General features: G+C 38.6%; 4 protein-coding genes, 4 long non-coding RNA genes and 1 pseudogene across 23 annotated transcripts in view; 5 read left to right on the top strand and 4 right to left on the bottom strand.

The window, feature by feature from the left end:
• The first annotated feature begins 1,974 nt into the window (after positions 1-1,974).
• LOC121049310 (receptor-like protein EIX2) lies at positions 1,975-2,427 on the top strand. The gene has a single exon (XM_040506061.1). It carries the CDS (start codon positions 1,975-1,977, stop codon positions 2,425-2,427), a length of 453 nt encoding a protein of 150 aa, XP_040361995.1.
• A 13,742-nt stretch (positions 2,428-16,169) lies between these two features.
• On the top strand, positions 16,170-27,945 carry LOC112164425 (annotated as a pseudogene).
• On the bottom strand, positions 20,591-24,977 carry LOC112167885. Of its 3 annotated transcripts, XR_005800479.1 has the most exons (6): positions 24,593-24,977; positions 24,017-24,091; positions 23,858-23,923; positions 23,233-23,321; positions 22,968-23,065; positions 21,656-21,938 (listed from the first exon to the last, which is right to left on the bottom strand). It is a non-coding gene; the product is annotated as an uncharacterized LOC112167885 (long non-coding RNA). The 3 variants fall into 3 exon arrangements; XR_005800480.1 differs by lacking the exons at positions 21,656-21,938; positions 24,017-24,091 and adding an exon at positions 20,591-21,048; XR_002923993.2 differs by lacking the exon at positions 24,017-24,091.
• A 4,819-nt stretch (positions 27,946-32,764) lies between the features above and the next one.
• Positions 32,765-34,398, top strand: LOC121049620. Of its 3 annotated transcripts, none has more exons than XR_005800907.1 (5): positions 32,765-33,083; positions 33,174-33,263; positions 33,349-33,430; positions 33,840-33,921; positions 34,093-34,398. It is a non-coding gene; the product is annotated as an uncharacterized LOC121049620 (long non-coding RNA). The 3 variants fall into 3 exon arrangements; XR_005800906.1 differs by having other exon boundaries at positions 33,837-33,921; positions 34,093-34,397; XR_005800905.1 differs by lacking the exons at positions 32,765-33,083; positions 33,174-33,263; positions 33,349-33,430 and adding an exon at positions 33,542-33,676 and having other exon boundaries at positions 33,837-33,921; positions 34,093-34,392.
• A 1,258-nt stretch (positions 34,399-35,656) lies between these two features.
• On the top strand, positions 35,657-45,744 carry LOC112164424 (glutamic acid-rich protein-like). The gene is made up of 7 exons (XM_024300617.2): positions 35,657-35,661; positions 36,008-36,251; positions 41,294-41,551; positions 41,893-41,964; positions 42,795-42,893; positions 43,131-43,206; positions 45,629-45,744. Exons 1-7 carry the CDS (start codon positions 35,657-35,659, stop codon positions 45,742-45,744), a joined length of 870 nt encoding a protein of 289 aa, XP_024156385.2.
• Positions 42,538-50,644, top strand: LOC112167917. 8 transcript variants are annotated; one of them, XR_005800027.1, is made up of 8 exons: positions 42,540-42,893; positions 43,131-43,352; positions 43,577-43,701; positions 43,790-43,853; positions 43,951-44,104; positions 45,051-45,779; positions 45,892-50,316; positions 50,457-50,644. XR_005800027.1 is itself a non-coding variant. In XM_040506683.1 (8 exons), the coding sequence occupies exon 8, from the start codon at positions 46,844-46,846 to the stop codon at positions 48,818-48,820; it is 1,977 nt and encodes a 658-aa protein (XP_040362617.1). In that variant the 5' UTR covers positions 42,540-42,893; positions 43,131-43,352; positions 43,577-43,701; positions 43,790-43,853; positions 43,951-44,104; positions 45,051-45,214; positions 45,604-45,779; positions 45,892-46,843; the 3' UTR covers positions 48,821-50,644. The 8 variants fall into 8 exon arrangements, 7 of the variants coding, with proteins under 7 accessions (XP_040362620.1, XP_040362617.1, XP_040362619.1 ...); XM_040506683.1 differs by having other exon boundaries at positions 45,051-45,214; positions 45,604-45,779; positions 45,892-50,644; XM_040506685.1 differs by having other exon boundaries at positions 45,938-45,991; positions 46,128-50,644.
• An 809-nt stretch (positions 50,645-51,453) lies between these two features.
• On the bottom strand, positions 51,454-53,703 carry LOC112164423 (receptor-like protein 2). Its single transcript, XM_024300616.1, has one exon. It carries the CDS (start codon positions 53,701-53,703, stop codon positions 51,454-51,456), a length of 2,250 nt encoding a protein of 749 aa, XP_024156384.1.
• A 12,347-nt stretch (positions 53,704-66,050) lies between these two features.
• Positions 66,051-68,448, bottom strand: LOC112202787. Its single transcript, XR_002937570.2, has 2 exons — positions 67,829-68,448; positions 66,051-66,311 (listed from the first exon to the last, which is right to left on the bottom strand). It is a non-coding gene; the product is annotated as an uncharacterized LOC112202787 (long non-coding RNA).
• A 717-nt stretch (positions 68,449-69,165) lies between these two features.
• LOC112202786 overlaps positions 69,166-71,575 on the bottom strand; it is a 3,769-nt gene continuing 1,359 nt past the window's right edge. For 3 of the 5 annotated variants that reach the window (XR_002937565.2, XR_005800712.1, XR_002937566.2), the window contains 3 exons: positions 71,365-71,518; positions 70,340-70,459; positions 69,166-69,953 (listed from right to left, as the gene is read on the bottom strand). This is a non-coding gene — a long non-coding RNA (uncharacterized LOC112202786). Of the gene's footprint in view, positions 69,954-70,339; positions 70,477-71,364; positions 71,519-71,575 lie in introns of all 5 variants that reach the window. The other 2 variants (XR_005800711.1, XR_005800710.1) reach the window with 2 other exon arrangements.

The raw sequence follows: 71,575 nt of genomic DNA, 5'->3' as shown, positions 1-71,575 counted from the left end.
AATTTGGCAATTTCTTAATGTCGGTCAGACTGGTATGGACTTACTGATCCTTCTGGGAACTTATGTGGTCATCAATTAATTTGGCAATGCTGATCGACCCCGTTTAGTTCAATATAAATACAAACATGAGTGAAATCTGATCTAAACAACAAACAGACAGAGACTTGCTAGTGCAGCTTTATAACCAAATGGCTAATACATTCCTTTTCTTCTTGCTCTTGATATTCTCTTCCAATATCATTTTTGAAAACATTTATGCTTGCAACCAAAGCGAACGCAGGTCTCTGCTGTCCTTCTCTCTCACTCTGTCTTCTCCTCTGTTAAATTGGACTTCCGCTGATTGTTGCAATTGGGAAGGCATCACATGTAATCAGGGTGGACGGATCACCCATTTGCAATTACCTTCCAAAGGACTTAAACTCAAAGAAGGTATTTTTCTATCATCATCACTTGGAAATCTCACACATCTCACCCACTTAAATCTCTCCCACAATTCACTTTATGGTTCTCTAGATCAAACTGAACTCTTCTTGTCCTTGAATGATCTCGAAATCCTAGATTTGAGCTATAACCTTCTTTTTGGAGTGTTACCATCTTCTCTACCATCCAGTCATATTCGGATGGTGGATCTTTCCAGCAATCGTTTACATGGTGCAGTTCCATCTTCTTTTTTCCAACAAGCTTGGAATTTGACTAGTTTCAATGTCAGTAACAACACCTTTTCAGGTCCTATCCCATCCTCTATTTGTTGTCCTTCTTCTTCCTCGTTACGACACCTTGATTTTTCCTTCAATAATTTCAAAGGTAGTATATCTTCTGGATTGGGGAAGTGTTCCAAACTGCAGGTCTTCCGTGCTGGTCGCAATTACTTGTCAGGATCGCTTCCAGAAGATATGTTTAATTCTACCACTCTTGAAGAGATTTCACTACCTCTGAATTCATTGAATGGAGCAATAAGTGATGGAATCACCAACCTCACCAACCTCACAACCCTTGACCTCTCCTATAACCAATTGAGTGGTGTGCTCCCACTCCATCTTGGGAAGCTCTCAAAGTTGAAACACATACTCCTTGATTTCAACTATCTGGAAGGTTCATTGCCCCTATCTCTGATGAATTGCACAAACCTCGTTGAACTACGTATGGGAACCAACAACTTGGGAGGTGATATCTCCATGCTCAATTTTTCCAAACTTAGCCAACTTAGAAAACTTGACTTGCGGAAAAATAACTTCTTTGGTATCTTGCCAAGAAGCATCTACTCGTGCAAGTTCTTGAAAGCAATTCGATTGAACTATAATAATCTAGAGGTTCAAATACACCCTGAAATTCTTTCCTTGAAATACTTGTCCTTCCTCTCATTTGGTTGGAACAAACGTCTGACCAATGTGACAGGGGCAATAACGATACTGATGAGTTGCAAACGCCTTGCATACCTATCGTTGTCATCTAGTTTTTTAGGTGACGAAATGCCAAACGGTGTTGAAATGGTGGATTTTAATGGATTTCAAAATCTTCAATGTTTATGTTTGAGTTCATGTAACCTTAGTGGTATAATTCCTTCATGGCTATCGAAGCTGAAAAAGTTACAGGTCTTGGATCTGAGTCACAACAGAATCACTGGCTCAATTCCAAGTTGGCTGGGGACTCTTCCAAGCCTGTATTATTTAAGTATGCGATTCAACCAACTTTCTGGAGAATTTCCAAAGGAATTGTGCACACTACCTATGTTAGTATCTGGACAAACTGCAGCTCAAGTAGGTCGTGTTTATCTTGAACTGCCCATCTACTACCGTCCTAGGGCTGATGCAGCATTTTTACAGTACAATTATTTGTTTTTTGCCCCATATATATACCTAGGTCACAATTGCCTTAGTGGGAATATACCTATTGAGATTGGCCAATTGCAGCTTCTCCGACTGCTAACAACTTCTCCGGCAACATTCCAGACACTGGATATCTAACCTAAAGTACATGGAGACACTGGATCTCTCCATGAACCATTTGTCTGGAAAAATCCCGGCATCATTCACAGGTCTTAATTTCTTATCAAGGTTCAATGTCTCATACAATAATCTCAGAGGACCAATACCATCAAGCACTCAACTCCAGAGTTTCAATGCTTCTGCATTTGAGGGGAATCTGAAACTTTGTGGTGCCCCACTTCCAAATAAATGTCAGACAACAACGGGTGCTGATGCACCTGATACGAGCACCCAAGATGTAGACACCAAGAAGCATCAAATTCCATGGTTTTATATTTCTGTTGCACTTGGGTTCATCACAGGATTTTGGGGAGTCTGTGGTCCCTTGGTGCTTATGAGAAAGTGGAGGTATGCATATTACCATTTCCTAGACTATGTACAAGACAGGTTCTATGTGATGATAGCAAAGTGTATGGCAAGCATGAGGAGAAAGTTTGTTTAGAAGTTAGATAGTAGACATAGCTACTACTCTTATTGTAATAATCATAATAAAACATTCCCACAAATTTTCATTGACAAGCATGAAATTTTCACATATATTTACTTATAATTCATTCTGTGTAGATCAGTGCCTGTAGTTGGCACACAGAGGAAATAACAATACATTATTTCTTTTTGTGGCAACTAACAAGAAATTCATATGCACATACATTTGCTTCTGTAGGCCACTTGTGTGGAGAGAACTTGAGAGCAACAAGCATAAAATTCTTGCAACAGATAGAAACAGATGCACACTTTATTCTTCTTCCAATGCCAACTCCATTTAGTTCTTTCTACCTACAACACCATTAAGGAAACTACATTAGTCCACCAAAGATTAGCATAATTCATTCAAGCCTAATCACACAAAGGCTATGTTTGGTATGGCTGTTCCTTGAGAAAAAGCTGGCTTCTGCTTATTTCTGAGAATAAGTGGCTGAAAAGCAAAGCTGCTGAGTGTTTGGTAAACTGGCTTTTTATAAGGGCTGTCAGTGGCAGAAGCAGTGGCAAAGTGTTTGGTAAATCAAACTGGCTTGTGCTTTTTATTTGTGGAATGACCGAATTGGACATGAGAGATTATTTTGCTTAATTAATTGTATATAAAACAATATTGTTCAAATGATCTTGTTATTCTTTTTAATCTTTGTTATGTCCGTATTAATTTTTGTTAACTTTGAATTTTTATAAAGCATGGTGACTATTTGATTAATATTGGACAATATGATTTTAAATCATGGTGACTATATTATTATAAATCATAGTTTCTAGTTCACATCAAATGTTCACGTTATTACGCGCATTCATCAAACTTTGAGTAATGCTATTTCTTATTGCTTCCATTTCTTGTGCACCGTGACCATGATATTCTTCTTGTACATCATCATCCATTTCTATCTCACCACTTGACCCATAACCTTCTCTTTCTTCACTGCGGACAAAATGTCTATCACCTTGTGCATGTATCCGTATATAATTATGAAGTGTCATGGTAGCAATGACAATCTTCACTTGCTTTTCAAATGAATAACCTTGCATGTCCCTTAAAATCTTCCACTTTTTTTTCCAAACTCCAAATGTGCGTTCTATAACGCCTCTAAGAGAAGAGTGTGCTTGGTTAAATACCTCTTTTTCATTTCTTGGTTCTTGCCTACGGTATTGTTGAAAATGTTGTCTCGGACCTTTATAAGGTCCCAAAAATCCATTCATTTGAGGGTATCCGGAATCTACAACATAATATTTTCCTGTAAAATAAAGAAATGTCAAATTTTAACAAAACTTCATTCAAAGCATCACAAAATGTCTATCACCACAATAGCATTCCCATAACTTCAATATGACTTGTTCTGTTTGAACCCAACACCCCAAATTGAACCCAACACCCCAAAATTGGATTCCTTTTTTCCACAGACTCTTAGGACTTCTTCTCTTGCCTTTTCTTGCCCGTCTGGGTGCATAGCCAAGACAATCATGGTCCATGTTAACAAGCTTGAGGTTGTTTCTTGGCCAGCAAGGTAGAACATCTTGCATTCCTCAACCACATCTTCAATTGTCATCATCTCCTTGCTTGTTGTGCTGCTACTTATATTTTCTGATAAATGTGTCTGTCTGCAACAGTAGGCCTAGCAAGTCATCAACACTTGATTCTCCGGCTCTTATGGCATTCATTTTGTTCCGGATAATATTTCGTAGCATCAATGTGATCTCATTGTGCAATTTCTTTCTCCTCTGATTCTTCTTTGTTGGAATAAATCTGCCCTCAACAGTTGTTCAGATATCAAGTAGTTCTCTCAAAAGTAAATATGAAAGCATGAAAGATGCTAAATTTTCTTTCAATATGGCAATGTACCTGAAACGCCAATTATAACAACAATTACCTGCTATTCTGGTTTGTAAAAGATATAACCAACAATTATAACAAGAACTACGACAATAACAACAATTAGAACAACAATTAGAATCTTTGCAGAACTGCGAATTTAACAACTACGAAAATAACAACAATTATAACAACAATTAGAACAACAATCTAAATCTTTGCAGAACTGCGAATTTAACAACTACGAAAATAACAACAATTATAACAACAATTACAACAACACTTAGAACGAAGCAGAACAACGAATTTAACAAGAACTGCGAATTTAACAACAATTATAACAACAATCTACGAATTTAACAAGAACTACGAAAATAACAATAATTATAACAACAATTAGAACGAAGCAGAGGGAGACTGACTTGCTTGATTCGAAAAGAGGCCGAGATGCGTTCTGTGAGAGGGAGATCGAACAGAGGGAGACTGGTTGGATGCGTTCTGTGATTGGATGGGTTCTGTGAGAGGGAGATCGAACAGAGGGAGACCGAGCAGAGGAGATAGACCGAGCAGAGACCGAGCAGAGATCGACCTGAGACCGAGCGGAGATCGGGCGGAGACCGAGCGGAGATCGGGCGGAGACCGAGCGGAGATCGGGCGGAGACCGAGCGGAGATCGGGCGGAGATCGAGCGGGGGAGACCGAGCGGAGGAGATCGACCGGAGATCGAGCGGGGGAGATCGAGCGGAGGAGATCGACCGGAGATCGAGCAGAGGGAGACCGAGCAGAGACCGAGCAGAGATCGACCGGATGGAGATGGGAGATCGACCGATGGAGATGGGAGATCGACCGGAGACCGAGCAAAGGGAGATCGACCGGATGGAGATGGGAGATCGACCGGAGACCGATGGGAGATCGAGCAGGGAGATCGAGCAGAGGGGAGAGGGGAGATGGGAGAGAGCAGAGGGAGATGAGAGATGGGATCGAGTGAGAGACGGGATCGAGAGACTGATGGAGGGTCGGTGGCATCGGCTGTAATTGTTTCAGCCAACGGAGGATACAAAACGGGATTTTGGAAAATTCATTAATGAACAGTGTTACCGCTACAGTAACACTCCGAGCTTCTGGCTTTTAAAAGCTGGGGGGAGCCGGCTTCTGCTTTTCGCCATAAGCTGGGGCAGCTTTTATTAAAGCCTGAAAATAAGCTGGCTTACCAAACGCCAGATGCTCTTGTGCTTATAAGCAAGGGAGCAAAAAAGCCCCCCCAAACATAGCCAAAGGAAGACGATAGGAGCCAAAAAAAAAAAGCACTTTTAACTTTTAAATGGGACCATATTCTCCGGTGTAAATTTGGGTTAAGGAATTTTCTTCAAACAGAAAACATTCGGCTAAGAAGCTGGGCGTTCATGCAAGAGCCTTCTACTCACAGCAAATAGCAACACGATATAGAAGGTTTAGAGCTTAAAAATTGCAAATTCGGTTTGGGTTTCACTTCAAAGGCATTCCTATGATCCTATCTACATATGAATATGAACCCTTGAAGAATTTGCTGATTATGCATGCTGCCAAAGTTTATTAACTCAGAATTGTCTGCTCAGTGTTCAATTAAGGATCAATGACAAAATGACAACTTCAAGAACTATTGGCATCATTTTTTTATTTTTTTTATTTTTTTTATTTTTATTTTTGTGATAAGACTATCTGCTTAAATTACTGTTGATTTTTTTTAATAAGAATATCTGCTCCACTATATCTTGCTTAAAAAGGACAAAGGACATTGCAATTTCATTCTTTACTTAACAATATTGTTTAGAGAAACGATGACCAATAGTACAAAGAGCATAACGACACACCAGATATAATTTCACTAATCACCTAAACTTCCTAGACAAGGCACGAGATGGGGCCGATAACTTTTTTTATCTTTTGGAGGGTAAAAATGGGGCTGATAACTATCCTCCTAACCCTGAACCCACCCATATGAGCATTGGCCTCAAGAATTAGATCATAGATGGAGTGAAAGTGTGATACCAAGTGAAATGGGATTCGACTATTCAAGCAACCGTTGCAATACATAGGTCAAGTGCCTTTCTATGGCCTTCATAAAAAAAGTGCACACAGACATACATGATGCAAGTACGAAACTTTAGATTCCAAACCTTCAGACATGCAGGGTTGGAGTAAAACACTACAAACTTCTCACAGACATTATGTTTATCAAAGCAAGCAAGTTTTTGATTGGAAACCTCAGAAATATGGAAAGGAAAGACATAACAATGATAACATAGGTTCAACAAGATGATTTTAGCAAATAATTCATCAGAATTCTCCTATTAAAAATTTAAAATGACTACAAGAATCTCTTGATCCTGCATTGTTGCTCTAAATAACCTAAAAAACCGATCGAAAACATTATCTTCCTTTTCGTTTGTTTGATACTTTGATTTGGTTATCAACACAAATGGCATAAACATTTCACACAAGTTCAATCACTCAGAAGACCCGAATTTTTCAAACTTTCAAAGTTCTTAACTAACAGAATATGGACATAATTAAAACCTAAGCTCATTCCTCATGTACAATAACAAATTTTCTACAAAAAGAAACTCAGTCTTTAACTTGAAGTAGAAGTAAATGTCGGCTGTGGTTTCTTTGCTTATTTTGCCCAACTCTTCAAATTAAAATTAGAAATCTCAGAAACACAAAATCCAGTCTTTCCCATATAATTCACACTAAAAAAGCAAAGGCATTATTTTTCTTTTCGAAGTAAAATTCCAAATTTACCTCACATTGACTCCCCACTAGCTCCTCCTCGGCAAGCCTTGCTCTTACATACAGGAATATCCTCGAACTGTTTAGCAGGCTATTTCTCGGACAGAGCCCCAACGTAAAACTCAACTGAATCAGACCCTTGTTCCATATGCATTCCCGTCACGGAAACCCAAATAAATAGCTTCTTGGCTTGAATCCCCGACACATCGGAAACAGAGCCGAAACTCAGCTTCCCTTTGATGCTCTTGCTGTAGTACACCAACTGATCAAAGTGAACATAACATGGGTTTTCGAGATAGATCTCGAAGGTTCCATCGTCGGAGAGAGTGTAGGATCTTACGTTGTCGGGTAACAGACCCCTTGGGAGGCCGTACTTGGGGAGGAGGTCATGGACGTCTGTGATGGATTGGAGCGAGGTGGATGGACGGTTGGGGTTGGGGTTGGGTTGGGTTTGAGGTCTCTGAGGGATTGAGATAATTGGGTTTCTGAGAAGAGGGTTAGGAGTAGAAGGAAGAGAGAGATTTGGGTGATGGATGAGGCCATTGATGATGAGCTATAGGAGAAGAAGAGAGGTGGGAATTGACTTTGGGAAGAACAGGGGAACAGAAGCGAAGTAATTTAGATGAGTAGGGAAGGGTACAGATGGGAAGAAAATTGTTTCATTGTTTTTTATTTTTTGATCAAAGAATTGTTTCATTGTTGGTAGGTACTTCTTGTTGGAGGGAAATTTCCGAAAGAGAGCATATATGTTGTAATAAAGGGAAAAAAATGCAAACAGTATCCGACCTTTGGCCTATTAGTAACTTTAGTACCTGACAAAAAAAAAATATCACTTTAATACCTGAAGTTCGGACTTCGACCCAACATTAGTACCTAGAACACCATTGGCCGTTACGGCATTAACGGACTGACATATATTAAAGGGTACATGGGTAAATTCAGTTTCTATTTTAAAAAAAATTAATTTCAAATTAGTATTAAGTTTATAATTAAAAATTTTAAATTTAAAAAAAAAAAAAATGTCTCACGTCTGATCCCAAATCCCAAATCTTCAATTTCTTGAATTGGGTATGAATCCCAGATCTTCATCTTCTCAAATTACGAGCACAACATCTCCCTTTCTGAGTTCTTTCCTCCTTTCTCTTCCACCTTCTCTTCTCATACTCTTCTTCCAACCTCCAAATTCCACCTCTCCTTGAAAACCAAAAACAGAGAGAGAGGAGCCATGTCTTTCTTTGCCGCCGCCACCACCCACCCCCTCCACCTCCACACCACCATCTTCGCCACCTCCCACCCACATTTCCCGATCTCAACTCACACAACTCATACACAAAATCATAAAATCAAAACCCAGAAAATTTTCATGTTCTTGAACCAAATCCAATTAAAAAAGAAAAAGAAAAACTGAAACAGTTCTTCTCCCAAACTCAGATCGATTAAACAAAACGCAAAGAAAACCACAGACCCAAACCACCTCCTGGGATTGATTTCGAGATATTCATGTGGAGATTGAGCATTAAGAGTTGAAAAGAAAGACGATGAAATTGGGGAATGAAGGTGAAGCAATGGGTAGTATCCGGCTCTACCACAGACCCAAGCTCATCCAATTTCAGACCAAAACTCCTTCTATGGCCGCCGAGCACGAACCTCTTTCTTTCTCTCTCAGCCTTGTTTCGGGTGAAGTTTGAGCGAGGGTTATGGCGACGGCGACGGAGAATGGTGGATTGTGCTGCGAGATTTGATTGGCATGGTCATGTGGAAAAGATGAGATGTGCGAGAGGTATCAAGACCTGAACAAAACTGAAATTTTACAGTTGCTGGGTATGGGTATCAAAAGGTATTACTGTGTTTCTTGTTAACCAAAGAGATTCACCAACTTAGTTCAAAAGAAGAGAGGTAGTGGACGAGGGAGAAAGGGTAGCTATTGTTGTTAGCCTAATTAGCTGAACATGATCAATCTTTCAGGAATTCCTCACTGAACAATTTTCTCTTGAATACTCTCTGTATATCAAAAGGATAGGTATAGAGAAGTTGGTGCTGCATAAAATTTGGTGTCGATGGTTGTCTTTCTTTGTTTTGTTTATGTCAATTTTTCTTCTTAGCAAAAAATTGATCAATTGGGTTTGAGGAAGAAGAAGAGATTGAGAGCTTGAGGAAGAAGAAGAGATTGAGAGAAACAAGAAGAGTCGGGAGGAAAAAGAAAATGAAGAAAGCGAGAGGAAGAAGAAGAGACTGAGTGATGGGACGAAAATACCCCTTAAAGTTTGCCACTTGGCTAACGCCGTAATGGCCAACAGTGTTCTAGGTACTAATGTTGGGTCGGGGTCCGAACTTCAGGTACTAAAGTGATATTTTTTTTTGTCAGGTACTAAAGTTACTAATGGGCCAAAGGTCGGGTACTGTTTGCATTTTTTTCCCCTGTAATAAAAGATTTTTTTTTTTTCAGTCAATTATATTTCACTAAAATCAAAATTTGGTTCTTTCTTGGTCATCCAATATCCAAATGATACATAGAAAGAGATCTGAATAATTTGCATTGAGCCAATTTGAAAGTTTGAAGTCTAGTTAAATAAGACCCCATCCAAATTCAAATTGAATTTAAGTCTAGCTAAACTCTCATTACTTATTTTTATTTTTAAGTGGTTTGCTACCGATTTAGTTGATTTCTTTGATATTTATAATTTATTAGGTTAGTTCAGATGATAAGATGATATTAAATAAAATATCTCAAATATGTACAATCCCTTAAATAAAAAATAAAAGGGAAATGATCGGTTACCCAATTTTAGGCACCAAATTGCCCACTTACATTTTTTTAACCCTATTTACCCAAAACACTCTAACGAATTATTTCTCTAATACCCAATTAATTCTTTTTTATTCTTTTTATTTTTTTGGGACTTTTTTGCCCTCTCCTTCTTTCTCACTTAGAGAGAGAAGTCATCCTCCACCTTGCTGTGCTCCGGTGACCAGTGGCCGGCCGCGATCTCCAGCGACCGGTGACCGAAATCAGACGACCAGTCACCGGAATCCCAAATCTGACTGCCAGACTGGTGACCGGATTCTGGCGTCTGATGTTATTACCCCCCCCCCCCCCCCAATAATAATATTATTGCCCCCAGTAGCAAGTTTATTAGGGATCAATATTAATTAAAAATGAAGATGTTTATAATTTTGAAAGTTTTGTAGGTTTATCCAAATAAATAATCTTATTATTGCCTCGTAATAATCTGATTACTGCCCCAATAAATATGTTATTGCCCTCCAATAATCTTTTTACTGCCGCCCAATAATCTTATTATTGGTGGGTGTAGGATGTGTGGGACGACAACCTAGAGAGAGAGAGAGAGAGGTGGGTTTGGTTTTTTGTTGGGTTTATTGGGATTTGATAGTGGGGTTGGGGGTGGAGGTTCACGCGTGGGAGGTGGGGAGTGGGGATGACGCGGGAGAGTGGATATCCTGCGCGTGGAGCTTCTACCATCTCCATTGACCATCTCCATCGTTCATCATCATCTTCTACTTTGGTCAACTTCAGTTTAATTCCATCCACATCATCTTCTACTTAGAACCCAATTAGCCTCAAAACCTTTGAATTCGTTGAAAACAATCAGAACCCCTATTTGGTTATTTACCAAACAACATTTTTCTCAATTGGGTCACTGAAAACTCCTCCTCCGTGGAGCTCAAGTCGGTCCTGAACGCAACAAGAACTCACCTCGTTGGATTGGAACGAGGCGGCCTGGATCGCATCGGATCGGACTGATCCGATTTGGACTGGGTTTCACATATGCCTTGCTGTACTCATCGGCGGAATGGCTTGGAGGTGCAGGTTTGAGGTTTGCTGGGCGACGTCGAATCTGTGGTAGCCTGGATCTCATCTGATCGGACTGATCCGATCTGGACTGGGTTCACAGATCCAAGTTGGGGATCGATTTGCTTGGAGGAGGTGGCACTTTTATTTGGCGCGACGGGGATGGCGGAATGACGGCGTTGCCAGATTCGGGGGATGGAGGAGAGAATTCGGTGGGGGGGGGGGGAGAGAGAGAGAGTCGACAAGGAGAGAGAAATCGTTGGGGAGAGAGAGAGAGAGAGAGAGAGAGAGAGAGAGAGAGAGAGAGAGAGAGATAAGTGTAATTCATTAATTAAAATGAGGGCAATATTGTCAATAGATGTTAGATTGGGTAAATGGGGTTAAAAAACTCTTAGTGGAGTAAGTGGGCAATTATTAAGCTGAAATTGGGTAAGTGGTCATGGCCCCGGTCAAAACCCTGAAAGTTATTCATGTGCTTTCTGTTCTATTTTGTGTGTATTGTTCTCGATGCCTCATAAAAATTAGATTGAACAACTTTAGCCCTATCGACCCTCTTTGGTGCGGTAAAAGTTTATTCAAATGCTACTGGCATCTTCTTGTATTAATCGAAGTTAGATTAGATTAAAAAATTGGCTCAAAGTCTTTGGATGAAATATAAGAATATCATTGGTTTCACTTCCCTGTTAGGACTATGAAAATGTCTCAAGTTTAAAAGTGCTGCGAAGAGCCAAATAGTTAAGTCTGTTATCAATCTAGATGACGGAGCAAATCTTGAGGGCTGAGAGACAGGAACTGTAAAAAAAGGTTCTAAAGCTGAGGATATAGATTAGCACATGTAATATAAGGAGTAGAACAACAATGCTAGCTAATTAAATGATCAATAAAGTAAAAGACGTGCATTTTCATAGCATTTAAGACATCTGTGAGATCAAGAGAGTGGTTCAGGAGCCTCTTTGAAGTCCTTGTAGGATCACTTTCATGCAAACATTATCTGACCTAATGCAAGTTTAAGTTATTCATATTGGGACGTTTCATACATTTCTGGTTTAAATGTTAATGTTCAATTCCTGCCTGCATAGTCTGTATGAAGATTTAATTGTGTTGTTTATGAGATCATTGTTGTAAATGATAATGAATATTCATGCAATAGATGTTGCTTAATGTATGCGATTGACATACTCGTAATGTATGCGATTGACATACTTGTAATGTGTGATTGATTAGTATAGCTATTATGTATTGCCTTTTGTATACATGATGTAACCCTATATAAACCTCATGGTGAGATGAATACAATACAATACAATTTTTCCAATTCTCTACAACACGTTATCAGCACGAGCCCTAGGCACAAGAAAAAAACCAAACCAGAAAATTCTTCAAAACCTGCTACTGCCACCTTTCGAGCCTCACTGCCACAGCTCCTAGCCCACCCTAGCCTCACCTGCGCACCTGCCCCTGTAGCACCTACACGCCCCTGCGCACGCATCCCTGCTGCCCATGCAACACCAACGCCCACCGACTGCATCCTTCTACTTTCCTATGCACGTCCTTCTGCTTGCAGGCTCTGAAAAGTTCGGAACCTCATATCAAAATCCTTTATTCATCAGAGTTGTTCATCTCTGTCTCTTCCATCTGACCTCCGAATTTTAGCCCTATTGGAGTCGTTTTGAGATCTGTACACCATTCGAAGTGGGAGCTGTTTAGAAGCGAATCTGCTCCGAATTTCAGCAAGTAAGTTTTAAAGATTAAAGTTCCTGCTTTCTTGTCTTTTAAATTTCTTTATTTAATGCAGGATTTTCAATATACGAACATGGGTTCGATTATTTAATAAAGCGGAATTGTGGGGATTCACGCTTAACGAACTAAGAGTGTTCGTATAAACTAAGAGTGTTCATAATGCTCGGACTAAGAGAGTCCGTAAGCATCAAATTGTGACCATATTAAAACATTATTGTTTGGTCTAATCCAAAAGAGATTCTTGGAAATTGTTTTCTTGATAGCATAGCTTGGAAATCTTATTATTTTAGTTTTCGTGGAAGTTTAGCTTCGAAACTAATATATCTTCTCTTCTTATTTTCAGGATGTCGAATGAACCTAGACTCGACTTTCCCATGCTTGACTCAACAGGCTCGGATTACCACTGTTGGGTAACCGATGTTGAGAATCACCTCACTTCAAAGGGAATATTACCCATAATCCAGGCACCTAACCTGGATCGTGTGTTTGTGGGAACACCTACAAAGCATGTTCAAGTAGTTATCTTGATGCGACGCCATATGGACAAGGCACTCAGATTGGAGTATATGTCGATCAAGGATGCAAGAGAGCTATGGGTAGCGCTAGAAGAGCGCTTTGGCAATGTCCAAGATTCCCTCCTCCCTGACTTGAAGGTTCAATGGAACAATCTGTGTTTTGCTGATTTCAAGTCTGTTGTTGAATATAATTCAGAAGCTCTTCACTTACAGTCCATGTTGAGGTTTTGTGGACAACCTCTCACAGAGCAAGAGCTAATTGAGAAAACGCTCTCCACCTTCCCTATTTCAGCCATTGTGGTATCAAAGCAATACCGCACTGAAGTCAATGCTGGAAGGATCACGAGGTTTCATCAGCTTATCAATCTCATATCTATAGCTAAGAAACATGATAACATACTTGTGAGGAATTATAATTCAAGGCCCATTGGAACTAAAAGCGTTCATGAAGCAAATTAATAATGCACCCAAAAGAGGGCGCAAGGAGCGAAACCCTAAGAATAACGGATATGAGGGACGTGTGGGTCCATATAACCGCCCTAAAAAGGAAGGAAACCGCAGGTTTTGGTGCGGATACACGTGGTGGCAATGCCACACGTGGGAGAGGTGGTCGTGGTATCCCTGGTCGTGGTGGCGGCGCCATGGCTATGGTGGAGGGGCCATGGGTTGTCGTGGTGGCACCAACCCTCCTAGGGAACGCCCACAACGTGCACCTCAGTTAAAGGGAGGCAACCACAATGACATGTGTCATCGATGTGGATCAAGTGAGCATTGGTTCAAGTAATGCAAGGCAAGCGAGCAACTAGCTTCAAGATACAGGGCGTACAGGGGCCTGAGGGAGCAAGAAGTGTACCTTGCAGAAGAAGAAGAAAATGGTGGAGACATCCATCTCACCATAGGGGACTTCAAAGCTGACGATGAAGTGCACAATGATGCCGCAGACTTTGATTAGATTAGTCCTTTTATTTTTCAAGAATTTTTGTAATGGCAGTATGCCTTAGTCAATAAATGACAATTGTATTAAACTCTTTCTTATGTGGTGCACCCAATGAAATATGATGTCTAGAAAAGTCATTGAGATTAATGGTACTTAAGAGAGCCTCGCTCTACCAACATCTCGATCTCTCTACTTTCCTGGTCATATTTGATTGGAGTTACCAAACGGATAGAGTGACCACAATGTGTCTTAGTTTGATTTTATTTTGGATTAGACTTTTTGGGACCGTTGATGTAATCATTGGCTATCTTTATTAATAAAGTATTGTATTATTATTCGATGTCATGGACATGTTTTAAATCCGAACTTTATTATTTTTCAGTATGTTTCCTGGAGAGTTGGAATGCCTTGTTGATAGTGGCACCACACATACTATATTGCGACATAGACAACTATTTCTATGGATGACGCGTAGTCGATCTTCTGTGACTACGATGGCTAGACCATCACAATTGATTCATGGTCGAGGACCAGCTCAATTTATGTTGCCAAATGGCACAAGTATTAATGTCACCGAAGCTCTATATGCTCCTAGGGCTGGAAGGATCCTATTGAGTTTTAAAGATATAAGAGCTAATGGTTTTCATGTGGAAACACATTGTGAGAATGGACAAGAGTTCCTTTGCATCACCTCTAATGACTACGGACATAAACGAGTATTAGAGAAACTTATGTGTCGCTCTAGTGGGTTGTATGCAACCACTATTCGAATTATTGAATCCAACCATATCATGAGAGATGACTTATGAGATTCTTACACATATAGGATTTGGCATGACCGTTTGGGACACCCAGGTCGTGATATGATGATCTGTTTATTAAAGACTTCACATGGACATCCATTTTTCAAAACAAAAAGAAGTCAGAACCAAAATTCGATCCAAGGTAGGGCTGGCGCCACCTACCCCCTACAGCCCAAAAGTGGTATTGACGCCACCAATACCTCCTTGGTTCCTTTTTCTACTTCTAAAGTCAATTGTGACTTCGTGGTTCAACTGGATACTTCCCTGGTTGCTTCTAAAGCCCCTCTTTCGTTTTACAAAGCCTGCTCTTTAGCAAAATTAGGATCGAGACCATCCTATGCAAAGGACACTAAAGAAAATATTTCATTCTTACAAAGATTCCAAGGTGATATTTGTGGACCTATTCAACCAACTTGCGGACCATTTAGATATTTTATGGTGTTGGTTGATGCATCAACACGATGGTCACATGTCATGCTATTGTCCACAAGAAATGCTGCATTTGCTAAACTCCTAGCACACATCATTAAATTAAGGGCTCACCACCCTGATCATCCCATTAAGTCAATTAGTCTTGACAATGCTGGAGAGTTTACATCAAAAACATTTGATGATTATTGCATGTCCATTGGGATTGAGGTTGAACACCCTGTTCCTCATGTTCACACCCAAAATTGTCTCGCAGAAGCTGCCATTAAAAGAATGGTCGCTAAAGCATTGGTTATGCGCACCAATCTTCCTGTTTCTACTTGGGGCTAAGCAATATTGCATGCAGCTATGCTCATTCATCTGAGGCCTACTGCCACTCAACCCTTTTCTGCATCCCAGATGGTTACTGGATATGAGCCTGATGTCTCACACTTACGCATAGTTGGGTGTGCAGTTTAGTTGGGGCTAAGCAATATTGCATGCAGCTATGCTCATTCATCTGAGGTCTACTGCCACTCAACCCTTTTCTGCATCCCAGATGGTTACTGGATATGAGCCTGATGTCTCACACTTACGCATAGTTGGGTGTGCAGTTTATGTGCCAATTGCGCCGCCACAGCTCACCAAAATGGGTCCTCAAAGATGATTAGGCATTTATGTTGGATATGACTCTCCAACCATTATCCGCTACTTAGAACCCTTGACAGACGATCTATTTACCGCTAGATTTGCGGATTGTCACATTGATGAGATAGTCTTCCCATCGTTAGGGGGAGATAGGAACAATAATGTTCAATAGGAACGATAGGAATTGTCGTGGTCTGTCCCCACTTTGTCTCATCTTGATCCCCGAACCGCACAGTACGAAATTAAAGTGCGGAGAATTCTCAATCTTCAGAACGTAGCAGACTCTATGCCTAATGCGTTTTCTGATATCGCTAAAGTGACAAGATCACATATACCTGCCGCAAACGTGCATGCAAGGATTGATGTCCCTAAAAATCATGGACATGGCGCCACCGCTAGGGGTATTGGGCATGGCGCCTCCACCACTAATAGTAATGGTAATATGGCTCAAGCCGGGCTCCCAGCAAGGAAACTTGGGAGGCCCAAAGGTTCGATGGATTCTCGCCCGAGAAAGAAAGCGAGTTTGGCACAGAAAGATCCATTAATCATCGACTTAAATAGCCCGTCTCATGAAGATATTCCAGATTATGGTTATGTCTAAGAGACATCATTGGGGGACGCTCCAATGTTAGAACCAATTCCAGGGAATAAGGAGATCTCCATGAATTACACTAGTGTACATGAGACGTTGAATCGAGATTCTATTATCCTTGATGATGTGCTTGCATATTCTATTGCTCAAGAAATTATAGAACACGATGATATCGAACCTCGCTCCGTTGAAGAATGTCAACAAAGAGTAGACTGGCCTAAATGGAAAGATGCGATCCAGGTTGAATTCGATTCACTAACAAAGAGACAGGTATTTGGGCCTATAACGCTGACACCCCCAAGTATAAAGCCTGTTGGCCATAAATGGGTCTTTGTTAGAAAGCGTAATGAGAAAAATGAGGTTGTTAGATACAAAGCCCGCCTTGTGGCACAAGGTTTCTCACAATGCCCTGGAATCGACTACGAGGAGACCTATTCTCCCTTAATGGACGTCATAACATTCCGCTACCTTGTCAGTTTGGTAGTTTCCGAAAAACTGAACATGCAGCTTATGGATGTGGTTACTGCGTATCTATATGGGGATCTAGATACAGAGATATACATGAAGATTCCAGACGGAATTCAATTACCCAAATCAAGTGGCTCTAAACCACGGAGCGTGTTTTCAATAAGATTGAGACACTCACTATATGGATTGAAACAATCCGGACGGATGTGGTATAACCGTCTAAGTGACTACTTGATTGGGAAGGGATATGAGAACAATGAAATATGCCCATGCGTGTTTATAAAGAGGACAAGTTCCGGATTTGCAATTGTAGCAGTTTATGTCGATGATATGAACCTAATTGGAGCTCTAGATGAGTTAAAGGAAACTGCTAAGTACTTGAAATCTGAATTTGAGATGAAAGATCTTGGGAAAACACGGTTTTGCCTCGGACTAGAACTCGAGCACCGTAGTGATGGGATTATGATCCATCAGTCAGCATATACTCAAAAATTATTAAGGCGCTTTAATGAAGATAAAGCAAAGCCTGTGAGTACTCCCATGATCGGTCGTAGTCTTGAGCCTGAAAAAGATCTGTTTCGTCCAAGGGATGAGGACGAAGACTTATTAGAGGCTGAAGTGCCCTATCTAAGTGTAATAGGCACATTATTGTACTTAGCTCAATGCACAAGACCAGACATCTCATTCGCAGTAAACTTGTTAGCTCGACACAGTTCTGAGCCAACACACCGCCATTGGATTGGCATAAAGACAATCTTTCGATACTTGAGAGGTACGATTGATATGGGCTTGTTCTATCCCTACAGAGAGAAAAGAAATAACGGAAGTGTGGGATCGGACTCCACAAAGCAAAACGCCACCTTCCGTGCTCCTCCTCCTTTCCATCAAAATGACAACGATGTCTTGATGGGTTTTGATGATGCAGGGTATCTCTCTAACCCTCACAAATGTCGCTCCAAAACAGGTTATGTCCTCACCATGGGAAGCACTGCAATATCTTGGAGGTCTACAAAGCAGACCCTTGTTGCTACTTTCTCAAATCATGCAGAGATTATCGCTCTACATGAAGCTGTGCGAGAATGCATATGGCTAAGGTGTGTAGTTAGACACATTCGAGGAACTTGTGGTTTGAAGTCTACCACAGATGAACCTACATGCATTTATGAAGATAATGCAACTTGTATTGAGCAAATGAAGTTAGGTTTCATCAAGGGCGACAACACCAAGCATATATCGCCTAAGTTCTTTTACAATCAGCAACAACAAACACTTCGAAATATTGAAGTGAATCAAATCCGTTCAGAGGATAATGTAGCGGACTTGTTTACCAAGTCGTTACCTAAATCCACCTTCGAGAAACATGTGAAGAGCCTCGAATTAAGAAAGTTATCCGAACTCCCATAGTTATAGAAATCAGGGGGAGACCTTGACATCAGGGGAAGGTATGATGTCTACATGTTCGATCTCGAAGAGTGAAGGATGTGTTGTGCTCTTTTTGCCCTTCAACCAGGGTTATTTTTGTCCCATAGGGTACCTAACAAGGTTTTTAGTGAGGCAATGATCAAAATGTCATCACCGAGTTTGAGCGGCATAAGGGGGAGTATGGAAGGATGTCGACTATTCCACATTCACGTGCGTTGTGCTCTTTTTCTCCTTCGACCAAGGTTGTTTTTTCCCATAGGGTTTTTATTACTTGGCAAGGTTTTGACGAGGCAACTTAGAAGCGCATAGCAGAGGCAACATTATTGACATGGAATATCCAAGGGGGAGTGTTATAAATGATAATGAATATTCATGCAATAGGTATTGCTTAATGTATGCGATTGACATACTCGTAATGTATGCGATTGACATACTTGTAATGTGTGATTGACAGACTCGTAATGTATGCGATTGACATACTTGTAATGTACGATTGATTAGTATAGCTATTATGTATTGCCTTTTGTATACATGATGTAACCCTATATAAACCTCGTGGTGAGATGAATACAATACAATACAATTTTTCTAATTCTCTACAACAGTCATCATCATTCTTGAGCTTCAGAAATAGATGTTTCGATTATCGAATTTAACAAGTCCCGGAATTTGTAAATCGTCTTTACTATCACTTTTCTTTCTAATGGATAACACATATACAAACCATTTGAAATCTACTTCCCTTCTACATAGATTGTAATATGAAATCTGCCATCATGAAGGAGCTTAAGGAGCTTACAATGCCAGATTATATTTGATTTCTAGTGGTGTAAATCATGGAGTTTTAACTAAGCATATCCACAGAACAGACCTGAATGCTTGCCAAAACTTTTCTATTGTTATTGTCACGTATAAAGAGCATGAATAATGGCTAGTAGCTTCTCATTGGTGGTTCTTGCTTACCTCTATACTTGTAATTTGGTAAAATCTTGTTATGTCATCCTGACATGGCTAGTTTTGCAGGTTGACTCCGTATCATGCTATTGCAAAGTAGATGCAGGCTTAAAAACAGTTGCAGGGGCAAGAAAGTTTGTCCCAGGATCAAAACTTTGTGTCCAGCCTGATATCAATCCAAACGCACACAAGGGGAAAAGTTCACGTAGGGAAAGGACCAGAATCCAGCCACCCCTTCTGCCTGGCCTACTTGATGATCTTGCAGTTGCTTGTTTAATCAAAGTCCCTCGGGTAGAGCATAGAAAACTCCGCTAGTTTGCAAAAGATGGTATCGCCTTCTGGCTGGAAACTTCTTTTATACTCTTAGGAAAAGTCTTGGAATTGCAGAAGAGTGGGTTTTTGTCATCAAAAGAGACCGCAATGGAAGAATCTCTTGGCATGCTTTTGATCCCACGTACCAGCTCTGGCAGCCACTTTCGCCTGTTCCTGGTGAATATTCTGCAGCGCTTGGTTTTGGCTGTGCTGTCCTTAGTGGTTGTCACCTGTACTTATTTGGAGGAAAAGATCCATTGAAGGGATCTATGAGACGGGTTATTTTTTACAGTGCTCGGACAAATAAATGGCACAAGGCACCAGATATGCTTCGAAAACAGCATCCCTTTGGGGATCCGGCTCCTCTAAAGTGAGGAGGTTGTGAATTTACGTCAATTTCATTAAATCTGGACTCTTTGTCTAATCTAAGGGTTATTATAATTGACACATCATTCTTCCATCAATTTTTAGTTTTTCATCTAAACCCCAGTTAACTCACTACTACAAAAATTGAATCAGACAACGGCTAAAAACCATCATCTAATATGGAGGCAAACCGTCATATATCGAGGCGCCGTCTGATGAAGGTCAATTGTAGAGAACCGTCGTGTGAAGGGCTCGGCAGCATGGCAGCTACATGTCGACAGCATGCCGGCAGCCTGTCGATAACATTAGCTGTTGCGTGACTATTCTTCAGATGACGAGCGACTTTAGAAACTGTTGTGTGATTGCAACTCAGATGTCGTTTTATTTTATACCCGTTGTGTGACTTTCATTCAGACGACAGTTTTTCAAAATATCCATTATTTATTTTAAATTCAGACAACAGTTTTTATTTTTGGGTCATTGTGAATATTGTGCACATACGACAGTTTTTTTGTGGTTATTATTGTCCTAATAGAATGATTCAATGCATTGTATTTGCTGAAACTGAAATAAAAATGATCAAATTAACAATAGTTGATCAATATATAGAAGAAATTGTTATATATAATCCACATCATGCACCAAAATAGATTGTGCAAAGGCAACCTTTCATCCACAAAAGGAGTACATATAATACTACTTTCCTAGCAATATACATCCACAAATTTACTTAAGGAGTCTAGCTTTGCAAGCTTTACTGCTCTCATGGCCTCATTGGAGTCTAGCTTTGGAAGCTTGTGTAGGAGCTTTTGGCTCTCTTTCTGTAGTTCCAGCTGCATATAGATCAATAGTTCAGCGCGGGGCACACATGCCAGACCTGGTGCTTGCATGTTGCTCATCGTATCCAGATCATTCTCATAGTTTATATTCACTTTTCCCAGGCATGTTATGCCAAAATCATGATTCCATAGTAAACGCTTGTTAGTCCATAAATTACTAGCATCATGATTGTGAACAGCGTAACTGCAAAATAACTTATTTTCAATCACAACATCGGACACATACAAGCTATACATATCAACATACACAATTAACCTTTGCTGGCACGAGTACCTACCGTTCCATCTTTTTGAAGGAACAATGGTCTTTCAAACTATTGGGCATGAATTTAGATTAAGAAAAGCATAACAAGTGCAAATCACATTCCACAAACTATCGAAATAGCAACAAACAAGGAATGGAAACTGATCTAACCTACAATTTCCAGCAATAGCAGCGAGGCCATCAGTGGTAAAGCTTTCATAGCTAACAATAACCAAAGACTAAACAACTTGAGGAATGAAAACTGATCTTACCTTGTTTGAGCATATTTCTCAGACTCCATCAGAAACTAGGCATACATCCAATGCAGACATTTCTAAGCTGTCCATCTTGGTTTAAGACTAAATATTACCAAGCTATATGGTGGGGCAAGGTTCCTTAAGGCACTAGGCAATTGTTCATTGGATGAAAACCTACTGAAGATGTTGAGATACAATGAAGTTGGCTGTTACAACTTACAATTCAGTATTTCAAATAAGGACTTCTGAATTATGATTGCAAAACAAAATGATCGAGATCAGAAATTGGCCCAATTGTAATTCCATAACATGTGACAAGTGAAACAGGGAACATATCTGGTAAATTGGACAGTGAATAATGATAGTAAAGAAAGAAAAATTTTAAGAGAAAGCTATATTCACTTGAACTTCAAAGAATAGACAGCAATGAGTTATTCAATTTTATAGCACATGACAATGAGGAAAGAAAACATACTACTATGTCAAATTATCCACATGTCTACTTTGTTGGAGCAAAACTAATTGTGGAATAATTGCAACTGTCTCCAAGTATATCGAAAATGCCTAGAAGACCTGAAAATAGTTTTACTTCAGCATTAGAAGCAGACTGTTGCAGGTGCTCTGTTTAGGACGTTGGAGCAGGGACATATGTGAGCAAAATTTAAATACGTGCTGATACTATAACTATACAAAATCTTACAACATATATTCGGGACCAAGAATAAAAGTTCAAAAATTTAGATTCTTGCCAGAAAATACTTGCTGATACTATAACTATACAAAAATAAAATAAGAAGTCCCAATCAATTATGTAACTAGTCAACCTGTCCCGATAAGAAGGTATTGCCCATGCCGATTTATACTTTTTAATAGGAGAACAGCCAAAAGTAGCATATTGATTCTAAACCTTTTACAACAATAAAGATATAGATAGGCATTATGTCCCATTGCTGGCTCATTTTGAAAGCTTACAATCCCATGCCAATTTATACTTTTTAATATCAAACTTATCCCTTCATCGAAATCATGGAAATAAATTAAACATCAAGTTCATGAGCATATAATCCCATATATGGTCACTCACATCTATTCCAAGAACCATAGTGACACCATACATGTGACACCATACATGTAATCTGTGTGCTTATCGGTAGTTCTACAGCAGTATTTGCTCTGCTTTAATAAATAACTTCTCTGACATTCATATGTGCATTACACACAGAGTTAAACAGAGGGTAAACTATTTTAGCATGCAACACATGGACTTGTCCAGCACTATTTATTACGAGTTATCAAATATATATATATATATATGGACACCCACACACACTCCAGATATCTACAAGAATGACAGAGAGCACAAGCATTGAAATTAGTCAAAGGAAGTTACTACTTAGACTATTTTTTTCCCAACAGCATCTTAGTGAAACTTCACCTGTATACTTTATGAGCCTTTTTAGAGTCATACAGTTGTAGTTAAATTTATTAATTTTAGAAGAATAAACAGACGTCACATTGTTGACAAACTCGAAATAAAAGTACACACAAAACATTTAGCAGAAACATGAGCACATTGTGTTTTACAGAAACCAACAAACTCACTTTTCCATGCGGCACTTCAGGTACAATTTTGAGAAGTGTCTACATTTTTTAGATTGGTGGCCCGAAGTTTTCAGACAATTGAGGTATTCCCTTTCTGCCTGAAACAAATCCAATACACTGAGCATTTAATAAAACAACCCCAGTAAGGAATTTTACAGTAAACAAGCATGGTGAACCCACTGTAGCATATACAACTTTTGACGAACTTGAAGAAACAAAGTTTTAATAATAGAGACATTGGTTCATTAATGGAATAAAGCATTACCTGGTCACACAAATGCATATGATCCAAAGGGAAGACACCTTTCTCTGAAGGAACTGGACTGACTCCCCTATTACCACCAAAGGCACCACCTACAAGAAATAACAACATTCTTCAGAAAATTGAGACACACATACATGTGTATTTCATGGTTATGGCTGACAGCCGAGTTTTCATCCCTCTTTGCATAAAATAACATTGAACACTATCTATGGAACAATCATTGGTATTGTTATTATGGAGTCCTTATGTTTCATGCCCAAAGATAGAGTATCAATGTTTCCTAGTATTAGCAGTTTCAGAGTATCAATGTCAAAGCTTTGTGTGCTGTAACCACTAGTTACTGCCTAAAAAGTGTCCATAGACTATACATATTTCTAACTGCCAATGCATACATCAATTTGAATGTACTATGTAGTGCTCATGGTGAGTGACTTGTTGGGCCATTTGGTCAATTCTCATCTGCTAGGTTGAAAACATGAAACTTGCCCTTAATGCACATCAAAATAGGGCAGAGTTCAATTGTAGATGATGTACATGGTTACAAAGTATCAAGTTCTAATGCAGTAACAAACAACATAGATTTGCCCATGTGCTCTAAAAGAAAAGGATGAATATATGAACTTACAGATTGATGAGTAAATAGCAGATGAAGATAGCCTGTAGCAGCCTCAAAATAGGCTCATACCCGAACCTGAAAAATGTTGAAATGTTATTAGTTCTGGCACACTATGGAGCTTCAAGTATAACAAATAGCAGGTGGGATTTCAACTGACGGCGACGCTACCTCTATCTGTGATTCACAACCACTTATGTCTAGGCCAACCTTTATGACGAGAATATTCATGTTGGACATGAAATCCTAACACAAGATCAAACAAGAACTAGGAAAATAAGCAGTTCCAAACTACAGCTCCCCATTGCAGTGAGTTTGAGCCTAAATATTGTAGCTTTAATACAAATACACTATAGCTGAATAAGAATCAATCTATTTGCCGCAGTTAAATCCATAGAATTAAGTTTCATTATTGTACCACAACTGTAAGCAATTTAATCAACCAAAATCAAAGAATACAACCAGTTTGCTTTATCTATTAAATCTAGTCAGGGTTTACTGACTAAAGGAGCTAAAGAATTCAATCCATACCTATCTAATTTCCGGTGTGAATTATTAAAACCAAGTTAAACTGCAGAATAAGCAATTTCAATTTCACATTCATAGAACAAAATCAATCATTCAAAGCTCAAGAGATCTACAACTTTTGGCTCCACCATTTCCAACCAAACCCCAAATCTAAAACTCCAACAAGCAGAAACCCAATAGAGAATGAGGCAAGTCAGTATGAGATAATTAAAAAAATACCAGAAAGCAGTGTAGTTGTAGAACTCAACCCCCAAAGACATGAAGAGAAGTGAAGCAGAGGAAAAAATAGCCTGACCCAATCTCAAAGAGAAGCTGGCACTGGTTCCCACTGAACCAGGTACCTCATGATCCATGGCTTTGTTGCATCTCTTCTACTACTTCCACTCATTTTGGGTTTGCCTTTTCCCTTTTGAAGATTCATCTTAACCGTCCAGTTCTCAACAATCTCATCCCCAAACTTGTCATCAACACTAGTTTTTTGAACTATACACAACTGTATCACCAATTACAGATGAAACCCACAATTCGTAAGATCTGAGTAACTGTGTTTATCCTCTCCACGACACAATATTCAACAGCCTGAACTGAGATACACACACGCACACACACACACTAGAGATTAGGGAGAGCAGAGAGGGCAAAACACAACCAGACCAATCAAAACGCAAATTCAAGACGAATTGAAGAAAACCAAACCCTAAAGATCGGATTTTGAAACTGAACAGATTAGGGGAATCGAAAATTGGGAGAAAGATGAAGTAGATGACCTGATCGAAGACCCCAGAGAGCACCTCTGTTTCGAGAAATTGAGCCAAGCTCTCGTCCTCGTCCTTGATATCGTCATGCCGGTACCGGCGGGAGATTGAAAAACCAAAGCAAATTTCAATCAGAGAATGGGTGGTGAATCTGATTATGTGCAGATTATCAAATGTATCCAAGCTCGTATCTACAAATAACAACAATCCCAAAATCATTGACAAACCGAAACCAACCTCAAAATCCCAAAATTTGGAAAATAAAAAAGTTAGGTCATAATAGAAAAGAAGAGAAATTGGATGAACAGTTTACCGGTTACTGCTGGAAACTAAAGGCTCGATTTGAACGAAGAGAGTCATCTTTGGGGCCGGAAAGACTTCTTGCAGATTAGGTTGATGTGGAAACTGGTTTGGTTGTCAGAGAGAGGTCTCAATATGCTGGATTTGGGGTGTATAGGTGTAGAAGATAGAGGGAGAGAGGAGAGAGGTCTAGGTTATGGGGAGATGCTGTCGAGAGAGTGAGGGTTTGGCTATAGGTTTTGGTTTTGGTTTTGGGGAGACGATGTCGAGAGTGAGGAGCTTTAGGTCTGTGTCGAGAGAGAGAGAGAGAGTGAGGCGCTGTCGGAAGTTGAGGAAGGAGCTGTGGGTTTTTTTTGTTATTTTTTTGTTTAAGTGTAGGGTTTCAACTTTCAAGCCCATTCTATATCAATTTGAACAAGGACTCACACAACAGAATTTTTTAAAAACGTGGTATGAATGCAGCCATTTAAATTTTAGGCTTGTCTCTTAACTGTGAATTGGACTTCCCTCGAGGGGTTGGAGAAAGATATGGTGGGAAATTTCCCTCCTTTATGTCAGACATATTCATTAAACCACAGTTTTATTGTTTATCGTCGTATGACTAATACATGTTGGGGAAAATTTAGGGCTTCAGGTGAGTTTGGCACCACATAACATGGTGGGAAACTTGGCGCTCAATTTTTTGTAGGGTCATACAACGGTTTTATCCTTATATGTTTTCTAAACTAATTCATAATTCCATATCAGACGACGGATTTTTTAAAACCAACGTCCAAAAAAATAAAAATCAATCAGACGACGGAAATCTACAATGCGTCGTCTGATTCAATTTTTGTAGTAGTGAGCTCTACCGTTAACTCAAAAAAAAAAATCCCCAATTTGGAGATTTCTCGTCAACGTTTCTCCTCTACATCAAGTTCCTTCCTTGTGCTTCCTTTTCTATTTTTCTTTGCTTCCATGGCTGCACACCAACCATGCATAAAATAACTTCTTGCAATTGTGTTAATTAATAAACTCGTTAAGAAATAGCATATAGCATCAGATGAATTGGTCTAACAAAGATCAAACAAAATCAATCACCTTTAATAAGTTCAAAAATAAAAATTAAAAAGAACAAAGTCAAAATCTAATGCATATATAGAAATCTCGGGACAAGCTTCAATGGTGAAAGAGCCCCTCCTGAAGATGCTATTAAAATATCAATATGTTCACGAAAAGCATAAAGAACACAGAACCCCTCACTACCACCTGAATAAACCCAATTTCACATTAAAGCCAATACTCTGAATAAGAAAGTGATATATAATCTATATCAAGATCTCAAATAAATAAAAAACAGACTATGGATCAAACACAATTGCAGCTAGGTACTTACAATCAAAAGGCAATGGATGATTGAAAGAACGGAGACCCTCTCCACTAGGGGCTCAATATGCATAAAGCATTGCGGAATCGCATTGATAAAGCAGGTATTAATAACAAGATTACAAAGCCTTGCACCCTGCGAAACAAAACCATACCAAAACTTAACTTCCCAAATTTTTTGATGAATTTATTAATTAACACAATTGCAAGAAGTTATTCCAAGCATGGTTGGTGTGCAGCCATGGAAGGAAAGAAAAATAGAAAAGGAAACACATCTGCAGAGGAGAAACGTAGACAAGAAATCCCCAGTTACTTTTTTTTTTTTTTTTTTGAGTTAACGGTAGAGTTAGGTTTAGATGAAAAATTAAAAATTGATGGAAGAGTGATGTGTCAATTATAATAACCATTAGATTAAACAAAGAGTTTAAATTTAATGAAATTGACGTAAATTCACAATCTCCTCACTTTAGAGGAGCCGGATCCCTTTCTTTGGTGCTTGTGTTATTAATAACTGCCTTTATGTAGCTGGTGGAGAGTGTGAAGGAATACAAAGGACTCTCCGTTCTGCTGAAATTTATGACCCGAACAAGAACCAGTGGAGCTTTATTTCAGATATGAGCACAGCTATGGTTCCCTTTATTGGGGTTGTTCACGATGGTATGTGGTTTCTAAAAGGACTTGGATCGCACCGTGAGGTAATGAGTGAAGCCTATTCTCCTGAAGCTAACACTTGGAACCCCATTAGTGATGGGATGGTTGCTGGTTGGCGCAACCCAAGTATTTCTTTAAATGGGCAACTGTATGCTCTGGATTGCCGTGATGGGTGCAAGGTTAGGGTTTATGATAGAGTGACAGATTCATGGAACAAATTTATTGATAGCAAGCTTCATCTGGGCAGTTCTCGTGCCTTGGAAGCTGCTGCACTTGTCCCTCTCAATGGGAAGCTTTGCATTATTCGTAATAACATGAGCATCAGTTTAGTTGATGTTTCAAGCCCGGATAAGCAGGTTGAAAGCAACCCTAGCCTTTGGGAAAATATTGCTGGTAAAGGTCATTTCAGAACTCTAGCTAGTCTCGAATTTATGGTCAAGTATAGCAGGCCGAACTGGTTTGAAGAGTCACATTGTACACTGTCAAGTGCTCCATGCATGACAACTGGTATTCATGTTGCTTCTGCGTGTGGGAATGTGGGAGGCAAGACTTGAGATGTGGAGCACTGTTGTTGTATCTGTAAACCCAAGGCAGTCATCTCCTGCGTGCTATCTGGTATGGGACTAGTGATGTTGGTTTCGGTACATAGTAGAATTTCGAGGTTGTTGTTGGTCTCGGCAATAGAATTATGTGGTCATTTCTTTACTTTAATGAAGAGAGAGATAGGGAGCATTCACCTGTAAATCTTGTTATATTGGTCTAGGCCTTTTTGTCTTGTGCTATGGGGATTTATATATTAGTAGTATGTATCTTAGAGATGCTTTGTGAATATACATGGGTGAAAGATCATTCAATATATACGTGTTCATCTCTGGAAATTATTAGCTTTCCAATAGCTGTAGTCTTCTATTTACTCTTGAATATCCAATCAGTGTTCTTGACCAGCCAAAAATTGAAACGGTGATCGATTTACTATTAAAAAGTCATGTAAGATGGGGTTCAACTTATCAATGCATTACAGTCGTCTTTATTTTGCTCAAGTATGAAGTATCAATGTGCACCAGCAAAGAATTGAGTACACCAGCAAAGAACAAATCAATCGATCTCCATTGCCCCATCTTATTGTTATAGCCTTAAACAAAAAATATTTCAATAAACAAAAAAATTCAATATCTGAACATCCCTAGTTATTTTGTTCGTACAAGACTCAGATTTTAAACCCCACGAGCAATCATTTCCTGAAACCTTTTGAATGATTCTTCCCTTTGAATCTTTAGCTGGTTCCTGAACTTCTTGATGAAGGCATCAGCCATGTCATTAATGTCGCCGTGCTCATCCGCTGCCATCATCCTTCTGCTCATTGCCTGTTTCTTTGTATTATCCTTTTCCTTCTGCACTCGTTGGCTTCCACTCACAGCAACCTCTCGACGATCATCCATGACAGCCGCTTTGGTAAGATAGCTCAAAGATTTCTTGATGTTGGATTGAATGAGGGGGTTGGAGAGAAATGTGCCTCGAAATCCCTTTGTGTTGTCTACAACGTTCTCAATGATTTATTTATAGCACCAGTACCTCTAACTTAGAAGCATGAGTTTATTATGGGTTGAAGCAAAGGAAAGAAAGTGCAAAGAAGTTACAAAAGAGAAACAAGCTATGCTTTGTCAAATAGTGATGAGCGTTTTATGCTTTCTGAGGCCAATCAAGGCTAATTAGATTTGCTATTCTATTGCCTACTGGGTGAAAGAAATTAGCTCTTTAATTTTCAAGGCATCTCTTTGGTCAAATGCCATTAACAATTGCTTTATGTTATTATGTATCAATATTTAATATATGTTGATCGATTCTCCCTCGTGGATGAAGATGGATGATGGAGACTTTATGATTAACTAATTGGTCTAATTGTGCAAATCGGACCCTGGTCTTAGTGTTAACTATTGTTAAATTGGACAGCATCGAAAAAACTGTTGTTAATTAGTGCATGCTAATGTGAACTTTCGGGTTGATGATGATAGTTGTATCAGTTTCAACTTTCGACCATAGCCATTATTAATTGACCGGAAGGTTCAACCGTCCAAAAAATGAACGAGTCTTTTAGAGCATTGATGTGTCCGAGTCCATCATTAAATATATAGTATTCAATCAACTAGATCTTAATTAGGTTCCTCATCTCATAATCTCATATGTTTACATAATAATAGTGAATACAGAGGCTGTCAAACCACCATTGCTAGGCAACGGCATCAAATAAGCTAGGCAACTTAATTAGTCCTCAAAAGACCAGCGTCCATTTCCACGTAGCAATTAATTTAGGTTATGTCATGTGAACTGCTGGAAACATTTACTATATACTAATTCTTAGGCCTGGCATTTGAGCCCGAAACCCGCAAACCCGCCCCGAAACCAGCACGGAAAAAGCCCGCACGAACCCGTCCAATTATCAATTCGGGCTGAGAAAAGCCCGCACGCCAAAAACCCGTTAATTAACGGACCGGGTCGTGCTAAACCCGTTAGGCCCGTTGGAACCCGTTAAGTAATTTCTGAAAATTAAAACCCTTTCTGAAAATCCATGACTGCATCTCTGTCTTCTTTGCCGTGCTCTCTGTCTCTCTCGTATACTCCATGATTGCATCTCTCTCTTCTTCATCCAAACCCACAATTTCAGAGCGAGAGAGATCTGAGCTGGGATTGGCCGATTGGGTTCTGAAGTGCTTATTGGGATTTGGGTGGAAACAAGGTAGTGAAGGTACCATTTCTGATCTCTCTCTTCAGTCCTCTATATCTGTCGTTCAGATGGGTTTTCAAATTTTCATTTAGTTTATGAAGGTGTAATTTCTGAGCTTGGTTTTTTACTTTTTTTTGCCGTGGTTGGTTTCTTGTTGACAAAAGTTGAAATCTTTTCAGTTGTCTATTACTGAATTGCACGATTCACAGGTAGAATTTGTCATTTGTATTGATATTGAGACCAACAAAAATATGGGTCTGACGTCTGAAGTTAGAATACGGGTTTGATGGCAATTTTTTCAATGGTTGGTACTTGGTAGTTAAAGGACTTTTGTCAATCAAAGAAGAATTGTTTGATTCATTGAAATTTTTGTATTTGCTGCATCAAAGGCTATTAACAAGAAAGATGAAGAAGAACCCATAAGACTTGCATTTGACCTCGGTTGTATACGAGTTTGATCAACTTCCTACAATTATAAATTAATCTATTATGGCATGGAGTTAGTCCACCATTTGGCCCATTTCAATTCATTGTTTAATCTTTAATTGAGTTAGTCCACCATTTGACCTCAGTATACTGCAAAGATCTTCCAGTACATTTGCTCTGCTGCTAACTCTAGGAAGAAATTTAAATGTACTTCAAGAATACTGCAAAGATTGTTTTTGAATGAAGCTTGTGCTTAATACTAGGAAAATGCCAGTCAAGTCATGAGATTTGATATAGATTATAAGGTCATAAGGTGCTTTAGATTGTGGGTGATGTATGTTTTGTTCTTAATTGTTGAAGTAGGGCAGAATCCTAGTATAGGATAGTTTGAGTCGTTATTAAGAACATAACTTTTCTCTTGTGTTGAAACTCTGGAAGTGATTGTTATGTGAGGATAAAGTTTGGAGGTCCTCTAGAGCAGTGAGTGTGTAGCTTATATGACTGAATACATGTATAGATGTTACTGACTAAAGCCTGTTAGTTTCTTCTATTTTACTAGCAAAAATTTGTTTGTCATATTTGCTTCCAGACAATTAACTTTGCAACTACTGCAGCTGCGTTTTGTCAATATCGTGACTGGTTTGTTTTTTGTAGATGAGTACAAATGATGAGTCCCAATTTATATCTACGGAGGAAAGAGGAGAAGATGTAACAGGAAATGTACAAAGAGATAATTTGCCTTCTAGAAGAAAGAAGAGGAAGAAGAGTTCTCAATGTTGGTTGTCTTTTGAGGAAATTCCTTTGGGTGAGGATTTGATTGAGCGTGCAAAATGCAAGAAATGTGGAGCAATACTCAAATGTGATTCGACAACAGGGACAGGTAGCATGTTACGTCATCACAATTCGTGTTCTACTTCCTCTGCTAGTAATGTTGTTTCACCACAATCTGCCATACGTTCTACTAAGTTTCAGTATGAGAGATTCTGTGAGTTATTGATAGAAGCTATTATCAGACATGATTTACCTTTCAGCTTTGTTGAGTATGAGGGTATTAGAGATGTATTTTCCTATATCTCTCCTACACTTAAACTCCCTTGCAGAAATTCTGTTAAAGCCCATGTGTTGAAGTTATTTAAGGGTGAAAAAGTGAAACTTCAAACTTTGTTAAGTTCAGTTCAAGGGAGACTTTGTTTGACTGCTGATTTGTGGACCTCTTTAGCAACTGATGGGTATTTGACAATTACGGCTCACTTTGTTGATTCGGAATGGAGATTGAGAAAGAAGATTATAAATTTCTGTCATATGCCTCCTCCGCACAATGGTGTTGCACTAGCTGATAAGGTAAATACCTTGATAGGAGAGTGGGGAATTGAAAAGAATTTGTTTTCAATTACCTTAGATAATGCCACTGCCAATGATTCATTTGTTGAAAAATTGAAGACTAAGTTGAACTTTAGAGGATTGCTCTTAATGAATGGCAGATTCTTTCATGTTCGGTGTTGTGCTCACATCTTGAACTTGATAGTTCAAGATGGATTGAAAGCAATTGATCCTTTCATGAATTAGTAATTCTCAACGCACTGTTCATCGGCTTATGAACAGTGCCGGCCCGAGCCGAGCTGGTCATGGCTGAAAAGACTATTTTGTCCATGCATAATCTCTGTTGCTTCGACACCTGTCTACCTGCTCAGAACTGTCGTGTCTTTAGAGAGAGGGAGTGAAGGGAATTTATTTTCGTCTCTAACCAAAGAAATTGGTGCTTGAGGTTTTGGTCAGGAGATTTCTGCTAGAATATTGATTTGCATACGCACTGTTCATCGGCTTATGAACAGTGCCGGCCCGAGCCGAGCTGGTCATGGCTGAAAAGACTATTTTGTCCATGCATAATCTCTGTTGCTTCGACACCTGTCTACCTGCTCAGAACTGTCGTGTCTTTAGAGAGAGGGAGTGAAGGGAATTTATTTTCGTCTCTAACCAAAGAAATTGGTGCTTGAGGTTTTGGTCAGGAGATTTCTGCTAGAATATTGATTTGCATACGCACTGTTCATCGGCTTATGAACAGTGCCGGCCCGAGCCGAGCTGGTCATGGCTGAAAAGACTATTTTGTCCATGCATAATCTCTGTTGCTTCGACACCTGTCTACCTGCTCAGAACTGTCGTGTCTTTAGAGAGAGGGAGTGAAGGGAATTTATTTTCGTCTCTAACCAAAGAAATTGGTGCTTGAGGTTTTGGTCAGGAGATTTCTGCTAGAATATTGATTTGCATGTTTGTGTCTGACAAGGATTTCAGTCTGGGCATGACGATCTTCTTCATCTTAACAGGTATCGACTTGATTTTTGCAAAAAATTTCTTTAGCATCGACGCGATCTTTTCTCTCTCTTCGTTCTCAGGTGAGCTCTGCATACTATGGTTGACAGAGAGTGAAAGAGGGGCAGGTTGTAGAGAATAGGTTCTGCATGTCGTGATTGTGTGCTTTTTCCTTCGATTTAGGGTTTGTTTGTTGGGTTTTCCTTCGATTTAGAGTTCAGCAAATTCGATTCGGTTCTTTGTATGTGATTGATTTGGGTTTTCAGTGATGCAGGAGTTTACGATTGTCAAATTGGGTTTATCATCAACAAGAAGAACGAAGGCGATTTTTGGAATTGCGTTGAGGAAAGTAGGAGAGCTGTAGGTCAGATACTCTTTCCTAGAACTTTCTTTATGCATTTGCAATTTTGATAATGTTGTGGTCTCTGATGGTTATGGTGGAAGCTCAGGTGTATGTGATTAGTGGGACTGTTGCTCAGTTGTACTTCACCAAGGAAGATTCGACTCCAAAGTTATCAGATGTTCTTTATGGTGAGTTATCTATTGCTGCATTCTTTTTTTCGAGTTTGGAGTAATGTATATATGTTCATATAGAGCTTTGAAGGTAGTTGCGATTGAAATGTAATCCTGTTCGAAACTAGATGAATTAGAGTTAGTGGAGGAGTTGAATTAGGTTTGTGATTAACGCTGTTGAATTTGAGTAGTTTTGGAAAATGCAGGCAATCTGTTGATTTGATGACTGACTACTGGATGTCCCCGAGTGATCATTGATTAATTGTAGGAAGTCTTTTACTTAGCATTTGTTCTTTGTGTCAGATCAGATGGGTACCTACATCATGTCTAGCTCTTTTAGGTCTTAATGTTGCCATGGTGGACTGTAGGGTAGCACTGTCATCTGTATGTACCTATACATTCATTAATTTTTTGTGTCTGGAAGAAGGGACAGAGAGCCAAGACATCAGAGGATCACGGGACGGGGAAGTTTTCAGGGAAACCATCAGTCTGGGCAGCCTATTAATAAGGTAAACTATTTCGATTTCTTGGTAATTGATTCAAAATTGAATCCCAAATTACCCAACTGGTTGAATTTTTATTTTTTGTTAATTTCTTCATGATTGATCAAGTAGTTTAATTGTGGTGGTTCTTCCAAGTTCAATTTTGAATTGATTTGTGCATATCTTGGGGAATTTCAGGGGAGGCTTAAAAGGGTCAAAGATCGGTTCAGAGAGATGACACAGTGGTTTGAACAAGTAATCAGATATGCAGTTGACATGCCACAGGTACCTTCAATTCATTTTTTGGCCATTTCTTTTGAATTAAACTTGAACTTTTTATCTGGATATTACATGAATTATAGATGGTTTATTTATTATACACTACAGAATTCAGACACAGTACATGTAGAACTCTCCTGTTTTGATAGCAATAGGATCCTTTTGTAGCAAATCATTTATTAAGAAATGGTTGGTTTCTGCACTTCTCCAACATTTTCTACAATGGTTTGATTGGCCTGATTTCAGTTAAAAACAGTTTACCCTATTCTAGAGTTGTGTACGATGAAAGTTGTTTGCTTTAATTTCAATACTTATTCTTATTTTCTGCTAAAATTGAATGATTGGTACTTATTCTTATTTCAATAATTTCAATACTTATTCTTATTTTCAACACAAATCTTGCGTCTCAAACACTTTTACGGATCTGTTTCCCTAGGAGTAGTCCATGTAGATAATTGCCCCTTAACCATGGAAGTAGTCCCACACTAGCCCCCTTATTCAAAAGACTTTTTTCAACGTGAATTTTGTGTTTTGGCAAAGCATGTGAAGCTGTTATGGTAGATGTTTTGTTGTTAGGTAAATTATTTTCACATCGCCATAGCTCCTAATTGAAATTGGTGTCAAGAAAGACCCTTTCATGTATAGTAATCACTTGATTATTGTTCCACTTTATCCTTGCCAGATAGGAATTTTGAATATTTTGACTACAAACATAGTATAAAATAGACAGATAACAAAAGAATATAAAGTTGGGAGTCATGACCATTTTCAATATTAGAAAGCCTCATTGGTTCCATGTTACAATCACAGCAGCATATAAACAAAAGAATTGTAGATACCATGAGAGTCATGACATATTTACTATAATTGTGACAGGTAAGGACACATAATTGGAGATGGGTGTTTTCAGACTTGGCTGCAATACATGAATCATCTTCAATAGGTAAGCCTACTAATTTATAATGAATAGTGAAGCCCTCAAGCTGCAAATTTTTTTGCACTTCAAACATAAGATGGTTCTCTGTTTCTTCTCTTTGTTGCAGATGTCAAGAGTGAGTACATACCATCATGGAGGCTGGTATGCACACTGCTGGATTTTACTGCTCTTCAAACTGAAGTTAACCTACATAAAGAAGCTCGACAACTTTTGCTTATTTGTGATAAAGACCTTTTGCTAATTCAGTTTGTTATAACAAAGTATATAATGTTTTACTTTTCTCCTTCTAACTCTGTGTTTCTCTGTTATGTAAAGTTGTAAATATAAATGTATTTGCAAATTATATTCTGAATGTTGCTTTATGGATGGCATGGCTAAAGACCTAAATATCTCTGGCATTTATTGATCAAATATAGGCAAATAATAAACCGCAGCAACGCGCGGGGATGCTAACTAGTGTAAACTGTATGGCTAACCGAATAACGAAAGTTTCTGGAACTCCGCTAAGGCCTAAGGAAGCATTTACAGTATGCGTTAAGGCATTCAATGGAGTAATTTCATTGCCTTATTAGGCCACCATATTCCATAGAAATGAAAATCATTGGAGCCATCAAAACCAACTTCAACTTTGACACGGTACATATACATATCCCCATGCTGTCAATTGTACTCTTATCAGAATACGAGATTTTGACCATTATCTTACTAAAAAAAAGTAGAGTTTTTTACCAACGACTATAAAATGACAATATTATTTACCAATAGCAGACTCCAAAATTAATGGCCCGTGCGGCTAACGCCTGTTAGCCCATAGTAACGAAAAACACCCCAAGATTAATAAAATTACGAAACATGCCACTCAGACTCTAACAAACCATTTCTCCCAAAATCAATCAGATCCAAAATTGAAACCGTCCCAAAATCAAAATTTTCTGGCGAAGCTAGCTGCGAAGAGGAACTGCTGAGGGTCAGTAGTATACTGACCACCAAAACGAAACCCGAGGTCTCTTCCGACGAGGCCCTATCCAATTCCGAGGAGGAGGAGCCGATCGAAGATGAAAAGGACGAGAAAGAGCTCAAGGCTGTCGCTTGCTCCGCCGACTCCGAGGATAAGACTATTGGGGGCCAGAATGAATCAAAGGTATTTTTTCGTCTTAACATAATCAGAGCACCGCAGCCTTCTTCTCCATCTCTCTCTTCCACACACGGACACCTCCCACCTCTACATCTCCTCCTCGTGAATCAATTGGATGAGTTCTGGGTTTTTACCGACGATTATTCTGGGTTTTTACCGACGATTATTCCTTTTTTGATGCATGCTGTTCTTTTGTGCAGGAATAGATGAGGCGAAGAAGACCTTTGCTTCAATTTTAAGGCTTGGTGAGTATTTGTGGTTTGACAGCAGGAAGTGGTGAGTATTTGAAGTGATTTTGTGGTTGAATTAGTTGAATGTGTTTCGAATGCGATTGTTTAGCCTAGAATGTGCCCATTGAGTTTGTTGTTTTCGATAGAATTGTTTTGGTGTTAGCTGATATTTGTGGAATATATGATTCGGTTTATGCTTAGCTTTGGTTTATGCAATTAGATAGCAATGCATGTAATTGGATTTCCCCTTTTAATCTGCAATGACATCAGTTATTCATTTTCTTTCTTTTTTTCCGTTTAGTTCACAAGCCTACTGGGGGTCAGGATCTACTAAGGGTTAGTATACTACTAGGGGTCAGTATGCTACTGAGGGTCAAACCTCTGCTACTGAGGGTCAAACCTCCACTAGAATCAGAGCTCTGATGTGCTCTGGCGGCTTCAATGACACAGAGGTTGAACCAGTTTTGAAAATCACGATAACATTGTGGTATGAAGCGTTCTATCTATTTAAAAGTCAGTTGAGGTTACTTTGGTAATTTTCTCATTAACAGAACAATTCAAAAAATGGTAGGAAAATGGCCGCATGGGCTTGCACCTTGCCCAAGGTTCAGCTACAGTACCGCAAGGGAATTGGCAAAGAACAATCCTGCTATTGGTAATAAATGGGCTGAGATTGTAGCTATTGGTAATTTGCTTTAAAAAGTAAGTCGTCATTTCCTCTCTAGAATCTAGGAATAAATTAAAATTTTGTATTTTCATTGAAGTAAAAACAAAAATGAGTGAGCCACGTACTAATTTTCCGGGTGCCATGAAATTTTTAACAGTATATATGCAATCATTGCAATGCCGGTCAGACAGGGTTTGGACTTACTGGTCGTCCACAACTTGTTAGTGCGCACGGCTGATCTAGTTCTTTGGCATCATTGTATACTTGAAAATAAGGCTTTATCTTCAACAAACAACAATGGGATCACCATCGATCCATACTCCACGCAAAGACTAGGAACCAAGGGACGACAGTTTTACCTAGTGAAATAATTTTCTTCGGTTTTGCTTTTACTCTTCCATTACTTTGCTCCCGCTATATAAATGCACAAACCTGTGAGCAATCGATCTAAATCTACCTCTAAGAAAGAAATGCTAGTTCAGCCTGCAAACCACGCAATGGTTTCATCCTTAAGTTGCTTCCTTCTCATTTTTATATTATTGTTTACGCATAATATTATTCATGCATGCATCCAAACTCAACGTATTTCTCTCTTGTCCTTTGCCTTCACTCTGTCTTCTCCTTTCTTAAACTGGACTTCTAGTAGTTGTTGCAATTGGCAAGGCATTACTTGTAATCGAGATGGTTGGGTCACCCATTTGCAGTTACCCTCCAAAGGGCTCAAACTAAAAGGAGGTATTTTCCCCTCATCATCACTTGCAAATCTCATACATCTCACTCACTTGAATCTCTCCCACAATTCACTCTCTGGTTCTCTAGATCAAACTGAATTCTTCTTGTCCTTGAATGATCTCGAAATCCTAGATTTGAGCTATAACCTTCTTTTTGGAGTGTTACCATCTTCTTTACCATCCAGTCATATTCCGATGGTGGATCTTTCCAGCAATCGTTTACATGGTGCAGTTTCATCTTCTTTTTTCCAACAAGCTTGGAATTTGACTAGTTTTAATGTCAGTAACAACACCTTTTCAGGTTCTATCCCATCCTCTATTTGTCGTCATTCTTCCTCCTCGTTACGACACCTTGATTTTTCCTTCAATTATTTCAATGGTAGTATATCTTCTGGATTGGGGAAGTGTTCCAAACTGCAGATCTTCTGTGCTGGTCACAATTACCTGTCAGGATCGCTTCCAGAAGATATGTTTAATTCTACCACACTTGAAGAGATTTCACTAGATACCTCTAAATTCATTGTATGGAGCAGTGAGTAAGAAAATTTCCAACCTCACCCCGTTACAACCCTTGACCTCTCCTATAACCAATTGAGTGGTGTGCTCCCTCTCCATCTTGGGAAGCTCTCCAAGTTGAAATACATACTCCTTGATTTCAACGATCTAGAAGGTTCATTGCCCCTATCTCTGATGAATTGCACAAACCTCGTTGAACTACGTATGGGAAACAACAACTTGGGAGATGATATCTCCATGCTCAATTTTCCCAAACTTAGCCAACTTAGTAAACTTGGCTTGCGGAAAAATTACTTCTCTAGTATCTTGCCGAGAAGCATCTACTCGTGCAAGTTCTTGAAAGCAGTTCAAGTGAATTACAATAACGTAGAGGTTCAAATACAGCCTGAAATTCTTTCATTCAAATCCCTGTCCTTCCTCGCACTTGGTCGGAACAAAGGTTTGACCAATGTGACAGGGGTAATGAAGATACTGATGGGTTGCAAACATCTCGTATTCCTTTCCTTGGCATCTAGTTTTTTAGGTGAGGAAATGTCGAATGGTGTTGAAATGGCTATCGAATCTGAAAAAGTTACAGCTCTTGAATCTGAGTCATAACAGAATCACTGGCTTAATTCCAAGTTGGCTGGGGACTTTTCCAAAGCTGCAAACATTACTGATGCAAGCCAACCAACTTTCTGGAGAATTTCCAAAGGAATTGTGCACACTACCTATGTTAGTATCTGGACAAACTACATCTCAAGTGGGCCTAATTTATCTTGAACTGCCTGTGTACTCTAATGCTGATGCAGCACCTTTACAGTTCCTTTACGTTTATAGCTCATTTATAAACCTCAGTCACAATTGCCTTGGTGGGAATATACCTATTGAGATTGGCCAATTGCAGCTTCTCCTACGGCTGGATCTTAGTGCTAACAACTTCTCCAGCAACATTCCAGACCAGATATCCAACATAAAGTACATGGAGAGACTCGATCTCTCCATGAACCATTTGTTAATTTGGAAAAATCCCGGCATCACTCACAGGTCTTAATTTCTTATCAAGTTTCAATGTCTCGTACAATAATCTTGGAGGACCAATACCATCAAGCACTCAACTCCAAAGTTTCAATGCTTTTGCATTTGAGGGGAATCAACTTTGTGGTGCCCCAATTCCAAATAAGTGTCGGACAACAGAGGGTGCTAATGCACTTGATATGAGCACCCAAGATGCGGACACCAAGGAGCAACAAATTCCATGGTTTTATGTTTTTGTTGCACTTGGTTTATTACAAATTTTTTTTTTTTGGGGGGGGGGGTCCCTTGGTGCTTGTGAGAAAGTGGAGGTATGCATATGTGATGATAGCAAAGTGTATGGCAAGCATGACTACATGAGGAGAAAGTTTGTTTAGAAGTTAGATAGTAGACACAGTACTCTGCTACTACTCTTTGTAATAATCATGATAAAACATTCCCACAAATTTTCACATATTATACAATATACTAAAGCTGGGTTGGCACTGTATACTCAGTGGCGGAAGGACGTGGTAGGCTGTATGGGCTCAAGCCTAGACAACATTTTGGGCTAAAAACCCTTAAGTATACATATATCTCTACCTCCAACCCATTCCAGCCCAAAGAAAAAAAAAATAGAAGTCCCGTGTATTCGTCTGCTCCTAGCTCCCACAGCAGCTCACAGAGTCACAGTCACAGCCTCACTGCCTCAATCTACTCTAGTGTTTCGATGGAGGTTATGGACTTATCGATTGAAACAAGGTAGGAATCTTAGGCTCTATCGATCTCCTCTATTCTTCACTTCTTCTTCCTGCTCTGTTTTTTCCAATGGAGTTTCCTCAAAGAAATCCCATATCTCCTTTTGCCTAATGTCGATTTTGTTTGCTACCACTGGTTGTGAGTTGGGCTTTTGTGTATGAGTTGAGGTTTGGGGGAGAGAGAGAGAGAGATTCCATGTTAGATTGTTAGCTGAGGTCGGAGGTCCTGAGGATCTTGATTCTTGATCATGGATTCATGGTCGGTGATGGTGAGGATCTTGATTCATGGTCGGTGAGGTCGTGAGGATCTTGTTAGTTGAGGTGAGTGAGGTCCTGATGATCTTGATTCCATGTCAGCCGGCGGATGGCTATCTCATAGGCTAATATGATAAATCGATAATAGGCTATGATTCATGAATCATGAATGAATGTATTTTTAGTTAGAATTACCGACTGATGTAGTGATGTCTTTGACTCTTTGTTGATCATGGTCTGATGGTCGGTGATGTAAGTATGTAACAATAAGTGAATGAGCTTTTGTTGGGCTTTGGGATTTCTTGATGCTTTCTTTGGCTTCTGATCATGTTGTGAACTTGTGATTATTTTTTATTTAAAGATGTGCATTTTGTGTTGCAGATTGGAGAGTTTATTGTTATTTTACAATAAATGTATGCTTGTAGTTTTTAATTTACGGGGTTTGGTTTTATGTCTCCTCCGTTGTATGTTTTGATCCAAAATAAATAAGAGCTTTTTACCAATAACTACAAAATAACACTACTATTTACCAATAGCAGAGTCTAAAACTAATATCCCATGCGGCCAATTATTGAAACAGGCTACCAGCCCATCTTAAAGAAAAACACTCAAATATTACAAAAATTACCAAACATGCCACTCTCCCAAAATCAGAAAGATTCCAAAATTGAAACAGTCCCAAAATCCAGATCCCCAAATTGGAATGGTTCCAAAATCGAAACCGTCCCAAAATCCAGATCCTCCCTAAATTGAAGCAGCCGACGAAGCGAGGGCGCGAGCCAGCAGCCAACCAAGCGCACTACCCCGGGGGAGAAGTAAGCGCGCGACCTTGACGGCAAACCAAGCGTGAGACCCAGGCGGAGAAGTGAAGCCTTTGACTGTCGAGGAATTCGAGCAGTACGAGTCCGTTTTGGAGTCCTCCGACTCTGACTCCGACAACGGCCTCGAAGACGAGGAAGAGGACGGCGACGAAGACGAGGATGATGATGACGATAAGGACGATGAGGATGAAGATGACGACGACGATGTCCAGGAGATCGTACAGTCCTCTGGTGGCCCTCCGGTTCAGTCAATAGACGATGAGGACGACGAAGAAGATGAGGAAGACGCTGAAAGAGGCGAGGGAGATGACGATGACGGCGAGGGCAAGGATGACGTAATTAGCCGAATCTTTTCCTTATTTGTTAAAGTAGCTTTCAGTACTTTCCGGTTGAAAATTTTCATATCTGGTACTATTTGTTGTTTTGTTTTCTATTTTGTAGTTATTCCATAGAACTATTTGATTTGATTTCACTGGTTTTTGATCTAAAAGTATGACCAAATAATTGGTGCTAAATAAAATTGAATTTCAATTTTTTTTCCCTGTATTTGGTGGATTCTCAGTTTTGTATTGAGGGTCAGTAGTTTTAGTTTTGTGTTTATGGTACTTTCTTATTGGATTGGTGGTGTTGTGTAATGCTTTAGTTTTGTGTTTATGGTACTTTCTTAATGGATTAGGATGGAGTTAATGAAAGCAATGCTGAAGTGAGCAAACGCGAGAAGGCCAGGCTAGTATACTATTGGGGGCCAGTACACTACTACGGATCAGTACACTACTGTGGATCAGTACACTACTGAGGGTCAGTATACTACTGGGGCTAGTATACTGCTGGGGGTAACCTACTACTAATCCTTAGTACACTACTGCTTGTATGCAGAAGCAACAAAACCAGAGATAAATGATAGTGTCAAAGTTTCATATTGTAATATGTACAAATAGTTTTTGGAATTATTAAATAAATGAGTTGTTTCTAAGAAAAACAAAGATGAAATGTAGAGATATTCTTTTTTCATAATGCTACTGACATTCAGCAATGTTAATTCACATTATCCAAATCACAAGGGCAATTTCGTAATTTACTTGTCAGTAGAAATAATTAAAAAATGAAAGGAATTTGACTGCAAGGGATAATACCTTGCACACTAGCACATGGGAATTAAAAAAAAAAGGTTTGCTGATGGTAATTTATGAGCTAAAAGTGTAGGGAGTGGTAATTTGCTAAATAATAAAGGCGTGAGGATGAGCCACTGGTTTCCAAACCTAAAAAAAAAAAAATATATTGTGCCCTTCTAATTAGCCTGGACAAAAATTTGATCCTAGTTCCGCCACTGTGTATACTGTTCCTGAATAGTAAGTATATCACTGTTCATCCCGGCCCGAAATGGAGCGACGGTTTTACCCTTACTACTTGCCTCAACTAGGATTTTGCCATTGTTTTACGATAAGACGCTGGAGGCTTCGAGAGACGGTGATAGAGAGAGAGAGACGGTGATAGAGATAGACACACAGCAACTCTGAGAGCGAAGAAACAATCGAGGGTTGGGTTTGTTTTGGAAGATGTTCCGTTTTACCTGTACAGGTTAGTTTGCACCATTCAACAGCAAAACCTCTCAAATCTTTCTCCAGCCATCGATGTCAACCCCTGAAAGATTATGTTCGGGCTGTTCAATCTATTAAGGTGAGTATGTCTTTGACTTGCTACCATTGTATATAACATTAGATTTATGGTTATAATTTTGATAGTTTTATACATGTGGGAAAGTTCGATTCACGATATGGATTAATTGTATAATTCACCCCCACTCCAACCCATTTGGGCCTTCTGGGAATCTGTTTTTATTGTCCACAAAAGGTTTGTTCTTTATTTGTCATAGAATATAGTAGCTGACGCTGTTGATTTTGTGTGTTGAAACAGGCCACCATAGCTGAGAGAGCAAATGCCTTCAGGCGACAGTGTTGCTATCTGAAACTGCTGTTAGGCTGGTGTATTTGTATGTGAACAACATATAAGTAGTAGCTACTGTCAATCTGTAGTTTAAGTAAAACAAAATTGGTTCAGAAAAAAAGAATTGGAGAAGTATGACTTGGCTACATTGGTAACCAAACCTCAATTTGGAGACACTGCTTACCAAGAAAGGTAATCCTTCGAATTCTTGCTCTGCACACTTTTGAAGTATTGTTTGCGTTCTCTATCAGTAAAGTAATTCACTTCCTGCTTCTTCAATTTCTGCATTTGGCATAAACTATGCTCCTCTTTTTCAGCTGAAATCTGTTTTATCTATGAAATTTGATGAATTTTTTGGTTGATCTATTATTCTGGAATCTAATCTCAATTTCCTCGAATGTTCTTCGTCTTCCCAGTTTCTGGGTTTACTTCCTATACAATAATATCTTAATTTAAAGCAAGATCTGAAAAGACCCAAGATTTTACGAGAAAAAGATGAGTGAGTGTGAAAATGGAGTAGTACAGGAAGCTCAAAGATCAGGTATTTTCTTTTTCTTTATAGCATCATCAAATTTCTTCAATAAACCTAAAATTGTGGAACTTTTGATTCCAATCTGATCAAACTGTAGGATGAAAATGGAAATTCAGCTGCCGACGACATAAAAAATTTACGGGGAAATCCGCTTTCTATCGGTAACTTTGATTTATTCTCTTATTTTGTTACTTAGAAATCTCAATCTAATGAGTTGAATGTTCATGCTTAATTTTGGTGTTCATCTGAACAATGTAGCTCCAACTATGGGAGAGGGGCCAATAGACTGAAAATGGAAGCACAAGTATGATTGAAGTAGAGGAGCTTCAGCCATATTCACATGGATATACAGAGCTAAACTTTTTCTGAAGGATGAGGGAACAATGATGACCCACATTGACACCATATTCAAGTATGCTTCCTCTCTCATATCTGCACACTAAAGTTTACATCTTTGATGATAGGCATGCTCATTATGAAAGCACCCACAACTAAATGATTTGTCTGACCAAAAAAAAAAAGAATGATATGGTTATCCCAATTGTCTGTTATTTGATCATTTTTGTTAGGATTAAGATCCTGTTTATTAAGTTTAATTGTCTTTCTGCAAACCATGTATTTGTCACAATCTTGACCATTCTGTAAACTAACTAGCTGAAATACTCACAATGTCAAATGTGATGGATTCTTCACTAATGTGCTTCAATATTGATGTGTTGCATTATATGAAATCTCCTCTAATGTGCTTATTTCTTTGATTTTAATGTTTGTATTTCACCCAAAACCAGCACAAACCAGCAAGCTTAAACAATATTTAGTCAGCAACTTATTTTGCTCCTGCAGATGGGATCTGACAAATGGAACCCATTGTCCTCACCAAATTCGCGGCAATATCAAAATACCAGCAAGCTTAAACAATATTGATTTTAGTCACCAACTTATCTAAACTCAAAAAAGTTTAAGTTGACGAGGATCTATACAATATTGCTGTGTTGCATTAAGCCGAAATACAGTGTCAAATGTGATGCGTTCTTCTTTCATTTCTCAAAATACTCACAATGTCAAATGTGATCGATTCTTCTCTAATGTGCTTCAATATTGCTGTGTTGCACGGTGGTCTTATTGACATTATTTTTTTATTTTTTATTTTTTATTTTTTTCACAGATTGGGGTTAAACATGAAGTCTGTTTATCTTTTAATGTAACATTAAATCTTTATTTATTGGGTTTAACCTAGCTGTGAAAATAACATTTGGCTTTTTTCCCACTGCTGAAGTAATTTATTGTACTGAAAATTTGTGTATTAAGCTTTTATGTATCTTCCTTTTTTCCTGAATTTCAATACCTATCTTTTGCAGAACGTGAGTTGTAATATATAAGACATCTGCTTAATTAAGATGGCAGAAAAGAATGAAGCGGAGGATTTTAATCGAGGAAGCTGAGAATAAGCAGAAGGATCGGATGACATGTGGACAACAGTGAACCACCAAAGAAATAAGCTTTTCCAGAGATGGATGTCCAAGTAAACCGGACTATACCACAGCTTATCGAAAATGCATAGAAAATTTATTACTGTTTTGCTTTTCTAGATTCTTCTGTTATATCGAATGCAAAAACCTTGGAATTTAACTCCATCATAGGGATAGAATTTGTACAGATGTAATGGTTCCTTGCTCATTAGATTGAAATTATGTGCGATATTATTTATGTGTTTTCTAGGACGTACTCAGAGAACCCTGGAATGCTGGAATTGCTCCTAAGGTTTTTCAGTCCCAAACCTAAATTCAATAAATTTGATCATACATTTGAATTGTGAAATGTGAAGCATCTAAAGAGTTCACTGTAATCAATGGTTTAACATAATTTGTATCATTTAACATTAATGCTAATATGTTTATATGTTTTCTGTAGCTATGCTATTGATTTATTTTGATAGGTGAGAGGGAATCTAGAAGACAATTATCTCAGTTCTTGATAGTGCTCATGGCCTCTGTAAGTGTGGCTCCTTCATCTGGATTACGAGACGGCAGTGGAAATACGGTTGCCCAGTGAGATGAATAACATGAAAATTAGGGATGACGTACAAGGTAAACAATACCCACTTATTATTGGCTCAATCTTTGATCCTGCTGTGGACTTTTCAAAAGGAGTATTCTTCTTTTCTTATCAGTGGCTGAAATTTTTTCTGTTACAATGTAGGCATTGAGGTAATTGTTGCATTGACATGCTGTTCAAATTCTGTTAGGACCCAACTATGTGATCAACCGAGCCCAACTTGTATCCAGGCCCAGAATCCTGTGTAGGTCCAAATATGTAAACGGTGTCGTTTATTTCAACTATATAGCTGGAATCTAGCTGCATTGTAAAGGATATCTGAGAATTGAATTGAATTTTCCTTTTGCTTTTCTATTTCCTTTGCTTTCCATTTCTCTTAGGGTTTGGACCCTAACAACTGGTATCAGAGCTCCAAATCATGGGGCCGAGGAAAGCTGGAGATCCGCCACAATATTCATCAACACCGCCGCGTCTGCCTGACCCAGGTAATTTGAGGATGAAGCTCCAAGTCGAGTTAGAGGTGACAGCGGCGGGATTTTGTGAGACAGCGGCGGAATTCCGTGAACTTCACAAATCTATGGCGTCGATGGCGACGGAACAGACTTCGTTCCAGTCTGAGATATTAAACGAGTTGAGACAACTGAGACTGGGGCGAGCAGCTCAGGTGATTGAGCCTTCGGTGCTTCAAATCAATTCTCAGTCGACTTCTCCAGTACCGATCATATCTCCATCAGTGACTCAACCTATCTCTCAGGTGCTGCAATTCGAGACCATGGATTCCTACGGACCGCAACAACAGCAATACATGAGGCCGCCGCCGCCACCACCACCACTACCGGCCATTTCGGTTCCCTACCACTATCAGCAGCAAGGCGCGTGGTACTTGAACCAGTACCGGTACCACTCATCAGAGTCCCCGTCGCCTCCTCCTCCTCATTATGCGCACCATTATAATCCTTAATCTTATCATCCTCCGCAGCTCAATCAGGAGTGGGGTGCTCATAGTTGGTCGAATAACCAAGACTGGGAATACCCAGCCCAGAACAGTGAACAAGATTGGGCAGCCAAGGCTAGGGCATGGGCAGCTAGGACGACAATGGATTACCAGGATAAGCAATCGCAATATACTTCAGCTGGCCAACCAGAAGAACAAATTAGGTCGCTTTCCTCTTCACAAGCGGTGTCCTCTCCGATTATGACGATGGGCTCTATTCAAGCGCAAGCTATTGGTTGTTTCAGCATGATGGAGGAATGTGTTAGTGGTAACTCTCTCACTTTGCCTACTGAGTCTATGTTACCATACTCACCTGCACTTGTTGTGGTTGATTCTGGAGTGAGTATTAGTAGAGGTAAGGGTAAAATGATAGATGATGGTCGTAATTGTAACTTGGGTACTTCTTTGGGTACAAATAAGCTTATCAGTGATGCTTTGAAATCTGGGGAAGGTAGTACGGAACGGCAACAGTTTGTTCAGAACTCAAGGTTGGGGTACTCCTATCTGGAAGATCAATTACCATCACTTGATATTGGGTTAAATAGTGCCAAGTCTCAGTTAAGTACCATGGAGATGACTGCTTGTATGGTGAAGAACGAACATTTTGGGAGTAAAATTGGTAAAAATGATGAGCCTGCACTTCTAGGTTCTTTATCACAGCTACCGGAATCGATCAAATCAGTGAGCTCGCTGCCGCCGCCGTCAATTCAGACTTCTTCAGGACCAGCTCAGTTGATGTCTCCAACTAGAAGTCTTGTACCAGAGGAGGGAGATGTCGTCCAAAAGAAGACTGGTGAACTTACAGAGCTTGATAATATATCGATGATGGTAGGAAATTACTTTCAGTATGCCTTACCTAAGTGTTGTGGGTATGGAAGGGATATTGGTACATGTTCTGTGGTAAATGTTTTTAATGCATCGTGTGTAATGCTCACGCATTACATTGAGAGTCCAAAGAAGATTAGTCACTATGTACTGCAACTATGCTTCTCTGGATTTGATAAGAAGGTTCGTGATAAAGGTAGTACTCTCTTAACAAATGAACTTTTTATGGAGTACTTTGCAGGGACAATGGCATCTGGTAATAGCTTGAAATTTATCTTTTCACTAATAATGACTTTGATTGAATTATGGAGTTATGGATATGTTGAGAAAAATATAAGATGGTTTACCAAAATTTCAGTGATTAGTTTTGGAAATGGATGCTGCGATTTCCACCATGATCATGGGCTTATCTCTTGTGGCATTGAATTCAATAGTTTCTTGGTGAATAGAAATGATGGACACATAGTTGTTCTATGCCCCAACATGTTCAGAGATGGGGTTAATTTGGAGTATCAGTGGGAAACAAAAGGATCTGGGCAATTGCTTATGGTGGCTCGTCCTCTGCATGTGAAGCTTCTTAAGAATGATGTGCTGGTTTCGAATCAGTTCTATGGGTTTGTAAAGGAGTTGGAGAAAGCACTTGCTATTTTACTTGTGAGTTTCCTCAAAATTACGGTAGATATTAGAAAGCAGATTGAGCTTCTTCACGGGCAAGCGAAAAGGGCAGACTTGTATATTGACCTTAAGGAGGTGAAAAGGAGAGAAGAGCTTCTGGTATTGATGGGGAGTAACAACGAGAGGAACAAGAAGAACAAAGGGTCTATAGACTTGGTTATTAAGGAAGTTATTGATTTTGTCCAGATCAACTTAGCGTTCTCATCTTCGAGGTACTTTTCTGGTCTAGTTGTTCCAATAACTACTTTTGTTATTCAAGCTGTGCTAGTTGGAAATGTCTCACATGTTTTTGGAACTTTGAGTGTTTTTCTTGTCAATAAACTTAATCACAAGAAGGAATCACTTGAGGTTATTTGCCTTGCGACCATCTTCTTTGTTACTTACGTATTGTCTCTGCATATGCAACTTGTGGACAAATGTATGCCACCTCAAATAGTGGAGTTTACTCAACATTACATAACAAAGAAAGAGTTGGTCACTTTTTGGATTTGGGTTCCTACAGCACTGTCAAGTTCAAAAGTTTGGATACTTAACTCGCATGGTTTGATTGTGATCAAGGGTCATCCTATTAATTGGTGACATATTCCGGATAAGAGAGCTTATTTTTTATATTGAATCTCATATCACTCCCACTGGAGCAATTGCTACTGGACTTGTTTTCTACTCTGGTGAAGACTTGCACATTACCAACTCAGATTCACATATGGCTCACTATAACATGTGTTTGCGGCACACAAAGTGCAAGGTGAGGGATATAATAAGCAACATTTGTTTGAGAAGCTCAATGACTTATGAGGAAGAGATTTCAAAGCTAGAGGCAGAAGCTCAAAAGCAAACAGGGAGTGGTAGACTAATTGTGGTATGCAATTTAAACAATCTCATATCCTTTGTTTCATATTGCAATTCCATGGTTTTCGTAGATAATGATTTTGAAAGTGAAGACTTCACACTGCAAGGTTCTACACTCTGTAATAGATATTATGATCGTTCCTCGTCTTCTCAATCCATAATTACCAAAATCTCAGATGAATTTCGATTCCCCAAAAGTGGAAAGGAGCTTATTCACGTAGCCCTTATACCTAACTATGCACTGAAGAGTCTATTGCATCAATGTTCCAGAAGTTGGATCATCACCATTATCTTCATATTCTTTTACATTTCTATTGTAAAAGCTGCAAATGATACTGTGAAGTTAACAGCTGAGTTTCTGGTGATTCTTGATATCGAGAACTACTTTTGGGACGCAATTGAGTCATGGTTAAATGGAACTCTTGGAAAAAATGGTTCTTGTGAGATTAAATGGGGTGGCAATTTTACTAAACAAGGATCATTGGATTATGGTGCAGACTTTGGGTTTGGACTTTACATTGATCACCATAATCACTTGGGTTACTTTCTATATGGCATTTCGGTGCTTGCTAAGATTGAACTGGAATGGGAGATGAGGTATAAGCCTCAAGTTGATTCACTTGCTGCAGATTTCATGAACCTGGACAAGAGGACAGATTTCTATTATTCCCTGGTGAGATGCTTTGATTTGTGTAAACTGCATTCATGGGCAGGAGGGGTGACTTACAAGGAAACAATGCAGGATGGTTATGTAATTTCAAAATTCTGGTTTGAGATTGTGGCTATTTGTTTGAGCAGCAGATTATTCCTTAAACTTGAGGTCAAGTTTCAATTGAAGAGGGGTGGTGTTGTTAGGACCCAACTATGTGATCAACCGAGCCCAACTTGTATCCAGGCCCAGAATCCTGTGTAGGTCCAAATATGTAAACGGTGTCGTTTATTTCAACTATATAGCTGGAATCTAGCTGCATTGTAAAGGATATCTGAGAATTGAATTGAATTTTCCTCTTTCAATTTCTCTTAGGGTTTGGACCCTAACAAATTCTTTGTTACAACTTCAGCAATTAAGCTGTTTTTTCATTCTAGGAGTTGACCTGGCTTATATGCTTATTGGTATTGAAAAGAGACACCTACCTGAAGCATAGCCGGAAGCAAAATTGAGCTGTGAAAATCTTAATCAAAGATTATGCATTGAACCTTGAATGGCAGGAGACGTGATGATTTAGGTAAGACACATTCTCATGAAACTTGCAGTTTTTAATGCAGAAGCAGGGGAGGATTCTGATATTATACTCTGTTTTGATTCTGTTAATAAAACGTGTGGGATGGCTTTTGATTGGTGTGTATTGATCACAACTGTGTTCAGAATGTTGATGAGGAAATGTGTAGTCATGGGAGATTCTTCTGCAGCATTCATACACACGTAACTGTTGATGGCAAAGCTTCTATCCCAAAATTCCATTTTTGCAATATGTAAATATACAAATCTACTTAAATACCAGCTTTTGTAATATGTAAAGTTATGACATTCACCAATAAACGTTTCTTAGTTTATGGTTCTGATTGTTATACATACAAAAAATTGAGGAAGAACAAACCGCAGCATACTATATCTAGTGGAATCTAAGAGACCTATCTTTTTCTGATTTTGTTTTAATTTCATATAGCAGCTTGTCTTCCTTTGCTCATATAACTATCTACTGGTCACTGTTAACTTATAGAGTACATAGCCTTAAAATTGAAACATAAAAAATAAATAAAAGGTATAATTATTATAAGAACGAACTGTGCCATGATCAGCCTAGTTCTACTGACCACATGCATAAGTTCCCAGAAGGATCAACAAGTCCATAACCCAGTCCGAACGGCATTAAGACATATCGGTATCATTTTTATATGGACAAATTATGGAAGATATTTGGCCCATATTTTGTCATGGAGTCTATAGCCAAGTTTTGTGACTATGTGGAAGCAAGACTGACAATGTCAGTGTTGGTGGACTAATGTAGTTTCCTTAATGGTGTTGCAGGTACAAAGAACTAAATGGAGTTGGAATTGGAAGAAGAATAAGGAGTGCATATGTTTCTATCTGTTGCAAGAATTTTGTGCTTGTTGCTCTCAAGTTCTCTCCACACAAGTGGCCTACAGAAGCAAATATATGTGCATATGAATTTCTTGTTAGTTGCCACAAAAGGAAATAATGTATTGTTAATTCCTCTGCGTGCCAACTACAGGCACTGATCTACATCATGTGAATTATAAGTAAATATATGTGAAAATTTCATGCTTTTCAATGAAAATTTGTTGTTTTATTATGATTATTACAATAAGAGTAGTAGAGTACTATGTCTGCTATCTAACTTCTAAACAAACCTTCTCTTTATGCTTGCCATACGCTTTGCTATCATCACATGGAACCTGTCTTGTACATTGTCTAGGAAATTGTAATATGCATGCCTCCACTTTCTCATCAGCAATAAAGGACCACAGACTCCCCAAAATCCTGTAATGAACCCAAGCGTAACAGAAACATAAAACCATGGAATTTGTTGCTCCTTGGTGTCTGCATCTTGGGTGCTCATATCAGGTGCATCAGCACCCTTTGTTGTTGTCTGACACTTATTTGGCAGTGGGGCACCACAAAGTTTCAGATTCCCCTCAAATGCAGAAGCATTGAAACTTTGGAGTTGAGTGCCTGATGGTATTGGTCCTCCAAGATTATTGTACGAGACATTGAAACTTGATAAGAAATTAAGATCTGTGAATGATGCCGGGATTTTTCCAGACAAATGGTTCATGGAGAGATCCAGTATCTCAATGTACTTTAGGTTAGATATTTGGTCTGGAATGTTGCCGGAGAAGTTGTTAGCACTAAGATCCAGCCATCGGAGAAGCTGCAATTGGTCAATCTCAATAGGTATATTCCCACCAAGGCAATTGTGACTTAGGTGTATAGCTGGTTCATAAAATATATAATTGTACTGCAAAGGTTTTGCATCAGCACTAGGACGGAAGTAGAAAGGCAGTTCAAGATATTGACGACCTACTTGAGCTGCAGTTTGTCCAGATACTAACATAGGTAGTGTGCACAATTCCTTTGGAAATTCTCCAGAAAGTTGGTTGAATTCCATCACTAAAGTTTGCAGCCTTGGAAGAGTCCCCAGCCAATTTGGAATTGAGCCAGTGATTCTGTTGTGACTCAGATCCAGGACCTGTAACTTTTTCAGCTTCGATAGCCATGAAGGAATTATACCACTAAGGTTACATGAACTCAAATCTAAAAGTCGAAGATTTTGAAATCCATTAAAATCTGCCATTTCAACACCGTTCGGCATTTCCTCACCTAAAAAACTAGATGCCAAGGAAAGGACTACAAGACGTTTGCAACCCAACAGTATCTTCATTACCCCTGTCACATTGGTCAGGAGTTTGTTCCAACCAAGTGAGAGGAAGGACAAGTATTTCAAGGAAAGAATTTCAGGGTGTATTTGAACCTCTAGATTATTATAGTTCAATCGAATTGCTTTCAAGGACTTGCATGAGTATAGGCTTATTGGCAAGATACCAGAGAAGTTATTTTTCCGCATGTCAAGTTTACCAAGTTGACCAAGCCTGGAGAAATTAAGCATGGAAATATCGCCTTCCAAGTTGTTGGATCCCAGACGAAGTTCTACAAGGTTCGTGGAATTCATCAAAGATAGGGGAAATGAACCTTCGAGGTAGTTGGAATCAAGGAGTATGTGTTTCAACTTGGAGAGCTTCCCAAGATGGAGAGGGAGCACACCACTCAATTGGTTATAGGAGAGGTCAAGGGTTGTAAGGTTGGTGAGGTTGGAAATTCTATCACTCACTGCTCCATACAATGAATTTAGAGGTAGTGAAATCTCTTCAAGTGTGGTAGAATTAAACATATCTTCTGGAAGCGATCCTGACAGGAAATTGTTACCAGCTCGGAAGACCTGCAGTTTGGAACACTTCCCCAATCCAGAAGATATACTACCAGTGAAATTATTGAAGGAAAAATCAAGGTGTTGTAACGAGGAGGAAGGACGACAAATAGAGGATGGGAAAGGACCCGAAAAGGTGTTGTTACTGACATTGAAACTAGTCAAATTCCAAGCTTGTTGGAAAAAAGAAGATGGAACTACACCATGTAAACGATTGCTGGAAAGATCCACCATCCGAATATGACAGGATGGTGGAGAAGATGGTAACACTCCAAAAAGAAGGTTATAGCTCAAATCTAGGATTTCGAGATCATTCAAGGACAAGAGGAGTTCAGTTTGATCTAGAGAACCATAAAGTGAATTGTGGGACAGATTCAAGTGGGTGAGATGTGTGAGATTTCCAAGTGATGATGATGGAAAAATACCTTCTTTGAGTTTAAGTCCTTTGGAAGGTAACTGCAAATGGGTGATCCAACCACCATGATTACATGTGATGCCCTCCCAATTGCAACAATCAGTGGAAGTCCAATTCAAATGAGGAGAAGACAGAGTGAGAGCTAAGAACAGCAGAGAGCTGCGTTCTTTATGGTTGCAAGCATGTGTGTTTTCAAATATGATATTGGAAAAGAATATCAAGAGCAAGAAGGAAGGGAATGCATTAGCCATTTGGTGATAAAGCTGCACTAGCAAGTCTGTTCGTTGTCTAGATCAGATTTCACTCATGTTTGTATTTATATTGAACTAAAACGAGGTCGATCAGCATTGCCAAATTAATTGATGACCACATAAGTCCATAACCCAGTCTGATCGGCATTTAGAAAGATCGGTATCATTTTCATATAGACAAATTATAGAAGATATTTTGGCCCATATTTATAGCCAAGTTTTGTGACAGAGACCTTTCTTTTCCTGATTTCGTGTAAAATTGCATATGTCAGCTTGTCTTCCTTTGCTCATATAATTATCTACTACTGGTCACTGTTAACTTAGAGAGTACATAGCCTCAAAATTGAAAAAGATAAAAAATAAAGAAAAGAACTTTTCTTTTAAAAAGGTATAATTATTATGAGAACGAATTGTGCCTTGATCAGTTGAACTCATGTTATGTTCAATTGTTCACTGTGATCGGTTGGTGTACTACAAAAAGAACATTAAAGGAAAGCTGAGTTTCGGCTCTATTTCCAATGTGTCAGGTATAGGTATTCAAGCCAAGAAGCTATTTATTTGGGTTACCGTGATGGGGATGTCAAATCTGGTAATGTATCTTTGTATATTCAAGCACATTCTTACATGTTTACAATCCTGCTCTTATAGAAATGCTACCATAACTATCATACCATTATAGTTGAAAGCTTACTGATACATTATTACGGTACAAATAAGTCAAGGCATTAATGTAGCATGGACAACTTTGTCAATGGTGGAGATATGCTGATATAGAGCAGATCTCTTTGTCAAGGTTGGTGTGCTAAGCAGCTCATGTAACACTCCCCTCAAGTTGGGGAATAGATGTCTCACATGCCCAACTTATCTAGTGAGCTATGGAACACTTTTTCAGAAACAGCTTTGGTCAGAATATCTGCAAGTTGATCTTCAGTAGGTACATGTAGCATGTTGGAGAGGAAAAATCCCGCATTAGAAAAGTGACAAATAAAATATAACTTATAAGTGGGTGGATCTCACCCAATTGTACCGAAACCTTTTTGTAATTAAAACCCAACATCTATCGGTGGTTAAGTTGGGACAGTATCGGTACAATAGTGGGTCACGGGCCACGCTTGTCGCTGTTTAATATGGTATCAGAGCGGGTCTCTCTCCAATTGCGTCTCCAATTGTCATGGGCCAGAATTTGGGTTCCTTATATTGCCATTGGAAAATTCCGATTGGATTGTTACAAAGTGTCTGATGAATGTCGATCAACTTCAACATGTTTGGTTCTATCATGTTGAACTGAATTGTGTGCTATATAAATGGCTGCTTTATTGTCACAATACAAATTCATAGCATACTTGCGTTTGAATCCCAAGTCCTTCATTAAATGACGAAGCCATAATTGTTCGCATACTCCATGAGCCATTCCTCTATACTTAGCTGCTGCATTGGATCTAGTAACCACTTTTTGCTTCTTACTTCTCCATGTAACCAAGTTACCTCCCACAAAAGTAAAGTAACCTGAAGTAGACCTTCTATCAGTGATAGAACCAACCTAATCTACATATGTATATCCTACAATCTCGATGTGGTTATTCTTGAAAAACATGATCCCTTTACCTGGATTTGTCTTCAAATACCTCAGAATTTTGTGAACCGCTTCCATGTGATCTTCACTTGGTGCATACATGAATTGACTTACAATGCTTACAGCATATGCAATGGAAGATACCTCGCTAACCATACCTGGTCAGCCTAAGTGGGAGACATGTGTCCCCCTAAGCCAATTAAGCCTTCTACACGCGCTCTATCCCATCGGTGGCGCTGTGCTTCATGACGGCAATGGAGGTGGACGAAGAAAGCATAGTACTGCTGCAAAGCAGGGTATTACCTTGGAGGAGGATTTGCCGTTGCAGGAGACAAGGAAGGAGATATCTCGATCCGAGGTGTAGACTTTGATTGAGAGGGTGGGTGCGGTGGTGATGGCTGGAAACCGGCGATAGGGAGTGGAGAAGGGGTTGAAGATTAAGGAGGAGGAGGAATGAGGTTTGGGGATGGTCAGCTTGGTCAGGGTGAGCAACCGATAGGGCATGGAGAAGAGAGAATGGGAACAAGAGAGGAAGAAGGAGAACAGAAAGAGAGGGGCCCAAAAAAACACATGTTGGACCCTGAGTGGCGTTGGTCAGGACAGGCTACCCATGGCTGGTCAGCCAAGTATTGTCCATATGCAATATCAGGTCGGGTAGTAGAAGGGGAAGAAATATCTCTCACTACTGATTCTAGAGTTGGCAGCTGATTTCCATTTTCAGCGATTTTAGAATCTGTTTCTGAAGTTGGTAACTGGTATTTACTATATACTTTTTCTCAAGGCATTGTTCATCGGCTTGCCCCTACCTGCTGTTTCTTGCCTCGACACTTGGCGTACCGCTCCGTGTTAACGTGTCTTTGCTACTTCACTCCACAGAGAGACGGCGAAGGAAGTGATGCTGTTTGTTAGCATCTACGACTCGGATTCCATCAGCTTCAACTGATTTGGGGGTAATTTTAGTTTTGATATTGACGCTGCATCTCAATCAATTCTGCATGTCATGAATGATTGTGTTAGTTTTTCTTCGATTTAGGGTTTTTTTGTTGGGTTTTTGTCAAATTCGATACCCTTCTTTGTGTATGACTGATTTGGGGTTTCGGTGATGAGTTAAATTCTTGGGTTCCCTTTTTGGACATTCTTCAGAAAGTCCAAAATAGGGGGCTGAATTAATGCTCAAAATGAAGACCATGTTGGGAAAATCATGCTTTGTTTGATCTTGAGCAAGTGTATTTTTGTGCTGCTAATTAGTTAAAATGGGTAGATTACTCTGGCCTGATATCGACTTTGTTTGACGCTTTTGGCTTTCTTTGATTTATTTCCTGTAGTACTGGAGTATGTTAGTGGCTTTAGGTTAATCTTAATTTTTTCTTCTAGATGTGAAGGAACCTTTATAAGACAATCGATATCATTTGATTGCTACAATAAAATAAGGAAAAATTTTTAAGCAGTTCAAGACATTGAAATTTTATCACATGGGTTTTGTCCGTGATGGAAATTATGGAGTGTATCAATTGTGTTTGGTTTGTAATTGAAACTATAGTACCCTACTTTGAATCTTTGTTTATGTCTTGAGGCTTTGAAAGTACGCGATCATGTCAAGAACAACATTGGGAGATTAACTTCCACATCACACAGTGAATGAAGATATAGGGAAAGTGAAAGAGTGAGAGAGAGGTTGAGCTGGGTATATATGAAAAAGAGAGCCTTATTGCGGTTTTGCTTGGTTTTGGCTTTCTGGGTTTTTGGTTTTCTTTCTCTCTCTCTCTACGAACGTGACTTGCTGCTCTAAATTATTTAAAGACCCACAAATCCACAATAAAAGTCTGCCCAGAAGGACAGATCAATTCTAATGATTCCTCATAAGTCATAAGTATTCCATGCACTTCACTAACTTTAAAATCAAGTTTTGATAGAGATTCTAATAAAAATTGTCTTTTCTGATTAGAGAATCTAATGCTCTCTGATGGTTACTGATTATTTTTTTTATTGTATTTCTTTCATTCTTGCAGGTTATAAGTGGCTGTCCTGCAACTCCATCGGTAACAACCTACTTTTGTTACATTTTTATTAACTTCATAAACTTTATACATTCGCTTTGATACTTAGGAAATATAAGTATGATTTTTTAGGGGTGGGTGCGGTTTGGTGTTAGACTAAAACCGCAACTGAACCGCTTCATTCAGTTGTGCTATATTTAAAACCGCAACTGCATTTTAAAAACCTACACCGCTTACTTCGGTTACACCGTTTGGCAGTGTGGTGCGGATCGGTTTCTGTTGTGTTGTACTTTCTATTTTTTTGCATATTTTCGACCAAAGTCGATAAATGTAGCTGTCCTAAAATGAGTAACCATTACTATCAAAACATCAACAAAATAAACCACTCATAATCTGTTCAATAAATCAAGTAATGAACATTTCAAATAACCTGTTCATGACATCAACATCGCAAGTTCTCAACTAGACAAATAAATAACATTAACAATCTGTCAAACCTACAGATCAACTATCAACAATTTGCTCCAACTGTTCAACATTTCAAACCAAAAAGCAATTTCCAAAGCTAAATCAAAGTTCCAACAGTCTAACAATTTGTTTCCAAACCAAATAGTTAACATGCAGCACAAACATAAATCAAAGTTCCAACTTCCAAGTTCCAGCTGCAGTAAATCAAAGCTGTAAATCAAAGTTCCAGTAGCAGAAAATCAAAGTTCCAGCAGCACAAACATCAAGTTCAAACTTCAAAGTACCAAACATAAATTTAAAGTTATTACAAACCATAGTTAAAGAACTTAAAGGCAGTAACATCAAATTCCAAGTACCAAACAAAAGTTAAAGTTATTAGTTATTACAAACCAAAGTTAAAGCAGTTCATACTTGAATGAAACCGAAAGGGGGAAAAAAACATAAAGTTGGGTCACAGAGAACTTGCTCCAGCAACACAACAATTTATTTCAAAAGGTAGTTCCATTTGTCCGATTTCCAGCAGCTGCAACCTACTTCATCCTTCAGAGTCAGACACTTGGGTCACAACAGAGTCTAATGAAAACCAAAAACAACAATCACAAACAGACAAACTATGAAACTAACACAGATAAATATATTCAAATTAACAATTACTGTAAAGTTAAAAATTACTTGATTCAAGCTTCTCAAGCTCACCATAAAGCTCCAACTCAGTCTTTGTCGACTCTTTGTACTCATTAAAAGCACCACCTCTTAACCAATCATTGAGACAAACCAGCCCTTCAACCATTGTCGGAGTCAATGAAGCTCTAAATGGGTCAACAACCCTTTTTCCTAGGCTAAAAGCAGACTCCGAAGCCACCGTTCAAGCTGGAACAGCAAACACATCCTTTGCAATTTTAGACAAAACTGGAAACCTAGGAGAATTCTCTTTCCACCAATCTAAAACTTGAAATTTTGTATTGGCCGGGTCTTCGGTAGCTTCAAGCAAGTACTTGTCGACTTCATTCCTTATCTCAACCACATCTTTTTGCTTCCTAAGCCTCAAGAACTTGTTCATTGATGCAGCATGACTATCCTCCTCTCCGGCATTAGAAATTGATTGAGTAGGTGGCTATGTAGCTTCAAATGACGCTTGTGCAGCCACAGGGTCAGAATTAGCATACTCATGATAAAGCTGCATCAATTGACCCTTAACATCATCTATCATCTTTGAGACCAAGCCCATGTCTTGCTGCAGCAAAGGAAAAAAGAACTCAAGATACAATATCTTGTATCTTGGATCTAATACCACAGCAAGCAGCAAAATATAGGGTTTAACCAATATAAGTCCTCCAACTTCAACCAATATTTGTCGAATTTTTTCTTCATTGATGCCCCGATGTTAACCATCAAAGGATCGACATTTTGGCTGCATTTTTCCAATTCTTTAATGATGGTACACATCCACACAATAGGTTGGTTTGCAATTACCACTTTAGTGCCGCTAAATGCCAAAGTTGCATCATAAAAAATCTTGAGAAATTTCACCAACCTAGCAACCTTCTCCCAATCCTCATTTCTAGGCGGCCCGACCCTTCTTCCTCCCCCAACCCTTTCCTGAAAGTAGTTTTCATACTGCTGGTCCTCATCTTCCAACCTCACGAAGGCCTGCCTATACTTCACAGCTATGTCTAACATGAAATAGGTGGAGTTTCACCTTGTGCACACATCTAAAGGCACAATACCCCCCTTGTGTTCAACCTTCTCTCTAGATGCACACTTCCTAAATTTCTCGAGCCTTGCAGGTGAACTCCTAATAAACATAACAGCGTTCCTAATTGCATCGATGGAGGAATCAAGCTCCTCCATCCCATCCCTCACAATAAGATTCAAAACATGGCAACAACACCTAACATGCAGAAAACTCCCACCTAACACTAACTGCTTCCAATTCCCAATCTTCTCCTTCATATCAATGTTTTAAAAAGCACGCGTCAGGCGCGCCTTGGAGCGTAAAAAGCGTGAGGTGTGAAGAAAATTGCCTCTGTTTTCCAGATGAGGCGCAGAGGCGGCAAAGGCGGAGATGGAGGCGTTGAAGGCGGCGAAAGCGCGCCTTAAGGAATCCTGAGCGTACGCCTGGGATTTTTTTTTTTTTTTTTTAACACACCAAAACGACGTCGTTTTGGTGTTGAGAGGGTTCGCGTATTATACCCGAGCCGATCCCCAAATCACTCAAACAGCCTCCTTCCAAACTCTTCACTCTCAAGAGCAGCCAATCCCAATCCGTACTCGAAAAGTTGATAAAATTGTGAAGAGCCCATAAGTTTTTTCAAGAATTTGGTTCTAAAGGAGGCTATTTGCAGAATTGGAGCACGAAATAAGTTTGATTTGAAGAGAGTTGGAGAGTTGTAGACTTGTAGTTCGATTTGAATTTTGAAGAAAAGGAGTTTAAGGTATGATCTTGCTTTTCTCTCAACTTTCCTTGCTTTCTTTGGATGGTTTTGTGTTTCTTTGTTATGTGCAATTGGAATTGGAATTTGGATACCTTGTTTCTTTGGTTTTGTGGTTTTATTGTTTTTGTGGAATTGTGTTTATGGTAATGATCGAGGGAAAGCAGAACGAAGGAGTTTTGGAAAGCAGAACAAAAATGGATTGGTTGTAATTTTAGAATAATATCACTGCAAATGTCACAGAACCAGAAAGATGACTCCAATAGGGAATTTTGGTTGCATGTTCGTGATCTTTTGCAATGCATCATTAACTAAGTATTCCAGACTTGCTTAACCTGCTTGTTGATAAAACTGAAATTTAAGCTTGGAATGTCAAATCATTGACTTGAAGTTACTTGTTGAGTTGGATTTTAAATACTGAATGTGGTAAAATACTGCAGTGATGGTGGATGTTGATGATGCCATAAAGTGTTAAGGTATTGGTGTCAATGGTAGTATCCATTTCAATGGCTGCAAACAATGCTGGTAAAATATTTTATATTTGGCTTGGGGATGACCATTGATTCTTTGTGATAATAGAGAGATAATAAGTGTCTCTGTTGCTTTGGTGCTCTGTTGCTTTGGTTTTAGTCTTATCTAGTAGAGATAATAGAGAGAAATAAGTTGATTTATCAATCACCCGTGCTCTATTTCATTATTTGTCACGTCACTTAATTTTTTCTTTATGCACTATAAGATTTGTTTACAACAGTAACTCCATTTAGCGCTGGAACAATATACAAGTCATGGAATGTTGTGAATATGAATGAACATTACCTTTGATTCATATCTAATCTTCTCTCCGTTTCACATATTCATTCTCTTGTGACTTCAGAGTGTTGTTAACTTTATAATTGTACATACCTTGAAATTGTATAGACATAATGAGTTCTAGTACTAGTGGGACAACAAGGAAAGATCATGCTTGGCGATGGACTAAACCAATTCCCGGAGAGTTGATGAGGATGATGATTTCCAAGGATGAAGTTGATTTTAATAATTGTTCTTGTTCTTTGGTCTTTCAACTTTATATCTTTGGATTTATTATAGGTTTGGTGATTTTGTTGAATCATATGGGTTTAGTACTTGCTTATTATGAATGGATGATAATTTATAATGTTTTTTTTTGTTACAATACATGTTCTATATATCAGACTAGTTCTATACGTAAATACAGCAAATTTATACGTAAGGCTTACGCCTTACGCCTCAAGGCGAGCACCTTGCTGAGGCTCTCCCGGCTACGCCTCAGTCTTTTAAAACATTGCTTCATATACTCTATTGCAACCTGATTACTCGATGCATTGTCAACTACAATGCTGAAAACTCTCTCAATACCCCAATTAATCAAGCATGACTCCACCAATTTTCCTATTGTCTTACCCTTGTGATTCGGAATAACAGTGAAGTTTATTATTCTCTTGTGTAGTGCCCAAGTCTCATCTATGAAATGAGCTGTCAAGACAAGGTAATTGATATTCTGGACCGAGGTCTAGGTATCGGTGGTAAGAGAAACCCTCAGATTGTTTCTAGCTAAAAACTCTCGAATCTTTTCCTTCTGAAATTGGTAGATATCCCTAATATCTCTACCAATTATCCTCCGAGAGGGAGGATCAAACCTTGGTGATGCAATTTTCATAAAATCAATAAAACCCTGACCCTCTACATGACTAAATGGCAGCTCATCCCTCACAATCGTTTTAGCACATGCTCTTCTACATTCATCTGGGTCCCAACCCCTAGCAACTAACTTACCACCACTATCAGCAGAATCAAAGGAAAGAAACTTTTGCTTCTTAGCCAGTTGGTATGCCGGACACTTCTTGCATTGGTAAAGCATATGAGTCCTCATGGATGTCGTCCCATTTGATCTTGAGTCGCAAGCATACGTGGTGGGACAGTACTTGCACTTAGCCCTTGGTTTCGCCAACGGAGTACCATCTGGATTCTTCATCTTCTCAAAATGGTCTCATGCTACAGACTGGTTCTTCCTCTTCACATACTCAGCTTCACTAATTGGAGCAGCAGCTGCAGAAGGTGGTGGGGGAGGAAGCATAAGCGGTGCAGCAGCTTCACTTGTAGCAGTTGGTGTTGTTCCGGTGCTTGACCCAGTTGGTGTCGCATTGAGAGTTTGCGATGCTCCACTTCCCTGATAAGAAAGTAAGAAAAAATCAAATCAGTAAAGAATAAGATACAAACAGAAACAACAGAGCAGCTCAAAAATTCTTTCAGACCACAATTTGAAACAATCAGTAGCACTAATAACAAAACCACAATTCAAAACAATCAGTAGCACTAGTAAATCGAAACAATCAGTAGCACTAATAACAAAAGTAATCAAACCACAATTCTCAAACAATCAGTAACACTAATAACAAAACCAAACTGATCATGCTTATTTCAAAATCAAACTGATGCTCTCATGCTCATTAGAAGAACTGAAGAAGCAAGCAAGTAAGAAAGGAGAGATCAGTTCGAAACAAGCTGAGGTGCTGAACCCAAAATCGAACTGAAGAAGCAAAATCGAACCCAAACGCATATCAATCCGAAACTGATGCTCCCAAACAAGATGAACCCAAAATCAAACTCAAAATCAATTCAAAATCGAACTCCAAAAGTGATGAGATGAGATGAGAGCTGATGCTTTCCATACCGATTCCATCTACAGATGAGATAAGAGCTGAGAAGAGCCTTGGCGTTGTCGATCAGCTGAGAAAACGCAACAGATGAAGGAAGAAGACTTACTGTAATGTGCAAGAGAAGAAGAGATCAAAAGGAAGACCAACACAAAGAAAAATATCATGAAAGAAAAGATCAAAAGGAAGAGCACCAACTTCCTCTGATGGCTTTGATTCCAAACAATTTCGACACCAAAGTGTTGGGGTTTGTCGATCGGCTTTTGATTTTGTCGATCGCCGGGATTCACTTGCTTCGACTTGGGATTCAGGTTGGGACGGGGTGGGTGCGGATCAAACACTCGGATTCAGGTTAGCTGTGTGTGTGAGTCGAGAGAGATGAGGGTTGGGACTTGGGAGAGATGAGGCGCTGTCGAAATGAGAGGCTGACTAAGTCAGCTAGGTTTTCTCTCATTGAGAGTAATCCAGTGCAGCAAGGACTAGCCAGGGAGTAGTGTAACCTAATTTCCACCAATTAAAATTCGACACCCATTTAAAAATATTTAAATAATACTAGATTAATTAAAATAATAATAATTTTAATAAATATTAAATATGTGGTCCGGTCCGGTTATTTCCGGTCCGTTCTGAAGCTAAACCCGGTCCCGAACCGTTATATTCCTGTCCGGTCCGGTTTTTTTTTTTGCAGTCTTGTTTCATCCGGTTCGGTCCCCGAGCCGCTTTTCCGGGCCTGTCTGGCCGGTTTTTGATGTCCGGTTCGGTTTCTGCCCGCCCCTATGATTTTTTTCCATTCATGTCTGCATTTTATGTAATCATTAGAGAGCATTACATTCTCTAATTATTAAAGATATCTAGGCTAATGTACATGTATATGCATTTATTTCCTCAAACAGCAATAGTAATCTACAATTTGGTAACATACTTAATTAATTAACTACCACGCTGAAAGATCATGATCAACAAAGTGATCTAACCTTGCTCTAGCATTTTTTGCCCTTCATGTCTGCATTTTATGCTCAAAGATCATGATCAACAAAAGCCAACCTACGTGTCTCTAGCATCGAAACTTTCTCCATATTCTTAGCAACTCGATGAAGAGCAGTAGCAATGTTGAAAGGAGAGAGGGGTCAGGGACTCAAGCCTTTCCCCACAGCCATGACTGTCTCAGCAGTAACCTCTAATACTTCTTCTACAGTTTGTGCTTCAACAATTGGTTTATTTAAGTTGATTTTTTTTTCTTATGATCAGATGGCCCTGAGAATTGGGAAAGCCTCTGAACAAAATCTTCCATCGTCTTCTCCTTTTTCTGTTCAAATATCCCACCTCCCAGCATACTCACAGTTCTTCTTAAATTGGTAGAACCATCTAATGCGTCTATATCTAGCATATCAAAGTCTTCCTCTAAATCAAAATCTTCTTCAACCTGCTTGCTTTCCTTATTCATTTTGTCTTCCATCGTCAGTTTCTTCTTCAACTTAGAGTAAGATTGTCCTTTGTTTGATTTTGTAGTACAGCTCTTCCTTTCTCAACTTTCATTGGTATGATAAAACAGAACCTTCAGCAGTTAAAAAATGACGACATCTTGAGGCTGTACACCAAAAACCGACATTGAAATAGTTCATTTTCACAGGTTAAGAATCTCTGTACCTGCAAGTAAAATGATAAAGATGATGGTCCATGTTGCTGGTGAGATGACTACACATGAGATTAAGTGGCAATATAATGATCTGTAATTGACAAAGGTTGTGTTATGCATTTGCATTGCGAATCTTCTATATGTGCTTTAGTTGCATTTAATATGTTAAGTTCTTGATTTGAGTCTCTACTTCAGACATTGAGCTGGCTTTTTATTTAGTTTTTGTAAACTCTGATGCTTTCGAAATTACCAGTATGGTTTATTTCACTTCCTTTTGCATATTCCCACAATCATTTCCTTATTTTAATTATTTGTCAAGCTTTTCTGTGTCTTTTCCTTTTTATTTTCAGGTACATGCACATATGTGCCTCTAACTATTGAACATATAGACCTTCAACTTGATAAATTTAGCTATACAATTTGATAACGACTTTCAATTAGATTTATTTGTTTTGGTGTATACTTCAACTTGATAAATTTAGCTATACAATTTGATAACAACTTTCAAACGAGATTTATTTGTTTTGGTGTATACTTCTGAACATTGTTGTTTTGTTCATTCTTCCTCCTTTTGTGTTTGTGGTTCTTACTTATTGCAACTGTGCTTCATCAAAAATCACAAAGATAAAGATAAAGAAAAGCTAGAGTCTCAGTTGACTTCAATTAAAAGATAATTGATTGTGTAAAGCTTATAGCACTTTCTCTTCATCTATGTTCATTCTGATTTCATCTCCTTTTTCAGTGATATTTATGATTTGATTTTTGTTTTTTATTATTTTTAACAATGAAAGAGAATATAAGTTAAGCAACTTTTGATGGTACAATGCATTATCTGATACACAAACTACTTGGCCTTAATGCTGCTCTTGGTTTTTGCAGGTTAATACTATCAGGATAAAATTTCTTTGGAAACTACGCGATCATGTCAAGAACAAATTTGGGAGATTAACTTCCACATCGCACAGTGAATGAAGATATAGGGATAGTGAGAGAGTGAGAGAGAGGTTGAGTTGGGTATATATGAAAAGGAGAGTGTTGTTGTTCTGGCTTTTTGGTTAAATTCAGTTGTCAAATAGGTCTACATGTCTAAAAATGAGTAAGTAACATCTCAGAACAATCAACTTTAAACAATTTTTATATATTTAGATCTTGTTTGTAAAATAGGCTGCCATCAATCACAATTTGTTATTAGGGATAATGTAGGAAAAGACTTTCAAGTTTTACTGGAATGTTTTTTTTATCTTGTAGTTTGATATTGTTGTAATGTCATGACTTAGAGTTTATGTGGTATGTATCACTTGAACCTATCTTTCACTCATTATAGATCATATTCCAGACTTTGACATTTGTCTGGACTTTATATGAATGAATGATAATGATAAGAGATACTGTTTTTGCTTCCTACTGTTCTATTTTTGCCTGCAGCAAGCACAATTCACCTTTTTTTTTTTTATTTCTTAGGTCAGTGAGCAATATATAAACCAAGAAGGTCCCAATTTGCATGATGTGATAATGGACCTTCTTCAAATTTGCACCATGAATCACTTCACATTTCAACCCAAAACACGCGCGGGGACAAATTCTAGTATTTACTTATGATTCATACGGTGTAGATCAGTGCCTGTAGTTGGCACACAGAGGAAATAACAATACATTATTTCTTTTTGTGGCAACTAACAAGAAATTCATATGCACATATATTTGCTTCTGTAGGCCACTTGTGTGGAGAGAAATTGAGAGCAACAAGCATAAAATTCTTGCAACAGATAGAGACATATGCACACTTTATTCTTCTTCAAATGCCAACTCCATTTTAGTTATTTCTACCTGCAACACCATTAAGGAAACTACAATTAGCATAATTCATTCAAGCCTAATCACACAAAGGAAGATGATAGGTGCCAAAAAAAAAAAAACACTTTTAACTTTTAAATGGGCACACATTCTCCGTTGTAAATTAGGGTTAAAGGATTTTCTTAAAACAGAAAACACTCGGCTAAGAAGCTCTACTCACAGCAAATAGCAACACGATACAGAAGGTTTAGAGCTTAAAAATTGCAAATTTGGTCTTGGTTTCACTTCAAAGGCATTCCTATCAACATATGAATATGAACCCTTGAAGAATTTGCTGATTATGCATGCTGCCAAATTTATTAACTCAGAATTGTCTGCTCAGTGTTTATTAAAGGATCAATGAAAAAAATAACAATTTCAAAAAACTATTGGCTTCATTTTTCTTTTTTTTAATAAGAATATCTGCTCCACTATTTCTTGCTTAAAAAGGACAAAGAACGTTTCAATTTCATTCTTTACTAAATGAACAATTAATTCAGGGAAACAATGACCAACAGTACAAAGAGCATAATGACACACCAGATATGATTTCAATAATCACCTAAACTTCCTAGACAGGGCACGAGATGGGGTAGATAACTTTCTTACCTTTTGGAGGGTAAAAATGGGGCTGATAACTATCCTCCTAACCCTGAACCCACCATATGAGCATTGGCCTTAAGAATTAGATCATAGATGAATTAGATCATAGATGGGAGTATTAGTGTGATACCAAGTGAAATAGGATTTGACTATTTGAGCAACCATTGCAATACATAGGTCAAGTGCCTTTCTATGGCCTTCATAAAAAATTGCACACAGACATACATGATGCAAGTACGAAACTTGAGATTCCAAACCTTCAGAAATGCAGGGTTGGAGTAAAACACTACAAACTTCTCACAGACATTGTCTTTATCAAAGCAAGCAAGTTTTTTTATTGGAAAGGAAAATGGAAAAACTTCTTTTCATCATAACCTCAGAAATATGGAAAGGAAAGACATAACATAGGTTCAACAAGATGATTTTAGCAAATAATTCATCAGAATTCTCCTATTAAAAATTTAAAATGACTACAGGAATCTCTTGGTCCTGCAATTGTTGCTCTAAATAACCTAAAAAAAAATTCGAAAACATTATCATCCTTTTCCTTTGTTTGATACTTTGATTTGGTTATCAACACAAATGGCATAAACATTTTCCACATTCAAGTTCAATCACTCAGAAAACCAGAATTTTTCAAACTTTCAAATTTCTTAACTAACAGAATATGGACATAATTAAAACCCAAGCTCATCCTTAATGTACAATAACAAATTTTCTACAGAAAGGAACTCAGTCTTTAACTTGAAGTAGAAGTAAATGTTGGCTGTGGTTTCTTTGCTTATTTTGCCCAACTCTTCAAAGTAAAATTAGAAATCTCAGAAACAGAAAATCCAATCTTTCCCATATAATTCACACTAAAACAGCAAATGCATTATTTTTCTTTCGAAGTAAAAATCCAAATTTACCTCACAGTGACTCCACACTAGCTCCTTCTCGGCAAGCCTTGCTCTTACATACAGGAATATCCTCGAACTGTTTAGCAGGCAATTTCTCGGACAGAGCCCCAACGTAAAACTCAACTGAATCAGACCCTTGTTCCATATGCATCCCCGTCACGGAAACCCAAATAAATAGCTTCTTGGCTTGAATCCCCGACACATCGGAAACAGAGCCGAAACTCAGCTTCCCTTTGATGTTCTTGTTGTAGTACACCAACTGATCAAAGTGAACATAACATGGGTTTTCGAGATGGATCTCAAAGGTTCCATCGTCAGATAGAGTGTAGGATCTTACGTTGTCGGGTAACAGACCCCTTGGGAGGCCGTACTTGGGGAGGAGGTCATGGACGTCTGTGATTGATTGGAGCGAGGTGGATGGACGGTTGGGGTTGGGTTTGAGGTCTCTGAGGGATTGAGATAATTGGGTTTCTGAGAAGAGGGTTAGGACTAGAAGGAAGAGAGAGCCAAATGAGGCCATTGATGATGAGCTATAGGAGAAGAAGAGAGGTGGGAATTGACTTCGGGGAGAACAGGGGAACAGAAGCGAAGTAATTTAGATGAGTAGGGAAGGGTAAAGATGGGAAGAAAATTGTTTCATTGTTGGTTGGGGAGGGGGGGGGGGGGGGAATTTCCAATAGAGAGCATATATGATGTAATAAAAGATTTTTTTTTTCAGTCAATTATATTTCACTAAAATCAAAATTTGGTTCTTTCTTGGTCAGCCAATATCCAAATGATACATAGAAAGAGATCTGAATAATTTGTATTGAGCCAATTTGAAAGTTTGAAGTCTGGTTAAATAAGACCCAATCCAAATTCAAATTGAATTGAAGTCAAGCTAAACCATCGATACTTCATTTTTAAGTGGTTGGCTACTGATTTAGCTGATTTTTTTTATATTTATAATTTATCAGGTTAATTCAAATGATAAGATGATATTAAATAAAATATCTCAAATATGTACAATCCCTTAAATAAAAAAATAAATCTAGAGTAAAAGAATGTAAAAGAGATATATTTTTAGAGTATGGTTGTCTTTTAAATGTCTACAATATGTACGTATCACTTTTTGTGAAGGTCACATTGACATTGTCGATCTTGCTTCCACATGGTCACAAAACTTGGCTATAGATTGCACTAGATATACGCCCCGCGCGATGCTGCGGGTTTGCACTTTTTTTTTCCGCCTCAATTTTTTGTATGTATAACAATCAGAACCATAAACTAAGAAACGTTTATTGGTGAATGTCACAACTTTACATATTACAAAAGCTGGTATTTAAGTAGATTTGTATATTCACATATTGCAAAAATGGAATTTTGGGATAGAAGCTTTGCCATCAACAGTTACGTGTGTATGAATGCTGCAGAAGAATCTCCCCTGACTATAGTATTTCCTCATCAACATTCTGAACACAGTTGTGATCAATACACCAATCAAAAGCCATCCCACACGTTTTATTAACAGAATCAAAACAGAAAGTATAATATCAGAATCCTCCCCTGCTTCTGCATTATAAACTGCAAGTTTCATGAGAATGTGTCTTAGCTAAATCATCACGTCTCCTGCTGTTCAAGGTTCACTACATAATCTTTGATAAAGATTTTCACAGCTCAATTTTGCTTCCGGCTATGCTTCAGGTAGGTGTCTCTTTTCAATACCAATGAGCATATAAGCCAGGTCAACTCCTAGAATGAAAAAACAGCTTAATTGCTGAAGTTGTAACAAAGAATTTGGACAGCAGGTCAACACAACAATTACCTCAATGCCTACATTGTAACAAAAAAAATTTCAGCCACCAAGACCCGAGACCAACTCCATAAGTCATAACTGATAAGAAAAGAAGAATACTCCTTTTGAAAAGTCCACAGCAGGATCAAAGATTGAGCCAATAATAAGTGGGTATTGTTTATCTTGTACGTCATCCCTAATTTTCATGTTATTCATCTCACTGGGCAACCGTATTTCCACTGCCGTCTCCTAATCCAGATGAAGGAGCCACACTTACAGAGGCCATGAGCACTATCAAGAACTGAGATAATTGTCTTCTAGATTCCCTCTCACCTCAATCAAAATAAATCAATAGCATCCCTACAGAAAACATATAAACATATTAGCATTAATGTTAAACGATACAAATTATGTTAAACCATTGATTACAGTGAACTCTTTAGATGCTTCACATTTCACAATTCAAATGTATGATCAATTTTATTGAATTTAGGTTTGGGATTGAAAAACCCTGGAGCAATTCCAGCGTTCCAGGGTTCTCTGAGTACATCCTAGAACACACAAATAATATCGCACATAATTTCAATCTAATGAGCAAGGAACCATTACATCTGTACAAATTCTATCCCTATGATGGAGTTAAATTCCAAGGTTTTTGCATTCGATATAACAGAAGAATCTAGAAAAGTAAAATAGTAATAAACTTTCTAAGCATTTTCGATAAGCTGTGGTATAGTCTGGCTTACTTGGACATCCATCTCTGGAAAAGCTTATTTCTTTGGTTGTTCACTGATGTCCACATGTCGTCGTCCTACTTATTCTCAGCTTCCTCGATTAAAATCCTCCACTGCATTCTTTTCTGCCATCTTAATTAAGCAGAGGTCTTATATATTACAAGTTCAGCAGTAGGAAAAAAGCCAAATGTTATTTTCACAGCTAGGTTAAACCCAATAAATAAAGATTTAATGTTACATTAAAAGATAAACAGACTTCATGTTTAACCCCAATCTGTGGAAAAAAAAAAATGATGTCAATAAGACCACTGTGCAACACAGCAATATTGAAGCACATTAGAGAAGAATCGATCACATTTGACATTGTGAGTATTTTGAGAAATGAAAGAAGAACGCATCACATTTGACACTGTATTTCGGCTTAATGCAACACAGCAATATTGTATAGATCCTCGTCAACTTAAATTTTTTTGAGTTTAGATAAGTTGCTGACTAAAATCAATATTGTTTAAGCTTGCTGGTTTTTTGATATTGCCGTGAATTTGGTAAGGACAATGGGTTCCATTTGTCAGATCCCATCTGCAGAAGTAAAATAAGTTGCTGACTAAATATTGTTTAAGCTTGCTGGTTTGTGCTGGTTTTGGGTGAAATATAAACATTAAAATCAAAGAAATAAGCAGATTAGATCAGATTTCATATAATGCAACAATCAATATTGAAGCACATTAGTGAAGAATCCATCACATTTGACATTGTGAGTATCTCGGTTAGTTAGTTTACAGAATGGTCAAGATTGTGACAAATGAAAGAAGGGTCCATTTCGAGAAAGAGAACAATACTTGGTTTGCAGGAAGACAATTAAACTTAATAAACAGGATCTTAATCATAACAAAAATGATCAAATAACAGACAATTGAGATAACCATATCATTTTTTTTTTGTCAGACAAATCATTTAATTGTGGGTGCTTTCATAATGAGCATGCCTATCATCAAAGATGTAAACTTTAGTGTGCAGATATGAGAGAGGAAGCATACTTGAATATGGTGTCAATGTGGGTCATCATTGTTCCCTCATCCTTCAGAAAAAGTTTAGCTCTGTATATCCATGTGAATATGGCTGAAGCTCCTCTACATCAATCATACTTGTGCTTCCATTTTTGGTCTATCAGCCCCTCTCCCATAGTTGGCGCTACATTGTTCAGATGAACACCAAAATTAAGCATGAACATTCAACTCATTAGATTGA

This window comes from Rosa chinensis, chromosome 5 (assembly GCF_002994745.2).
Source record: "Rosa chinensis cultivar Old Blush chromosome 5, RchiOBHm-V2, whole genome shotgun sequence".
NCBI classification, from domain to species: domain Eukaryota; kingdom Viridiplantae; phylum Streptophyta; class Magnoliopsida; order Rosales; family Rosaceae; genus Rosa; species Rosa chinensis.
Note: the sequence above shows the minus strand (reverse complement) of the source record. Positions and strands in the feature narration are given on the sequence as shown.

Coding starts and splice junctions, on each gene's coding strand:
- LOC121049310 (XM_040506061.1), top strand. CDS start 1,975: ATGGAGACACTGGATCTCTCCATGAACCATTTGTCTGGAAAAATCCCG.
- LOC112164424 (XM_024300617.2), top strand. Junction 36,252..41,293: donor GGGGCCAGAATGAATCAAAG/GTATTTTTTCGT, acceptor GAATTCGAGCAG/TACGAGTCCGTTTTGGAGTC. Junction 42,894..43,130: donor GGGCTGTTCAATCTATTAAG/GTGAGTATGTCT, acceptor GTGTTGAAACAG/GCCACCATAGCTGAGAGAGC.
- LOC112167917 (XM_040506686.1), top strand. CDS start 46,844: ATGGATTACCAGGATAAGCAATCGCAATATACTTCAGCTGGCCAACCA.
- LOC112164423 (XM_024300616.1), bottom strand. CDS start 53,703: ATGGCTAATGCATTCCCTTCCTTCTTGCTCTTGATATTCTTTTCCAAT.